This window comes from Xenopus laevis, chromosome 1S (assembly GCF_017654675.1).
Source record: "Xenopus laevis strain J_2021 chromosome 1S, Xenopus_laevis_v10.1, whole genome shotgun sequence".
NCBI lineage: Eukaryota > Metazoa > Chordata > Amphibia > Anura > Pipidae > Xenopus > Xenopus laevis.
This window is the reverse complement of record NC_054372.1, coordinates 107301873-107373961: the sequence shown is the minus strand read 5'-3', so window position 1 is coordinate 107373961 and position 72089 is coordinate 107301873. Positions and strand designations below refer to the sequence as shown.

Below are 72089 nucleotides of genomic sequence, written 5' to 3'. Positions count from 1 at the left end.
GCAAATGAAATTACACTTACATTAATTTTTAATAACTCTGTAGAAATTCAATTGTTTAAAAAAGTGAAGATGCAAAATCGCTTAAGTGTTGAAAGTATACTGCCAGTTGAATTAAGAGGTTTTATCTACAAAATATATGATTGTTAAGAAAACGTAAACACTTTTTTTGTCCTGATTTTCTCGACGTATGGAAAACACACAATCCTGAATTTTTAGAAATGTTACTGTACTTGTTATGCTATTTTTTGAATACCTTCAGGTATGTTAATGTCACCCTGTGTATCTGAACCATAAAGAAATTTAAAAAAAAACCTCTTTATTATTAAAATTTTAGTCAATCTACCCCATGTATAGTACATTGTGTGAACATTCATGTTCACTACATTTATACAATGCTGTATAAAAGCATACACAGAAGTATTCTTGATAGACTTCTAAAAAGGAAACTAGTCTGGTTTCAGAATGTATTTGGAATTCCACAATTGTATACCTCATTTTTTTTGTACGTACTACCCGAGAAAAAAAATCAATGCTTACATCTAACAACTAACTCTGCAGCTTTCTTTGATGTTGGCCTGTTTGATATCCCAATTCCATGAAAGCAATGGTACATTATGGCTTTATAAAAGCAAAGAAAACAGGCTGTGCCTGCATTAAAAAGAACATCTAATTCAGAAGCCGCCCTCAACAAGAGGCGTTAAAAGAAAATCATATGTACTGAAATGCTAATGCTTCAGCATGAGAAACCAAAACACATTATGTATTTAAAAGGAACATTCATGAAGGCACATGCTGAAATACATAAGTAAATTACAACATAGCAATTAGAATTATTTTCTATGTATTTTGTAAAAGGTTATGAGGGTTGTTTATTAATGTCCGATTGCTAAAAACTCGAACAATTTGATTTTTTTTGCTATAAACTCAGAATTAATAGTGGAAAAATAAAAACCTATACTGCAAAAAGTCTGAATCCAAAAACCCGCCATCTCAGACCTGCCGAGGTTGTATATAAGTAAACAGGAGAAGTTTCTGTGGTCTGTGCTGGAATTAACCAGAAAATCTAACTATTTTGGGCAAAAATGTAAAAATTTCGGGCAAAAATTCGGGCTTTTCATGGAAAAAGCCAGAAAGAAACATATGATTCAGAATAAACCTCCAAAAAATGATAAGATTCAGCTTGATTTGACCAAGTTTTCCCTTCATCCAATTAAATCATGATTTCTAGTTTGGTCTGTCTTTTTTATTTGAAAAAGTCAGAAAAATTTGGATTTTGATAAATAACCTCAGAAACCTAGGGGCAGATTTATCAAAGGTTAAGTTGAATTTTTGAATGAAAAAAATTTGAATTTCAAGTTATTTCTGTGTACCACGACTAGGGAATAGTCCAAATTCAATTAGAATATGCAAAAAAATTAAAAATTCTAAATTTATCATGTGCTGTCTCTTTAAAAATTCGACCATTCGCTATCTACAGCTAAAACAGATTTAAGAAGACAAAATAACAATCTGTTTGTAGTGTGCCTTTCAGAAGTAAAATTTAATCTTTGCTATCATGCTTTTACATAATACCCACGTTTTTTTAAGGGAAAAAACATACTTTCTCACTAATCACAGTAAGCGTGACATTATAAAACTTTACTATAATCTCCTGTAATTTACCTGGCCCTTCAGCAATGTGAAGTGATGATATCCAGTTTCATTATCAGAACCTGCATTGGTGGTCTTGAGCAACCTACAGTATATGTACAGTATATAGAGATTAAGGGGCAGATTTATCAAGGGTTGAATTTCGAAGTACAAAAAACTTCTAAATTTGATCATCGAATTAAAAAACTTTGAATTCGAATTCAAAGTTTTTTCAACAAATTTGGCAATAAAAATCGATTGATCGAACAATTAAATCGTTCGAATGGAACGATTCGAGCGATTTTAGCGATCGATCAAAGGATTTTCCTTCGACCTCTAAAGACTTAGAAAATGGTTGTAGAAGGTCCCCATAGGCTAACATAGCACTTTGGCAGGTTTAAGTATTGAAGTCGAAAGAGACAGTACTTCGATTATCGAATGGTCGAATATTCGAACGATTTTTTACTTTGAATCAAAGTCGAAGTAAATTTGAAGTTGTAGTATTCTATTCGATGGTCGAAGTATCCAAAAGATTCAAAAAGTTCATATCCACCTACAGTAATAATGCTACTTATAAAATAGAAATCTGGTTACAGAGAGAGAAACCTTTTTAATAATCAGGTTTGAGGCCTATGAATGTAGTTTGGTACAAACAAAATCACCTAGGTCTAATTAAAAGTCTACAAGATTTCTAAATAGTGAATACAAAATGAAAATCAAAGACTCTACAGTATGTTAGTACTCTTTAAGCAACACTCCCTCCAGCAATATGCTTGTAAAAATAGATTTCTTCTAACTTTGCTATGTTAGCAAGAGTGCATTTTAGTGCTATTTGGAATACTGGGGAAGTGGATTTTATTAAATAATTTGGATAACAGTAGCTCAAATCTACATAAAAAATGTAAACATTAAATAAACCCAAAATAATTCTTCTTCCATATTGCACCATACTGCTAAAATATATTGATGGACTTGAGGTTAAGAGTGTTGATTTGTGATGACTAACTAAGTGACAGGACCAGAGTTCTATGTTCCTGAAAGAAAGGGTCCTTTGTGATCTTGAGTTGGTATGGCTTAAAGGGAACATGTCACCTTAAGAAATAATTCCAAATTTTATTTCATAGTGTTTGTCACTCAAAATAAAACTCACTTAAACTAGAAAAAATATTTAAATCTTGTTTGGATCACAATCACAGCAAGCTGGCAGGTGGCAGTTTGTAGATATTGTTATTAAGGTACGTTTTGCATCATGCCAAATTCTTGCTTATGTGCCAGAATGAGGGACCGAATACCCCTGCCCATGCACTGGCTACACAGTAAGATGGAGAGGAGGGAATGAGTTTATAACAGGGATGTATGTTTTAATAACAAAAAAAATTTAGATTTCATGTTTAATTTGAAAAGGACTTTTATTATACAGCTTTTTCAGTTTCAGTGACAGGTCCTCTTTAACTTTTTTCCCAAATGTCTAAGTCTGCAATAAGTGCACAGCATTGCTTATGTCTAATTATTGATTGATTATATCCCACAAATCAAAAGTCGTCACCTTTATGGGATACCTTTTGCTGGACAAAAGGAGATCAAACTACCAAGCTTCATGGAAATACAGAATAGTGGACCATGAGACAAATGCATTGAGAGGTACAAGCAGAGTTGAGGAAATTTGGGAATGTAGAGCTGAGCAGAAATTTTTGAACTGAGACCAACGTGAGAAATGCTGGAACATGAACCAGGTGTAGTGGAAATGTTGGTTTAACTGTGTTCTTGTTTTGTGAAACAGGAACTTCTCAAAATCAAAGAGATTCAAATATCAAGAACACTTAGGGGCAGATGTAAGAAGGGTCGAATATCGAGGGTTAATTAACCCTCGATATTCGACTAGGAACTAAAATCGTTCTAATTCGAATATCGAAGTCGAACGATTTAGCGCAAATCCTGCGAATATCGATCGAACGATTAAATCCTTCGAATCGAACGATTCGAAGGATTTTAATACAACGATCGAAGGAATATCCTTCGATCAAAAAATCACAGGCAAGCCTATGGGGACCTTCCCCATAGGCTAACACTGACTTCGGTAGCTTTTAGCTGCCGAAGTAGGGGGTCGAAGTTTTTCTTAAAGAGACAGTACTTCGACTATCGAATGGTCGAATAGTCGAACGATTTTTAGTTCGAATCCTTCGATTCGAAGTCGAAGTAGTAGTCGAAGGTCGAAGTAGCCCATTCGATGGTCGAAGTAGCCCAAAAAACACTTCGAAATTCGAAGTTTTTTTAATTCGAATCCTTTACTCGAGCTTTGTAAATGTGCCCCTTAATTTTCAAAATGATGTTTTGTGCTCATTTCAAGCACTTGAAGTACTATGGACTCCCTACTTTATCTATAGACACTTTGCCATCTTCAGCAGCTTTTGCTTGTGTTACTTGTTCTCAGGTCTGGACTGAGAATCAAAATAGGCCCTGGCATTTCAGGTACACAGAGGCCCAATCAGCCCACACAGAGGCCCAAACAGCCCCTACCAGCCCACTAAATACTGACTTTCTATGGCACTTTAAAGCACCCCCTCTGGCATTTGCCAGAACCCACAGATTGCCAGTCTGGGCCTGCTTGTTCTAGGGGTGCCTGTATTGCAGAAAATTGCCTGACTACCAGGGCCGGAACTAGGGGTAGGCAGAAGAGGCACGTGCCTAGGGCGCAAAGGTGGAGGGGCGCCAAGCACTTACCTCTTCCGACGCCTACCCCTAGTTCCAGAAGCTGTGGCAGAAGTTTTTCTCCGCTTGCGAGTGTGCGCGTCCTCTGCGCAGTCGCGCATCATCGGCGCTCTTCAATACAGCAGGGGGGCGACGTAGTCGGCCAGGTTGCCTGGGGCACCTGCCCGACTTGGCCCGGCACTGCTGACTACATTCTGGTATCTCCTCATTCCATGTTTAATTTCTGCTTTCTTGCTTTCTTAATATATAAAAATTACTCCAGCCTCGTTTATTAGTTTTGTGGGCCTACAGGACATAGTTTTGGTCTTCATTTCGTACTATCTAGCTTACAGTAGAATAAACAGACCAGTTTAAACTTGACTGAAGCGCTTGTTTCAAAGTCTGTTTAAGAAGCAACATCATATGTAATTATAAACAGACTTGGCTGAGAAAACATCTGTAGGGACCCATACGTGTAATACGTGTAATACGTGTAATGGCCCTTATTGCTTCATTCCCTGCCAGTGCCTCCTTTCCCTGTTGCTGGGTTAAACCCCATGTAATATATTATACATTATTTGCATACCAATTCTATTGGTTCTAGGTAGTGACTTCCTGCAGTGCTGTAACAAAGGGTGGGGCACTTCCTCTTTGGCCTGCAGCAGTTGACCTGTGCAGTTGTTCCACTGTGCCTGGAGTCAAGGTCCCAGAAGTGTTAGGCCCTAAAGGGACAACCCCTTTAGTGAAGTTGGGGTACAGGGACCCTGTGAATGAGGTGAAGCCAGTGTATAGGTTAGCCCTTGTAAGAGTCAGAGCTAGTAAGAGCAGCTCAAACTCCACCAAGGAGGATAGAAGGGAGTAGCTCTCCCCCAGGCTCTGCTTTGCCTGTAGTGAAAGGATCACAGTACTGACAAGGGAAATCAGACTATGTTCTTACCCTGTTCTATGTCTTCTGTATGGGATCCAGTCCACATGAGGTACTGAAACCCTGGAAAGTGATCCTATCATCTCCCCGTGCTATTCCTACTATGGTGCCTTTCCATGCTGTGTCTGCTACACCTTTGAATGTACATGGCATGTACTTTGATCTGTCTCAGAGTATTTTAGCCCTGTGGCACTTTGTACCTGAATAAAGCCTGTTCTATCTGTTTACAAAGAACATCTGTCATTTTACACTTTTGGCAGGAGTGAGTTGTAGTCAACAACATCCGTACGTGTTCTTTCCATTTAGAGAAAGCCCATCCTGGTAAAAGTGGGTCGTGTGTAGCCCATGCTCTACTAGTTGGTATCAACTAGTTGGTATTTGTCTAAATCAGCCAAATGGGGGTTACACACCCCAATAACTTATACAAAATAATAACAATACTTTATACATTTTTGTTGTAAAGTGCTATGTTGCATGGTTAGCAGTACTGTACAGAGCAATTGTGTGTATGATTATGATTGTTTATGATTAGCAGTCCTTATTTTTACAGTATTCCAGATTTTTTTTTTATAAAAGTACTTTCCATTCTTACAAATGGTAGCAATTTGTCTGCAGTAAGTTTATACAAGTTTGCTTTCAAGGTGTTATGCATGTTTTTATTGAAATTAATATTTCAAAAACAATTACAACTCAAGTCTTTTTATGCTATTAATGACGTTTATATAGCAGATATTAGTGTTTAAATTTAACATACTGGCTTTCTTTAATCCTTGCCATAAATATCCCCATAACTTGTGTAGCATGGTTTGTGTTTGTTTAGGACCCATTCATCCCTAGGGAGAGGAAATATTGCAGGGTCATAAAAAGGACGGAGGTTTGCGGCTCACTTTAAAATGTAAGTTCTGGTTTTGACATTTCTGTATGTTCTGGTATAAAATCCTTTCCTCTCATTGTATACATTAGTATAAAATGAATACATCTGTCATGCTGAAAGAGTAGATTTGTGGATTTTGTAGAGTGGTTAGGAAACTGAAGAACTTGAAGTCAATTCAGTCCGGGCAGAATTCTTTTTTAACTATTACGGACAAAGTATTGAAAAAATAATATAGAGTATAGATTACCATTCTTAGAAATGGCTTTATCTTGTCAAATACTTCACTCATAAGACATCTTATTGTGTTCTTTTCTTAATAATTGCCATTATACTGTACATGTGCATTTTATAACAACTCTGTTACACCTGGCAAGGCACCAGAACAAAAAAGTGGTCATAATTAGATACTGCCAATAATATTCTTGTCTGTTTATTTAAGTGAAAATAAAAGGGGAAATAACTCTTTGCTAATCAATAGGGTAAATTAAAAATGCAGCGACCAATTGAATTGTTTTTTACCTTGTATGAATGAAGTACATCTTTCCCACAAAATTAAAGCAGCATAACAAAAACTCTCCCTGTGACGACAGTTCACAAAAGAGAATGGCTGTTGAGGATAAATTTATAGAACTTTCTATTTATTGGCAGTGCTTTTTATAGCCTTATTGTGAATTTATGTACTGGTTCTTCACTTTATTGGTGACACTGAAAAAGCCAAGGACCTGTTTTAGACTAAAATAAAGATATGCTTTGCCTGTGCATACGTAATTATATAAATATAAACATTTTTTATGTATAAATGCTTTTATCAATACTTTTATTAACAAAAACAATGTTCTTTTACAGGGGTATAAAATACTGAACAATCAATGTCCTATCATTTTGACAATATTATATTATGATGCTTAATTCTTTATGTCTATTTATTTGCAAACTTGATAGCTTGAAAAACAATATGGAATAGTAGGTAAGAGGCCACCCAACAACAGTTTGCAAACTGAATATAAAACATTCGATGAAAAAATGCAGAATAGATAACTATTAAAACATGCTTAAATCGACAATAGGCCATTGGAAAAGAGACTCTGCTAAACTGCTCCTAAGGATAGCGTTGGCTTATAATTACCCTTTATTCAAATTAGACACTTAAGGGAAGATTTATCAAGGGTTGAATTTCGAGTTGATGGGAGTTATTTTAAACTCCCATCACCTTGAAATTCAATAAAAAAAAACTGAACTGAATTTGATTCGTATTCTATCGAATTTGATTCAAAGTTTTCCCCAAAATTTTCAAAGTCCACCAAATGACTCCAAAAGATTTTTCAAAGTCCACCATATGACTCCAAATTGTAAAGTACACTAAAATGACCTTGTGCACAGGTTGCAGTGGATGGACCCTAGCTGTTGGCTACAATTTTTTTTAGGGGAGAAGGATGCTGCATTGTGGATAAAAATATATTGCATTAGAATGTTGCACTTTGCACTACACTTGTAAATGAGCCCCAGGAGGTTTGGACTGACCCTTGCAGAAAATGATCAAAATGGCCCTTTTTTACAGGTCTCTGCTTTCAAATTACAGTTTTTTTAGAACAAAGGTTCACCTTTCAATAAGGGTTTTTTTTCGCAAAGGTCAATCAAAATATGAGGCTCCTTTACAAACTCTGCAAGCTCTGCCTGTCTTGTTATAAGCTTTGCCTGTCTCTGGTGTGTGTGTTGTAATCAGAGCATTTCACATTCATCTATATGGGAATCGAAGACAGGTCAAGAAGTTTTTCTGCTGCTGTTTTTAGCCAGATGGCATTGGTATATTAAATAATTTTATTATATGTATTATAGTATATATATATATATATATATATATATATATATATATATATATATATATATATATATATATATATATATATATATATATATATATACACACAGTATATCAGTAAATATTGCCCTTTTACATCCATTGAGTCCCCATTTTGCGATGGTCTCTATGCTGTCCAGTAATTAGCTCATGGGACCTAACGTATGATTTTTTGGTTTGTGTTATGTCAATTCCAGGGAGCGGTCTTTATTTCTTAAAATAGCAATTTTCTATCTATGATTAACCAATGGCACATACTACTAAAAAAGTATATTATTATGAAAATGGTTTATTTACATGAAGCAGGGTTTTACACATGAGATGTTTTATGCAATATCTTTTTATAGAGACCTAAATTGTTCGGGGTTTAATGGTTTTTCTTTTAAGATAAGGTGGGTCACCCCTTGCCAAACTTCACTTGATCTGTCAAGTATATAACTGTAAATAATACTTGTAAAACCTATATTATATTTGAAGATGCTATAAAAATTACATTTATAATAATGTAAGTGTAGCTATGAAATCAGTCCTATAATTAAAAATGACATCCCCCAATACATCTGTGCTCTTCAAGGATCAAGTTCATTCGCAGGTTAAAACTTTCCAAAAGAAAAGAGGCTTTTTTTATTTGTTGTGTCAGAAGAAATACTGACATCAGGGTGGGGGCGGCAGAGAAAGCAGAATTTACATGCCCTTTGCCAAGCCTTAGCCGACGCCATTCAATCATTTAAATATGGAAAGGCATACGGAAAAAAAAAAACAGAAATAGAACAAGCTGACACGTTCAGTGAGAAATATTGAAGGTACTTGGATTCAATGAGGGAGAAAAAGTGAGATGGAGCCATTTCTCAGATTCTTAAGTGTTCTGCAGCCCATTTGAACTTAGTGACAGGTCTCTGTCACTCAGCTACACTCCAGTAGCTTCCGCTGACATTCACCTGTCAGCCAGCAAACCCTTTAGCATGCCCCTAACATGCTCTACAGCTTCACCCAATTAACTCGCTTTTACTTGACACTGCAACAGAAAAAACGCTTCATAATAGGTGGTAAAGGTGCTTGGTGTCTGCCTGCCCTCCTAATTGCTCACAAGCAGTAAAATGCCTAACCTCGTGTGACAACAAAACCCGGTGATTTAGCTCTGCACGTGCATAACTGCCAGCTATTTTATCTCTGCGATTCCCACACTATTCTGATATTAACTGTATTAAAGGAGAAGTTATGGCAGAAAAAGGGTGAATGCACAAATGTTAAAATAAAAAAAAAAATCTATTTGCTGTTAAATGAGAAATAAGCTTTAAATGTTAGTTTTACTACACAAATGCACCTTATTAATTCATTTAAATAAATTAATTAATTTAAATAAATTTGTATAAATATGATTACTGTCTTTCAAAAATCCTTTCAGTTGACACAATGATCCCCACAGGTATGGTCCCCTTGAACTCCTTTGTGGGGGAACCCCCACTTGCCGATTTCTCCTCAGTGCCTGAAATTAGTCAATGGGCAGACAAAGAAATAAAAACATTACGGAATATAGAAAAGGATGGGGACCTAAAACAATTTGATACTCTTAAAGAGGAGTTTGAGCTGTCCCCCTGCCTGCAACTTAGGCATGGATGAGAACCTTGCCTCAAGCAGCAGGGAGCAGCCAGTTACAAGGGGGGCAAAAAGCGGCCTCTTGTAACTTTAAGAGCCGAATTTCTGTTTCTTAACCCGGAGTGCTATTAAACTAATTGCACTAGCGATGCGGCCCCCCTTTGATCCACTCAACACTGATTTTTAAGAGCAGAGCAGGAGGGGGTGGCATCGGGGCTGTTGTCTCAGGCGGCAGCAGCCCCTGAATTGCCGCTGTACCTTTTACGCCCAGTTTCCTACCAGACCGTTGAAAGACTCCTCCCTAGAAAAGTATCTACATAGACTGGATTTGAGAAAGGTTTTGTCATATATTTGTTCTATATTCTATTTTGGAAATCTACTCCTGACCCATTAAAGCGATAGTAACCAAAAACTAAAAGTGTTTCAAAGGAATGATAATATAATGTTCTGTTGCCCTGCCCTGGTGTGTTTGCTTCTGAAATACTACTATAGTTTATATAAACAAGCTGCTGTATAACCATGGGGCAGCCATTCAAAGCTGTAAAAGGCAAAAAGGCACAAGATACACAGCAGATAACATACAGAATAAGCTCTGTAGTATACAATGGGATTCTTCAGAACTTATCTGTTATCTACTGTGTCTCCTGTGCTTGAATGGCTGCCCCCATGGCTACACAGCAACTTGTTTATATAAACTATAGCTGTGTTTCTGAAGCAAACACACAAGTGTTTCCAGTGCAGGGCAAAAATACATTATATTGTCATTCGTTTAAAGCACTTTCATATTTTGTTACTGTTCCTTTAACTAAGAAAACAGCAGAATGATGTGCCATACTTTGACAAAAAAATTTGGGATGATGCCCTAGAACAAGTTTCAGAAATAACAATGTCAGTCAGAGACAGGTTCATTCAAATTATATATAACAATGCCTGCATCACCCACCGGCTAGCAAGTTGTACCCCCAAACATCAGATCTATGTCACCAATATAACATAGAAGTGAGCTTTCTTCCACATTTTTTGGGAATGCCCGTTCAACAACTTTGGTCTGCCATATTGAAATGCATTGTTATTATTAGGGTTGCTAGAGGACTTGGGTTATCATTATACCAATGTCTGTTTTACCTGCACTTGTTATTTTATGTAAAAAATGTATCTAGTTAAATTGGAAGTCCACTGTTGCACCATCTCTCAAATTCTGGAAGAAGGTCATTAATGATGTGTTACCTAAATGAAAACTGATTTATATGTCTGGAGCTTGTCCATCCAAGTTTAATGCAACATGGGATACATGGTTAAGTACACAGTCCTCATGAACAGGTCTAGCTTGCATAAGTCTTTTACGTCTTTTCTTCTTCTTCTTTCTAATTTTCTTCAATTATATTATTAGTTAAATCTTTAAATAAAAACATTTTAAAAAGGGAGCAATTTTACTCATTGTGGAATGCCTAAAAAGTTGGAACCCCGGTTTTATAGGCTACTTATTTTTTTTAAAATCTTTGTGCTTCAGGGCCTGAACAAAGAGAATATTTCATATGTCAAAGAAATACACAGTAGGAACAAAATGCAGCAGAGATGTTCTCTGACACATTACTCATTTTAAATAGAAGCAGTGCATATTACTTACTGTAAATAGGAGCATTGCACATCTAGGGCTATGCCGAAATGTAAGCAGTACAGAGGGTTGACTGTCAACCCATTCATTTGTTTCAAACCTGAAGTTTGTCAGGTTGAGTAGAAATATGTACTGTATTAAGTGTATTGCAGAAACATTAAAATAAACAATATGCAAAGAACTATATGATGTGCAAAGCTTTCAGGTGTCTGAAACTGCCAAAAGGGCAGCTAAAGCTACCAAAAAAGTGGTTAAACACAAACCTACCAAAGGGCAACAGTGTAAGCCCCAGTTCCAGAGGTCTTATGCCAATAAATATTTGCCCAGTGCACGTGATCATATACTAGTTCCATGCTGAAAGTCAGCTGCTTTTTAGCCCATGTATGTGGCCTGAAATATCTGCCCAACTAATATCTGGCCAAAAATTTACTAGATATTAATCAGGCAGGTATGAAATGTTTAGACCATTTCCACTTTTTGAGAACCTCCCTCAATAAGCCACTCCTCAAATATGTAAATGAACGCAGTGACAATTTCATCTATGATACCCCAGAATTCATACCAGGACGGCACTGTGGCAATTCCATGTATATTTGCCACAGAATTCACAGCAGGATGGCAGAGTGGCAAATCCATGTATAAACACCCCTAGAACTTATAGATATCCTGCTATCAGTGGCAGTTCCGTGTATATATACTCCCAGAAATCATGACAGGATGGCACAGTGGCAATTCCATTTATTTTTTTAAAAGGTAAGTTTTATTTCGTTTTTGAACACTGAACATACACACAGAACAGACAGTCAAGCAGACCGGTTCATATAGATTATACATAGGTACAAAAAATTGGCAGAACCTACAAGTCGACTACAAGCACAATAAAATAAACATCGCTATGAGACAATAATGGACTTCTGGGATAACACCCGAGGGACCTTACAGGGAATACAGGATGAGTGGAACCACCACTATTACGACCCAGACGGTCTGCACAACTACCGTTCAGTCAGGGAGGTTCGGATCTATGTCAGCCCACGAGCCCCATATGTTGTCAAATTTCGTAGGCGAGCCCCTGGATTCATAGGTAAGTTTGTAAAGGGGTAAGACATTATTAACTAGTTGCGCCCACACTCTAAGAGAAGGTGGTAGGTTGCCCATCCAGTGCATTGCAACGGTTTTCTTTGCGTAGAAAAGGAGGATAGGAAAGGCAATTCTGGTGTATTTGGCCGGGACCAGTTCTTCTAAGACCCCCAACAGACAAACGGACGGGGTGATAACCCTCGGGAAGTCAAGGTTATCAGCTAGAAAGTTAACCACTCGCGTCCAGAAGTTTAAAATCAGTCGACATTCCCATAGTAGGTGGAAGAAGTCCGCGCCTGGTTGCTGACACCTCGGACAAATATCAAGGGGGATTCGGCCCATTAGCTTAAGACGTACTGGGGTTATATACACATGGTGTAAAATTTTATACTGAATCAACTTATCTTTAAGAGAGATAAGGCCGGCATACACATTATCTATCGCCTCCTCCCAGTCCTCCTGTGTAAGACCTATAATTTTATTAGTCCACCATTCTTGAGTAATCAGGAAGGGTTTAGGTCCAGATAGTAGAAGCCGGTGGTATAGCCGGGACACCAATTTGGAAGGGCTAGGGTCACGAAGGGTTTCTTCTATGGCCAGGGAGGACTGTTGGGGGGCAAGAGTACCAAATTGGGAGTAAAAAGCATGTCGAAGCTGAAGGTATTGAAATAACAAAAGTGGCGTCGGGTGGGTCTTACGCTGAAGAGCACAATATGTGGGAAACACCTGGGGATCAAGAAGATCTTTTAAGCATTTAATGTCCCTGTTAGGCCAAAATATGAAATCCGGGAGGTATTTGAAGTGAGGTAGGTATGAGTTACCCCACAAAGGTAGGTTTGGGGATAGTAACGGAGGAGCATGGCCCAAAATTTTAAGGGCTACCTGCCAAGATTTGTGAGGGGTGGTCAAAGTAGTTGGCAGGGGACTGTAATCCCTAAGGGAACGGTATGGAAAATGTCAGAGACCTTCCCATGAGGCTACAAGGAGAGCCTGTAACTGCGAGTTTGGGTTGTACGGGTCTGGGTGAAAGCACCAGTGTAGGTAATAAAGTTGTGAAGCCAGATAATATAGATAGAAATTGGGGAGAGCCAGGCCCCCCTCCTCACACGGAGCACATAACCGGGTCCAAGCAATTCTGGGTGTTTTATTATTCCAAAGGAAGGGGATCATGATCTGGTTAAGGCGCTTGAAGTAGTGTTTAGGGAGATATATGGGCGCATTATGGAGCAAATAGAGGATTTTGGGAAGATAAATCATTTTAATAAGATTGACTCGACCCCATAGAGATAAAGGTAACTTCGTCCAACGGTTCAGTGTGGTGGTCAGATTGGTGAGGAGGGGGTCCAAGTTGAGGGAGAGATATTTAGAAACATCTGCCTGGATTGTCACGCCAAGGTATTTGAACTCAGTGGCCCACTCTAAGGGGGTCTCGGCTGGCAAAGGTTGAGGTTGGTCAGGGTCAATGGGGAATAGAACAGACTTATCCCAATTCACCCGCAAGCCAGAGAAGGAGCCAAATCGGTTGACCAGGTCTAAAAGGGCGGTAAGGGAGTCGTTAGGGTCGGCCAGGTAAATGAGAAGATCATCAGCAAATAGAGAGATTTTTCTTGTATATTGCCGAAGGTTAAGCCTTTTATCCGAGGGGACTGTCTGATCAGAATCGCCAGAGGTTCAATCGCAAGGGCAAATAGGGCTGGGGAAAGGGGGCAACCCTGTCTCGTACCTCTCGTTAATGCAAAAGGGGGCGATATGAGGCCATTGACTCTAACTCGCGCCGTGGGGTTCCTGTAAAGGAGCTTAATCCAAGTTAAACATCGAGGACCAAACCCAAATCGGGCCAAAACCTCCCACAAGAAGTCCCACTCCACCGAATCAAAAGCCTTAGCAGAGTCTAAGGAGGCTACGACTCTGGTGCCTGTCTCCACATGAGTGATTTGCAGGTTGGTAAAGAGTCTGCGAAGGTTAATGTTGGTGGAGCGCCCAGGCATAAAGCCAGATTGGTCAGGGTGGATCAGGTCTGGGACCACCTGTTGAAGGCGGGAGGAAAGTATTTTAGCTAAGATTTTGGCATCCGTGTTGAGCAGGGAAATAGGGCCGTAGGAAGAGCATCGGGTAGTGTCTTTACCTGGTTTGGGGATAACTACTATAAGGGCTTCATTGAATGAGGGGGGCAATGAGTTACTATCAAAAGCCGATTGGAGAGTGTCAAGGTATTTTGGAACTATTTGATCTGAAAGGGCTTTGTACCAGTTGGGAGGGAGGCCATCCAGCTCTGGCGTCTTATTAGGGGGTAGTGAGGCAATGGCATCCTTAACCTCTTGGGGAGTGATAGGTGCGTCTAGAAAAGCTTGATCGTTAGGGGAGAGCGATGGTATGGGGATGGAATCCAAGAAATGCTGGAGTTGGGCTTTGGAATACAGTGCCGTGGTGGTGTAGAGATTTTGGTAGAAGGTAGCGAATTCTTGTGTTATGAGCCTAGGTTCCGTGACCACTGAGCCATCGTCTAGTGCGATGCGTGAAACCGCCGAGGGTGCAGAGTGTTGCTTGGCCAGAAACGCCAGAAGTTTACTATTTTTGTCACTTTGGTCAAAAATGCGTTGATTCTGATAGAGAAGGGCTTTCCTGGTGAGGGAAATAGAGGCCTGAGAAAGGGTATTTTGAGCCTTCAACAGATCAGTGTAATTAGCAGGGGTAGGATCCTGGGTGTGTATAGAAAGAGCTTGCTGGAGATCGTATTCCGCAGCAGAGACTCGTTCTAAGGTAGCATTTCTAGCTTGTGATATGGCCCCCATGAGAGCACCACACATAACTGCTTTGGAAGCATCCCATAATGTTTGCTGTGGGGCAGAACCCGCATTACAGGTCCAATAATCCCCGTAAACTTGGGCATTTGCATCGGCCACAGTATTGTTTTTGAGCCAAAGAGGGCTCAGCCGCCACAGTCTATCAGTGGCCGCAGGATTCCACCGTAATGTGAGTTGTAACGGGGAGTGGTCAGAGAGGGCCTGAGGCAGATACTTGACCAGGTCAATAATGGGCAAGAGTTCCACGGTGACAAGGGCCAGATCAATTCTCGAAAAGGTCTTGTGGGTTGGGGAGTGACAAGAGAATTCTCTTTGAGATGGGTGTTTCCATCTCCAGGGGTCAGTTAGGTGCAGGGCCTATGCCCATGAGGACGTCGGTGCTTAACCAAAAAGCCTTGGCACACCTGTGGCAGAAAGTGGGAAGTAAGTTACATAGTATAAGGCGGTGCATCCAAAACGGGCAGAGTAGAGTCAATAGGTCACATGCTACCCTGGGGCGAGGTAGTGGCCCATTAGCTGAGTTGGGGATCCAGTAATAGGGATCAGGTGTGGAATAGTTTTTCCTCAATACGAAATCCACCGAGAGAGAAAAAAAAAAAAGGGGGGGGGAATTGGCATAATCCACTGCAGATTTTCGATGCCCGTAGCATTGCCGAAAAGGTTGTCACCCAGGTGTGACTGGGGTGAAATTGTAGAAGTTTCCTGCGGTTTATGGCAGCTCATAGGGACCTGGAGGCGAGGCTTGCCGCAGTCAATCATTCCTGCTTGGGGATCGACGAGGGCCCCTTCGATTAAGCCAGTCATCAACCTCCCCAGGTTTGGAGAAGAAGAGCACATGGTCACCATCTTGGATGCGCAAATGCGCAGGATATTGCATACTGTACTTTAGCTGTGCTTCTCTAAAGTGCCTTTTGATACCTGTAAACTCAGCCCGTTGCTTCTGGATGACAGGAGAAAAATCCAGATACAATGACACAGTAGCCCCCTGGTATTGAATTGGGCCCTTTTCTCTGGCAGCTGTAAGGGCAGCATCCCTGTCCCGGTAGTTAAGTAGCTTCAGGAGAAAGGGACGTGGGGGGGCTCCTGGAGGAGGAGGCCTCGCAGGGACTCTGTGGGCTCTTTCAACAATAAAAACTTTGGAAAAGGTATTAGGCCCCAAAGTTTCTTGGAGCCAGCCCTCTATGAAGACCGTAGGGTTAGTGCCCTCCACCCTTTCAGACAGCCCAACTATCCTGACATTGCTGCGTCTCGACCTATTTTCTAGGTCATCAGATTTTTCTAGAGCAGCCTTAAGTTGTAGCTTCATGGCCTGCACATCAGTGTGGAGAGGAGGCATGGCGTTAAGTAGCTTCAGGAGAAAGGGACGTGGGGGGGCTCCTGGAGGAGGAGGCCTCGCAGGGACTCTGTGGGCTCTTTCAACAATAAAAACTTTGGAAAAGGTATTAGGCCCCAAAGTTTCTTGGAGCCAGCCCTCTATGAAGACCGTAGGGTTAGTGCCCTCCACCCTTTCAGGCAGCCCAACTATCCTGACATTGCTGCGTCTCGACCTATTTTCTAGGTCATCAGATTTTTCTAGAGCAGCCTTAAGTTGTAGCTTCATGGCCTGCACATCAGTGTGGAGAGGAGGCATGGAGTCGTCTATGGCTGAGACCCTATCTTCCAAGGCCTTAGTGCGGTCTCTCACCTTCTGCAAGTCTTGGCGCATCAGGGAGATGTCAACCCTGAGCTCCTCAAACTGCGCCGTGCTGGATGCACGGCTCTCCATAATGGCGGCCAGTACTTCTCCCAGCGTGGGTTCGGTAGGCGCAGCCTGCTGGTCGGGCTCAGGGCCTAGAGGGGAAGATGGCTGACTAGGCGGATGGTGGCTGAACGGGATCGCGGGCAAAGCGCTCCAAACGTGACGCCGCCTCCGGTTTCGGCTTCGGATTATTCCTCTGCATCGTTGTGCGGGTGCGTGCGGGCAGTTTTACCTCGCTTGGGAGACTGTTTGTCGGGTAGAAAGCCGGGTTTAAAGGAGCGGTGCACGGATCTCTAGGCAAACACGTCCGCTCACCGCGCTATCTTGGTCACGCCCCCGGCAATTCCATTTATAATACTCCCAGACCTCATACCAGGATGTCACAGTGGCAATTCCATGTATAATTCCCACAGAACTCACAGCAGGATGGTACAGTAGTAATTTCATGTATAGATGAACTAGTAGCAGGATAACACAGTGGAAATTCCATGTGCTGTATAATAACCCAAGAATTCACAGCATGATTACACAGTGGCAATTACATGTATACATACCTCCTGAACTCATAGCAGGATGGCACATGGCAATTCCATGTATAAATACCTCAGAGCTCATAACAGGATGACACATTGACAATTCCATGCATAATACCCCAGAGGTTAAAATTCAAAAGTAAATAGTAAATGGCATTCGTGTGGGAGAATCAGAAAGAGACAAACAGCTGCAAAATAAAGGGAAGTGGGAATAAATAAACACCACCAAGTAATAAAGCTGGAGTAATTAATCATACCAGCATTCTCTCTCAACAATTCCCTGTGGGACAGGGACAGATGGTCATCTTATTCTAAATTCCCTGAGATTTAAGCAATTTCCAGGTCAATAACATATGGGCATTCTATAACAAACAATTGAAATTTGTGCTCACCACTAGTTTTTAAAACCATTAAGCAGGTTTGCAATGAGGCTGTGACCACAAAATACATATAGACAAATACAAGAGTCCTCTGCACTCAACCCATTATCAATATATTTAAGACAGAGACATTTTGTGCCGTCAGCTACTAAAAAAATGCCTTCCCCCTTTAAACAAAACAGGGATTGTTTCTCCATATATTACGGTATATTTTAGTTGGCCAACTACATCAAAGTCATCCCTGGTGTGGCCAGTTCTACACTCAACTTCCATCTGAGAATTATATTGCTTAATTATACATTTTACACAGAGACTACGTTTTACTTGCAACTTACTTGCAGAAAACCTTTATGTGCACTCCAATTGCCCCAGATCTTGCATTGTTTTTATAAGAAACTCATAAGGGCCTCCTGAGATTGAGGCCACTTTATTAAACACATCATATTTGAAAATAGATGCAACATGGAATCCTAAATTCACTTGTTATAGTGTCAGGTGCAAGCTGTAGCACCCCTCTGCCAAGGGCGGGCAAATACAAGAAACAATCCACCAGTACAATATAGCAAGTACAATATAACTTGTGGTGAGATCTCCATAAGAGGTCATCATGCTTCTTAAATATCCTTCAGAGACAGGTAGCATATAGTGATCAAACATAAAGCCAATAGAGTTACAGGTTAGAGACAGGTTGAACTTTAGGCCTAAATGAGCAAACTGGATATCACTGGTTCCAATATTTCTTTTTCCTGTTAATGAAATCTTTGGCTTGCGACTTGTTGTCTTTGTAAGATGTCCCTTGCCATTAATCTTGCAGTGTAACATAGAAGCATAAAATCTCAGCATATGGTACTTTTATGCCAATTCTTTAGATTCCTTGATTGTATTAAAGGGGTTAAGCAGGCATATTAAAGAGCATCTATCATACCATGATATAATACTACTTTGACTAGAAAACGACCCTAATGAATGCTATGCTTCTGGCAGTAAAAGAGAGTTCCTAGTGTAGGCAGTCATGTTGGGACACTATGCTAACACATAAAGAGTGAGCCCCGGTTCCATACCTCCCAACATTTCAAAATTGGAATGATGGACAATAAAATCTGCTGTGCTATAGAAAATTTTGCCCATGCCTATTTTATGAACACACCCTCTAATTACCATGTCCATTTTACAAGGTTATGAACACATTTCTGGGAGTTTTAGGGCCATGTTTTATGTGTTATAACAGTTTTGCTAAATTAGGTGAATTCCCTTCAAGCTTCCAAGAGACCTGCTTATTTTTGGAATTATTTACAAGGATTCAAGAGGCCATTTCTATTTTCCCTTCCTCTCCATACTAGACAGATAGGCCTTCCTTACTGCATCTTTTGCTCATCCACATATGCCATCTGGCATGAGTCCAGTCTATGAAAACCACTGATTAAAGCTGCAGTAGCTATTTTATTTTTTACTCTAGATGTATGTATTGCCTGGGTTACTATGAAAACAACTGGAGTTGGCTGCAATCATAATGGCATCATAGACTGGTATTATGTGTCATGGACATATTTTTGATGTTGAAGGACTGGGTCTTTACACTATCTGCACTGAACAGATCAAATCTACTTTCTCATTTGTTGCTGTGGTTTATTGTAGCAACAGGGTATCCCATCTACTACATAAAATATTATAATCCAGTTAAGAAATCTAGTTAGCTTCTCCAAAAAACAACTGAATACTATTGATTTGTTCTTTGAGCTAGAAATTAGCACGCCCAAGTGTAAAGTAATAACACTTGCCATTAGCCCCAAAAGAATATCCGGTTTCCTGAATTATATGTGAGAGCCTGAAATGACTGCTATACTGGTGTATCCCTTTATACAAAAGTCAGTCCTGAACCACATTTTGTTTTGACAAGTCTGTGATAACACTCGCATATATTGTATGACAGAAATCCTTAAGTAAAAAAAATTAGGACTAATACAATAAGCCGTATAGTCATTTTTGCAGAGTGACATAATTGTGTGCAGAACATAAAAAATACTCTTTCAGCAGATGTCCCTTTAGTGGTTTGGCCTAATTTTACCCTTTTGGGGTCATCGGGCTGTCTTTTGTTACAAGTGCAAAATCTGTTTTTCTTCTTGCACCTTATCTAAATCACTGCTTTGGCAAGCTATAGAACTTCTTCCTCCTGATGATCAAATAGTGGAATATTAAACTGGACGCTGTTCTCATGAGATGAGCTTTGCACTGAAATTGGCTAAAAATATGGAAAAATTACACATCAAATACAAAATTAAATGTGACTGATTTATATCAAGAATAAAAAGTAAAAAAAAAGCTTTAAACCTACACTAGTGAAAAGAAAGTCAAAATTGCTGAGAGATGTCTGTAGTTTCCTTCTGTAAAAAATATGTACAAATGGGTTTTCTTGTCTTACCCTGTGCATGTCTAGCAGGCAACATGGGCTTGTATGGTCAAGCATGAACAGTACCTGTTGCTAACAGCAGCAATTACAACCTGATCTTAGAAGGTGGTCCAGAGAAGGCTCTCCGACTGAGTGGAGTTTTTACAGAATTGCTCCAATTGCATGGAAGAGGTTGGCAAGTGGAGTCACCCATGGGTGCCATGCAAAGTGGCATCTCTGGTAATTTTGATTTTCATTGCTTATGAACTAGGTATAAGAAGAACAGAGCTTTCTGTCATTATGTTTTGTAGTGGGAGAAAGCTCTTGGGTTTGCCAAATTTAAAATTACTCCCACCTATTGAGAAGGGAACACTCCAACAGGCAACCAAGGGGAATATTTGCACAAAAGCTAATTTATAGTGTAGTAGGCAATGCACGGCCTATCAGAACCTTGGGCTATTCTAAGAAATATAATTTTTTTTAAATCCTTATATTGCCTTTATATTATCCAGTTTCTGCTAGGAAGGTTGTAGACTGTTCGTTTTTAAGTTTATGCTAATAATTATTTAGTATATTAAAAATGATTAGAAGAAATATAATATATGTGGTTACCTTGCTATTTTACAGTAAATTGTGAAACCCTGCCCTGAAGGGCACAGGGATCAATTTACAGCTGTCAATCAGCTGTCAATGCAGCACAATAAGTAACTTTCTCAGAAGGTAATTAACATGAGCTGACAAAAGTCCAGTAAAACATAAGCAATTCACTTGTCTAGGTCTAAAGCTAATACTAATAATGAATATTAATAATGTTAGAAACCATCTCAATGGTTCTAGACTGGTAAAATTACCCCATGTTTAAATCAACATGTTCCAATATTAAAATCAACACAGACTCTTTCTATGTAGAACAAGAGAAGAACTTCTAACTTTCTAGGTGTCTAGAAATAGAATTATTACAGTGGTTCATTTTTTTGAAGGAAGAGAGAGAGATTTTCTTCATACTTCATAATAAAACTCCTCGTGATTTGAAAAAACAGATGTTAAGGCACACTACAAATAGGGTTTCTTAATTGTTTATGACTAAATCTCGGAGTAATGTTAAGCTCTACTTTTTTTCTAAAGAAAAATATTATGCACGAATGTCCATTTCTTAATGAGAGAAACAGAAGTGTGGTATTTTCATCTTGTGTGTTCCTAATGTAGCACATCTGTACTCAGTGTTTTATATAACATATAGGCAAGAACAACTAATTTATAAAAAAAAAAAATCTGCCGTGAACTATAAAGAAATAAGAAACGGAGAACTAAGTATTTTAAGATAGTTGCCTGCTTAGCTAATAGAATGTAGGGGATTGCTATAAATATAAAGCAACTTATACATTGTAGATGAAATGAATGACAAATAATGAGTCTGCAAGTTTGGAAGCCTATTCTCATGGATTTGGCTCAGCAAAAGAAAATCAGTTTAAATGCAGACACCATAATCTTACAAAAATCTTACAGAATACAAAAATCTGTTAGTGTTGTTGAACAGAACTCATATTGCTTTACATGTTTACTCTCAGTACAGCTCAAAGTTAGGCAAGCCATAAACAAGATACACATATTTGGCAAGATTGCCAGGTAGACCTAATTGAGCTGATCTGATTATCTGGCACTAAAGCCAATGGTCAGATATTAATAGAGTCCTATGCAGGTTGGGCTCATCAACAAGGGGTTTTTTGGTTTGGCCTCCAGCAGCCACTGCTCTTGGGCTCCTTAGTGGGGCCAGCCCCATAATGAGGAACCACAATTTAAACATGTTTAGACAAAGAATTATAAGCCGACCCGAGTATAAGCGAGGTACCTAATTTTACCTACGAAAACTGGGAAAACGTATTGACTTGAATATAAGCCTAGACACAACTACAGCCCTGTCTCCCTGCAGCGCACATTCCGCCAAAGCGGCCCCCAGCGATCAACCGGACTTCTTTGCAAAGTTGATGGTGACAGAGAATTGCCAAAGTTCTGTTATTCTTTCATATAACCAACAGAGGGCGCACTGTTATTCTTTCATATAACCAACAGAGGGCGCTGTGTGATATTGCAGTCACTGTTATTCTTTCATATAACCAACAGAGGGCACTGTGTGATATTGCAGTCACTGTTAATATTTCATATAACCAACAGAGGGCGCACTGTTATTCTTTCATATAACCAACAGAGGGCGCTGTGTGATATTGCAGTCTCTCCCAAAGTGAACTGTTGGTATAGGAATGATTAAAAGTGACTGCAATCTCAGCTACTGCCCACTGACTCGAGTATAAGCTGAGGTAGACTTTTTCAGCACATTTTGGATGCTGAAAAACTCGGCTTATACTCGAGTATATACGGTACTTATGCCTTTATCAACTCCACCCAAAATGGCATGCAAGAAGTGATACCATTCCAACTCTCGTGTATGATTCTTGAAAAGAATACTGCTACTTTGCACCCATATTAGGCACAATTATGCGGACATCTTGTGCATAAAAAATTGCACTTTGTAGATTGCAGTTGGTTCATACGCAAGCCCAGTGTTTGAGACTCAACCACAGAATTCTTGAGAGAGATTATGAGTACAGAAACTTTCTGTGGTGTACATCTGGTGGTTATAAGACTGTGCTGTGATGGAAGCCTGAACTGGCATAGCATTCTGTATTGAACACTATCTGGTGTTCTTGTGTGTTGTGTTTATATAGCTATACCTTAGCTTAGTTTAAACTGTCAGGTTCTCAATATTACCCGGTAAATTGAGGGTGCTAACTGACTCATGGCACATGTGACCTATTCTCCGAGTGTTTAGCCAGTGTAACTTGTATGAACCTAACCATGCACCCTGTCTTTTACCAAATTGCCATTAAAAAAAATGACCGGCTGCATGGCCTGATTTGGGTTTTTTATGCTGGCTAAAAATGCTAACAAGTGCTATGAGCCTTATTTAGCATGCCAGTTTATGTTTATACTATCTTAGTGGTTGACCAAAAATTTACACTTGGGGGCCCATTTACTAAGGGTTGAAGTGAATTTCAAAGTAATTTTTGGGTACTTCGACTTTCAAAAACTTTGAATATTCGACCATTCGAAAATCGAAGTACTGTCTCTTTAAAAAACTTTGACTTCGCCACCTTAAACCTGATGAATTCCTATGTTAGCCTAGAACCTATAGCCAGTATTTGGCTACGTTTTTAGAAGTCAAAGTTTTTTTTGGAAAATCATTTGATCGATCAATTAAATCGTTCGAATCGTTCGATTCGAACGATTTGAATTTGATCGAAAATGGCTAAATTGAATAAAAAAAAAACTCCGACTATCGAATTTCTAAAATTCGATAGTCGAATTTCGAAGTTTTACCACTTCGAAGTTCAACCCTTAGTAAATGTGCCCCTTGGTCAAACTTTTCTAGACCCAGAACATTGTGACAATGATTGTATAAAAATGATATAATCTACAACATAATAGAGTAAATGCTTCAAAATATATGTCATGCCCAGTAAATTAATGTTCGGTTTACATACTTGGATCAGCATTAAATTATTTCTATGCATAATTATATATGCAAATAGCAGAAAGTGTTTTTTTTTTGGGGTCAGTGGACAAAACTGCACTCTCTAATTACAAATACATTTTGATTTACAACTAACTAATACTTGCATGATATAGAACACCAGCTCCTTAAACATTCAATAGATATTAGATGTCACCTCATATTTAATTCATGCGTGTTTAAGTCATAGAACTCCCCTGGGACCTCAATGTTAAAAAAACAAGGACATTTTCCCCACACATATAAATTCTCTATTATAACCAATTCTTCGTACAGCTGTCCAGATTTTTGTTCCCAAATAAAACACACCTACAAATTTGAACTTCTAATTGCTCTTCTTAACTGAGTACTTCCGTGTACACAGTGGAAACACCAGCTGCGAACAAATTCATATATACAGAAATCAGTTATATACTATAGCATGCAAATAATGAAATTACATATTAATTGGGCGATGGTCTTTTAAATCAAATAGAGCATTAGCTTGTAGTAGACAGAAGTAGGAAGTCCTAAACCATATGGACACAAATGCATACATATTTCTTGAATTGCTACTTTATTTCTCCAGGGCAAGTTAATGGCTAATATTTCCAGACAGCCAATGAAACTGTCAAGCAAAATTCCCTACCATAAAATGAGGGTGCTAAAACCAACATAGAAAATGCATTTCAAAATGGAGTTAGAAAATTTAAAATTAAGCTTCATGTCACTCAAACTTTATGAATCCAGTTTCTATATATACTTTAATTACAAAGGTCTTTATTTCAGTCTGTGATGCTACCAGTGATGGCTTTGCATCTAGAGCACATGAACTAAAACGTGAAATACATTTTGCCCACAATGTGTCACCTCTGACACCTCAAATAATTACAAAATAAAGTTGTCAAGCCCTGCGACGGCACAGCAATGCAAAACTTAAAAATGGTGGCTGCCTTCCAAAGTTAGCTAATAAGGACTGACATGCTCTGGAATCTTAACGGCTAAATCAACATTGTTTCCACAGCTGTAATTAAGCCACCTAATCAGAAGCACATTTTGACGGGACAGTTTTTGGAAGCCAGACATTACAGTTCCTTATGCCTGGAGCGCAGCGGCTCATGAGAGGTCCCTATTTCATTTCAGGTTACAGAAAAATTACGAAGAGAGGTAGTAAAATGAAAAGACTATTAAAAGAAAAAGGAGGGTGGAAAGCCCTTGAGTGTCGTGTGTTGAAATGAAGCAGACCTGTGTGTTCATGTTTCCTCTGGTTTAGTTTCCCAATCCCACCCTCCTTTTTTGGGCTCTTTGCCGAGTCCCCCATGTCTCTAGTGGCAGCTGCACACAGTGAGATGAAGGGTCCCGGCCAAAATCAACAGATGAGCTGGTCTGAACTGGCTCTCTGTGTGTTCTGATTGTAAATTGTGCTGGTGATGATTAGAGAACTCTAACACAGGATGTCAACCCTTTAAAATGGTCCAGAGAAAATATATATATTTCTTTTCTTTACTGGGATGTGGACATTTGTGTAAGTCATTTTTTAAATTATTTTTTTACCCTCCATCGCTCTTTTGCATTGTGGGGTTTTTTTCATGCGTACTTGGGTGTTTCAGGCTTTTAGATGATTTGAAACATGTATTAGGATATATAAAGTAAATAGGTTTTGTTATTTATTTTGTTTAAAGAACAGTATTTCACAACTCTGGCTGACTGGATTTCCTCCTCTGACATGACCTTGTGTATGTGGTGCCTGCCAATGCATCCTTCCCTTAATACTGCGCGAATGAGGTAGTTGTCACTGCTGGCTTATCAGTGCACTGTGAAAATGTGACTGTAATAAGGCCTGCTCAAGTTTAAAGAAAATTACGACTGGAAAAGTCTGTGAGGTCACCAGTAGGTTCAAAAGGGCAGCAGTTCACTTAATGAGGTGTAATGTGAAAGCTTCTCGAAATCCAAGGCCAAAAATATTCAATGCACTGTATATAATAGAAAAACACAGCTCCTTTGTGTATTTACCAATGTTACTCAAAGCTCAATAATATATATTTTATGAACACTGTAATATAGTACATTGTGCCCGCTTACCCTTGCCCAAGAATTGAGCAGGTATTTCTTTGACAGTCTTCTGCACCAAGCCACCAGCTCTGAGTTCTTTACACTTAGATAATGCTATACCACCCTAGGGATTACTGTAGTATTGTATAGTATATTCAAAGACCACCATTAAGACATGAGATAAATTACTGTGCTTACAAAAGGTAGGGGTGATTGAGAGACATACTTACTAGTTAATCTGCCACTCAGTCCTTCATTACTTTACTAAATTAAAATGTCAAAAACATCTTTTTATATTTTTTATTTCATTGTAGTCTAATATTGCATTGAAAAACATTCTACAATACTTATTAATCTACTGTCATTAAGAATAGTTTGGTTGACAAAGACTAAGCCATTTCATTTAAACAATCTGGTTCACTGCTATGGGCATGCTTGTCTGGGTGTATATATGTGTCAAGGATCTGTTAATAGAGACCCTCGAGACAAAATAAGAACTTTGTGTAGGTTTGGGGACAGCGATGAGTCCTTCAGGCCAAGGAAAGGATCAAGAAAGAATGGACAAAGAAAAATAATGGAATGGTTAAGATCTGTATAGACTGGAACAGGACAGAATAGATGAAGACCGTAGAAAAGTATTAGTGCAGAGACACACGGTCAGATTCGGCGAGATTAGTCACCTGGCAAGTAGTGATGGGCGAATTTATTCGACAGTCACGAAATTCACGGTGAATTTGCGCGTTTCGCCGCCAGCGAATAAATTCGCGAAATGCCCGCGAAAATTTGCGTCAAAAATTCGCCGGCGTCAAAATTTTTTTTTCGAAAAAACGGACGCCGGCGTCAAAAACGAGACGCCGGCGCCGTTTCGTGAATTTTTCGCCGTTTCACGAATTTTGCGCGAAATTCGCGATTTTTTCGGCGAAGCAAAACGGCGCAAATTCGCCCATCACTACTGGCAAGTCGTGAGGCAACTTCAGGCGACTTCGGAAAATGAAGAGCTTTACATTTACATTACGATTTACATTCTAGCCGGCGGGAAGGCAAGGGAAGGCAGTTCAGGGAGATTAGGCCCCCGAAGAAGAGGAGATTTGTCACCGGGCGATTTATCTCCTCGAATCTGATCACGTGCCCTTAAAAGGAACAGAAGAGATTGCATAGTGAGACAAGTTAAGAGCAGAACAGAGCAGAACAGAACAAAACAAATAGAATTGATGAAGATAAGAATACAGTAAATAATGCAGTACTGTATACCAGATTAGGGCAATAATACAAGATAAAAACAAGGAGCAAATTGAGCCAGGAATAGCTAGAGATAGGGACAGGTCTCATTTCTAAGGTTACAATGTTTAGCCCACACATGACAATGGTAAAGGTCTTATATAGAAAGGTCTCAGCCATGCAAGGGAGGAAAAGGAAATTTTTGTTTGGGAAGACTTTCCAATAAAAGGCTTTCCAATGAATAACATATTTAAAGGAGATACAAATACTAAAAACAAACATTGGTAGAAAGATTGTATTGTATTGTATATGCTGAACTTACTGCACCAGTCTAAAGTTTCAGAATCTCTATATCAGTACTCATTCAAAACTTCAAAGTTGTGCACATGGGTCGCCATCTTAAGTTCTGTTAGGAATGTCGGTGACACTCACATGCTCAGTGTGGTCAGGGCAGCTGTCAAAAAGCTAAGATTAAGGGGAAGATTTATCAAGGTTCGAAGTTAGAATTTAGAATTTTTGAATTAAAATTTTAAAAAGTTTTTTTTATGGCCAGAACTTGACTAGGGAATTATTAAAATTCAATTTGAGTTTTTTTAAAAATTCAAATTAGATTTTTGAATTTTATCATAAAAAGGGTCCTTTAATTAGACTATACGCCACCTTAAACCTGCTGAATTTCTGTTTTAGCCTATGGAAGACATCCTGGGATCAATTTGGAGTTGTTCGCAGCCTTCCTGACATTCAAGTTTTTTTCAGAGAATTGATTTGAATTCGATTCGAGTTTGCCGGTCGATCCTATTCACCTGCCTTTGAAAAAAATAAAACATTTTAAAATAAATTTTGATTGGTCAAATTTCGAGTTAATGGGAGTTTATGGGAGTTTTAAATAACTCCCATGAACTCAAAATTCGACCCTTGATAAATCTGCCCCTATAGGTTGTCACAAATTATCAAGCCAAAAATGAGGTTCACTTGTCATAGAAACTGATTCTACATGGCTAATTAAATGACTGCTAATCAGACCTGTATTGTGACATTTATATTCTGTATATACAGTTTATTATTAGTTGGCCCCTAAGCTCAGTAAGTGACAGCAGCATAGAAAATGTGCTATGAATCAGCAGAAAAGAAAATTGGGAGTTACTGGGGCATATTTGAATTCATATTTTGTGCTAATGGGCTGTGGTGGCCTTGGGCTAGTGCAAGCAAACCAAACAAAATTTTCAGCACTTATAGCCTAATTATTTGTTAAGCTTTAGTTTTCTTTTAAATATGAATATATAGCAATTGTTCTCTTGGGAAGACTAAGCCTTCATAAATCTTCATTGTTCTTTACCTATGCAGTCATGATTAACTGAACCTAAACGGCTAATGAAGTAATGCGTTTACTTTCTTGGGTAAGAAAAATTATGAACTCTGCAGTAGCCCTCACAGCCCAGTGAGAAAAAGAAGTCTGAAGGTCCCTTTTTCAAGTGCCAGCAGTGTCTTAAAACACTATTACAAGAATTTACTTTGAAACACAGAATGCCCTGTTACTTCTCAATGTAATTGAATAAATGCTGTTATCTTTTCATTGTACAGGTATGGGATCTGTTATCCGGAAACCTGTTATCCAGAGAGCTCTGAATTATGGAATGGCCATCTCCCATAGACTCCATTTTATCCAAATAATCCAAATAATTTTAAAAATGATTTCCTTTTTATCTGTATAAATAAAGCCATACCTCATATTTGATCCAAACTAAGATATAATTAATCATTATTGGAAGCAAATATGTTATGTACTGAACATATTGCACCAGCCTAAAGTTTCAGCTTGTCAATAGCAACAATGATCCAGAACTTCAAACTTGTCACAGAGGGTCACCATCTTGGAAAGTGTCTGAAACACTCACATGCACAGTGGGCTCTGAGCAGCTGTTAAATTCTGATGCTAATTGCACTGGGTTCTGTGCTGCCATGTAGTAATTATCTGTATTAATTACTAATCATCCGTATATTGTGACATTTCTATTCTTTGTGTACTGTATATTGTGAGTGGGTCCATAAGCTCAGTAAGTGACAGCAGCACAGAGCATGTGCAGTGAATCAGCAGAAAAGAAGATGGGGAGCTACTGGGGCATCTTTAGAGACAAAGATCTTCCCTGTTAAAGGGCTGGGATTGCCTTAGGCTGGTACAGAAGCCCAAAACATAATGTACAACATTTCTAGCTACTTCTTTAGTTAAGCTTTAGTTCTCCTTTAAATACAAAGGTGTGTGCTAGAGCACTAAGGTGTATAAAATGTGTATTCTTAGTAAGGACTTTTCACTGGACCTTGCTCTGAGCCCCACACCAAATTAAAAAAAATGTTTTCACTTTACTTCAAAAATGTGACATGAATCAGTAGCTAGCACCTTGCCATCTTGCCTATTGTCTACCATTTTTGAGAACACCATACGCTATTGGCTGATGGACATGAACATCCATAGGCTGGAACTGCTATGAACTTTTCTCCTCTAAACCCATAGAGCTAAATGACTCCCTGAGATCATGAAGAAAAACAACATTAATCAGTTACAGACAAAGTGATAAAGGTCTTAATTATCTTATATGGACATACTTGGATGCACACGATAGTTTATGTCTGTATGATGTCTGCATGACACAAACACATCTGCATTCAATAAGTCCCTGCAGGACAATCTAAAGGATCACCTTATTAGCCTTATGTGAACCTAAATACCAGAGCTGGGATTTGAGATTTCAAATGACTCATAACAATGTGCCTTATGCATGACTTCAAAGCATATTTTTCCCCTTTTCTTTATAATACTAAAAAAAATTGATAACACTTTCTTTAACAGTATAAACAAAATTAGTAATTACTACCCTATTGTTATGCATAATCAATAACATTCTCTTTCTCACACTGGCTCATATGGAATTAATCTAATGACGTTACCATTGTAAAACTTTCATTTACAATGTAATGTGCCTAGAAGAATAAGGGTTTTTTTTTTGGTGATTTTATTTATATATAAAGATAAAAATCATGACATGAAGGGCTTGTAAGCATGTATCTATGATTGACATACTGAGTTCTAGTAGTGCCTTCCAACTAGATGGATAAGGAGGAGCTACATTAATGTAGAACAGCGATCTCCAACCTTTTGAACCCATGAGCAACATTCAGAAGTTAAAGGGGTTGAGGAGCAACGCAAGCATGAAAAATGTTCTTGGGGTGCCAAATAAGTGCTGTGATTGGCCATTTGGTAGCCAATATGTAGATTGTCAATGTACATTAAGGCTCTGTTTGGCAGTACACCTGTTTTTTATGCAACCGAAACTTCCTTCCAAGTCTGGAATTCAAAAATAAGCTCCTGCTTTGAGGCCACTGGGAGCAACATCCAAGAGGTTGGAGAGCAACATGTTGCTCATGAGCTACTGGTTGGGGATCACTGATGTAGAACAATGATTCCTAACCGATGGCTCGCAAGCAACATGTTGCACACCAACCCTTTGGATGTTGCTCCCAGTGACCTCCAAGCAGGTGCATAAAACAGAGCCTCCTGTAGGCTGCCAGTCTACATAGGGGCCACCAGTAGTCAACCACAGTTTATAATTGGCACCACCCCGGAACTTTTAGCATGCTTATGTTGCTCTCCAACTTTTTGTAACATTTGAATGTGGCTCATGGGTAAAAAAGTTTGGATTTCCCTGATGTAGAGGGTAGGGATTTAGCAATCCCCTATAGCTTTCAGTTCTCCATGCATTTCAATGGCCTTACACAGAGCTCTGGCCTGTGGGTAGTTGCAAAGGAAATGTAGATAACCACACACCCTACGTTCCCAAACCTCTCCTCTTGGTGCTCAATGATGCATTAATGATGCAATAATGCATTAAATAAAATTGCAAGGGCTTGCCCTGCTTAACGCATGTCTTGTGTGCCGGTGATATTCTTCATACGTTGTACTGTGGGTCGGTGCAGGCATGTCTTGGCTGTCATCCTATTGGTACAGGTATGTTCATATAAATGCTTAGGAGGAGGCCACAGTAGTTATTTGACTACCTTCATGGTGGGGAGGGAATGGGGTAGGGCAGAGAGCCTAGGATGAGAGAGTCCTGGTGCAGTGCTGGGACAAGAGAACACCTTAGACATGAGAGACCTCATAAATGATGAATAACTAGTTATACGGTATATACTACATTTATGCAGTAGAGCACTCCGAAGCACCGTTAAATGTTTCCTAGGTGTGCTCGCTCAGTGTATGGAATAAAAGGGGCACTAACTTACCAGCCTCAGATGCAATCTGTAGTGTATTTTTCTCACAGTGCAGTTTTCCAGAATTTCACTGTCTTTGCAAGCATGCTTAAATTTGCCTCACCTGCATAAATATGCATAATATTGTGGGTGTGATTTTCTGTGAATCACACATAATTGTGACTACTATCTTCAGAGTAGGGATGACGTAACAGCAGCATCAAAACAATTTTTATATCTGATTCAGTAGGTACAAGTCAGCAGCATCTATTAATAGAACCTGAAATGAATCCCATGTCCAGGGTTAACACTAATTAGCACTCATGGCATCTATGCAGAAGTGCAAGGTGCATGTTTGACTGCAAATGCATTTAATACCATCTATAAACTCACAATTTTGTGTTCATACAAGACTTTTATTTGTGTAGACTCTGAAAAGAAAACCTGCTGTTCATATTGAAGGGCTTTTTACAGTTATAGGATCAGTTATTCAGAAACCCGTTACCCAGAAAGCTCCAATTTACGGGAAAGCCATCTCCCATAGACTCCATTTTATCCAAATAATTCAAATTTTTCAAAATGGTTTCCTTTTTCTCTGTAAAAATAAAATAGTACCCTATACTTGATCCCAACTAAAACATAAATAATCCTAATTGGAAGCAAAACCAGCCTATTCAGTTTATTTAATGTTTAAATGATTTTCTAGTAGATTTGAGGTATGAATATATATGATATGATATTATGGAAAGCTCCATTATCTGGAAAACTCCTAGGTCCCGAACATTCTGGATCACAGGTCCCATACCTGTATGTTATAGCGAGAACTAAGGGTTACTAATACTACATAAGACTGTAACTACTAAATAATAATAAATAATAAAGTTATGTGACATTTGTTTCATTTTTCCTAATATATACATTATAAGCAATGTGTTTACATTGTAAAACCACTGGTGTCTAGATTATTGCCTATAGGGCACCATTCACTTACATTGAAATAGTGAGCAAGGTGCAGTTTTGAGTGCATACAACATTTTTTTCACACTGCGCTGTTTTCCCCAGAATTCCATTGTCAACTCAGGTGCAATGTGAGCATTAAACTACATGCAACTACAATGCATCTGACACAACTGAGCTGTGCCTGATTTTTCAAAATGCATGCAGCTGCACTTACACTTCATTCCAATTCGGATGCAATTGCTCTGAATAGTTTTGCAATCTGTTTCATGTAATTTCCTTTATTTGGAGTGCAATTGATGCTGGCGCTCAATTCTTTAGACGCAACTATGTTGCGGAGAATGACGCATGGCGCTGAGGGAACCCTGGAGCTACTGTCACCTCCAGACCTCCAGGTTTCCTTAGCACACAACATCAATACGATCAACAGCCCCCAATTGGGAACGGAAATCAGGACTGACTGAGCGACAATGAGTGCAACTATACTGAAGTTGGACAATTGCATTTGGAAGTAAGTACATTTTATGAATGTTTTTTTAGCTGTGTATAATTTCATCCTGACAATTCTGTCACATAGCAAAGATTCCACAATTAAGGGTTAAATAGATACTTTGACTGCTAATATTTTCACCATGAAATAAAGCCAAGCATGCTGTATTTGTTAGGAGACAATTACATTTTAAACATCTATACAAGCAAAGGCAGCAAGCCAATTACAAGAAGATATAGTAATAGTTTCATCATTGAGATTTAATGATGAAAAAGTCAAACATAACATTAATAACATGAATTGCATTAGTGTATCTACTTATAGGCTGCTGGTAATAACATATGATGAATACTTGATTAGCACCAACAAGATACTTCTGCAACAGGTTTATCATTATTTTCTTATACATCCACTCTCTATTTATTTAGCTTTCTAAATTAAGGGGAATACAAACTTCTTCTTAAAATAAATGCATATTTAAACACACACTCAACAAAGACTGTGGTCTACTATGGAAAACAACTTTCAATTGAAGCAGCATAGGGGTTCTTCACAGTGAGGCCAATGAGGTTGTATCCTGCCAAATGATGTTGTGATGGCTGATTCTGTTAATGCTTGGATGATTTCCATAATATCGAAGGCTATAGTGACACTTTAATCTACAATAATTATAAATATTGGTATATATAATTTATGTGAGCGTATGGAGGGGTCAGCGTGAGTAGGAATGTGCTCTGGGTTTCTTTTGGAGGGGTTTGAAATTGATGGTTTTTTTCAACCCGATCTAACTATGTAACTATGTAAAATGCAGGCACATTGATCCTTTTCATAATTATCAGTACTTTTCAAATCAATGGTTTATTTAGAGGTTATTATTATTCTTTCACTTTAAGGGAGTTATCAAATTTTCTGTCTTGATTCTGTAATCTGGAATAGCCTGAACTCATTGAGCTGCGACCTACACTCCTAATTTGAAGTATTTGCATTGTACGTCATATAATTTCACTGCCTTTAGGGTGGTGACATAAGTAGTGTTTTGGGGAGATTAGTCGCCCAGCGACAAATCTCCTCTTCTTCCGGTGACTAATCTCCCCGAAATGCCTTGCCACTGGCTAGAATGTGAATCTCCGGCAGGATGGCATTCGGAACGCTTCGGTTTTCCTAAGTCATCTGAAGTTTCCTTGTGAAGCAACTTCGGGTGACTAAGTGATCTGAATGCCATCCTAAACACATTCTAGCCGGTGGAGAAATTAGTCGTCCAAAGAATAGGAGATTTGTCACTGTGTGACTAATCTCCCCAAAATGATATGTGTGCCACCACCCTTATGTATTGGAACACAGAAAACTGAAGGGGCCTAAAATAATTTTAAAATAGTAATGCATTTAATTTAACTTCTGTTTTCAATGTGGAACACATCATTAATTTTCTCTAATCTTGGAATTCTCTTTCAAAAGTCAAGGTCAGTACTTGCAATCCATTTTGCCTACCCATCAATCTCCCTTTCAAACCTATTTAAGCAACTGAGATTTGGTTGTTATCTTTAAGCTACTCTCAAAATGCCTGAGCTTTGTTCCAGTTAGACTGTAAATAACCAAACTCAGTCAAACAATCTTTTCTACTGTTCTGTTTCCTTCAAAGGTATAACATAAATTATGATATTGTACATAGCTGTGGTTGGATAGCCATCCCCACACCAATGATTTATCATTTTGCCTTAGCAGCTGGGCCCAGGCCTACTGTTCTGTCAAATGTAATACTGTTACTCTCACTGACAGCTTAATGTTTAATGAAACAGATATAAGTAATATTCTTTTTGCATGACATTCTTTATTTCTCTGGCATATTCCTTTGGTAACATATGCAGAAATTAAAGTAGCAGCTCAAAGCAGCGATGGTCAAGTCATTCAAATAATTAATTTAAAGATAATCACTCTCAACCACTCTTTGAACCACTTAGTACTCGAATCGCCATGTAACTAATAGTTCTAAGATGTCTAGATTTCCATAAGAAGACACTTTTGGAAAGGATTTAAACTGCATTAGTAGAGATTAAGAAAGTCTCAGAAAGTGTTGGGAGTCTTATAAACCATTTTCTTCAGAGAGAACTAATCTGTTAAACGTACAAGTAGAATATCTTATTTTTTATGCTTCAGCAGGTGCTTTTTGGAGTTTTCATTTAAGTAGTATATCAAATACCATGAAGCCTAAGACTTGCAAAGACTTGTGTAGTTAGCAGAACCTAATTTAATTTTTTAGCTTGGGTTGTTTCTCAGCAAGGTTAACCTTAGTAAGAAGCATATACATTAAATGACCACACATGATTCTTTCTTGGTGACATCTAATATCCTTTTATTTTGCAATAGGGGATACATTTTTCACAATTTATACCAGTTTGTGAGTCATTTTTCAAAACACAAGATTCCAGCCATCATGTGGTACAGTGTGCTAAATTGACTACATTCCATTGTTTGAAAAATGGTACTAGCATCAACATGTGGTCCTTGCTAGTGATAGACGAATAAATTCGGCAGGCGTGGATTTGCGGAAAACTTTCTCGTTTCACCTCCCGCAAAAATGTGCCGACGAAAAATCTGCTACGACAAAAAAAATTGCAGTGCGTCAAAATTATTTGGATGCCCATTGACTTTGCATCTGGACAAAATAGTCAGACATAAAAAAAATCACTGAATACTTTTCTGAAGACATTTGCTCTTTACTAGCTAATAATATTACTGCAATTAGAGCTATAAAGTAGAAGGTACAAGTTTGCTATAAGTCTAGTCACCTAAAGCAAGAAATCAGTAGGTACTGTTCCATTTACTGGTCACCTGTTTAAAAGCAAACATCTTATTAGCTGCTATCGATTACTGTACTTGGGACTTTGTGCCTTTTATTACATATGGAAATAAAATATGGATAATTTAAAACAAATTTGGGGACCAAAAGCTGGACTGAACTTACTTTTGTAAATGTAAAATTATATTTATGCATATATTTGTCTGTGTACCATTGGTGCCATTGCATAATATATATACTGTGTTGTTCTAACTTTCCTGTTCTTGCTAACTCACTCCCCATTTTATGAGTTAAAGGACCCTTGAAGGTGGATACGCTCAACTTAAAGTCAGTTGGACATTAGAAATAGACAGGGAGGGACTGCAAATATTGCATCCTCCACACAACTCAGTCTATGCATTTTAGTCAAGGTCTTGCAAGGACTATCAAGACAAACAATGTATGAGGTGTCTACTTAACCACGTCTTCAGCCACTCTTTCAAAGGATTTTATTTTAAATATATAATTTTATACATATAATTTTGTCCAAGCTGTGTATCCCACTATTGATTTAATTTTAAACCAGTCAAATCACAACAGGTGAGGTCAAACATTTTTATTTATCTAGGCATATGCTTATCTAGGCATATGCTGTGTATTCCAAAGAAGGGATGGAAGGTAGTAGATTGCAACACCAATTGAGAAAATACCATGTCCCTTTAATTAAACAGGAATTGTTTGCCCATGTATTGCATTATGTTAAAGTTAGTAAAGTCCTCACTGGCCAAGCCTGTCCTAGACTTACTTTCATATTTGTAATAGTCCTACTTGTCCCAACTGATTAGTCAGTGGCGTAACTAGAGTGTGCCGAGCCCCCTGCAAAAAAATCATCAGAAGGGCCCGGCGCACTCTGATCCCCATCCTCCCACTTCCCATCCAGTCTCCTCCCCGCCCATGTCTTGCCTCTGCCCCGCCCACTCCCACCAGACTTGTGTCCCCCTTCCCTGCCACAGGTAAGAGAGCAGCTGGGGAGGAGGGTTTTTTTTATTAGCTATAGAGGAAGCAGATCCCAAAGTCTGGGCTCCCCTGTTCCCCGCCCCCCCCTGTGACTATGGGATCTGCTTCCTCTATAGTTACCCCACTGTGACTAGTATTTTTTTGATCTCAAGTTGATGCCCCTATAATTTAATTGCTGTTCATTTCTGAAAGTATTGATGCATTAGAGAAAAGGGAATTCTAAATATTCCTCAAAGCAACCTCCTCTTATTTATTTTTCTTTTCTGATGGTGTAGTGAGCTTGGGAATTCACTTGAAAAAAAAAAATCACTTAACTAGGTACCTTTATATCCCACCCTGAATTATTAATACATGGCATTCATGAACAGTTCTGACAGACACATTCCATTCAAAATGAAAGATGGATTACATGCCATCTAGCATCTAAGGTCTCTTGTGTTAAATAAAATAAATGGGGCATCAACATATACTTTTTTCATACTTTCACCTTTACATTAAAAAAGTTTACAAAATGTGGTGTGAACATGTTGTATACACAAACTTTAAAATGTGTGATTTAAAATTAGTGATTTAGTAATGGAGTGTATAATTATTTTTAATGTTTTGTTTTAGTTATAATGCCTTGAATCACCCATGATGGGTATTCTATCTCCTCAAATATCAACATTTGAATGTAGATGTTATCCTGATTTCAGTTCAGTATATCTGGTGTTTGGTATAGTATGCCCGTGTAATAGATTTTACATTGGTTGAACAAAATCAGCAACAGGGGTAAGAATTGGGGAACATGCAATATAAGGCACATTATGAATCACAGTGTTTCCACATGTAAAGGAAATGCAAGACATTACTCCTCATATGTCATAGAAGACACTGGGGGTCATTTATTAACACTGGGCAAATTTGCCCATGGGCAGTAACCCATGGCAACCAATCAAATTGCTGCATTCATTGTTCTACTTGGAGCTGGCTTCAAAAAGCTAATCACTGATTGGTTGCTCTTGGTAACTGCCCATGGGCAAATTTGCCCAGTGCTGATAAATGAGCCCCACTGTTTGTATTCACTGTGTCACACATTATAAATAAAAAAATATAAAAAATATTATGGAGGCGTCACTAATAAATTTTCTTATTATGGACAGGTCAAGTGTTGCTGTTTCTGTAAACCAGGTAAATGACCCCTTTAAACAGTTAAGTTTTCACTGTGATTTGTATATGTAAAAAAAAAAAAAGATAATTAACTCTTCCTCGGTTTTGTGCTGCAACCCACCCTAATCTCCCCCTGAGCTGAGTCTACATTTCGACAGAGTTTATTGATGAAAGACTGCCCGTGGATTGGTTTATCCCAGTTCATTGATTCAAAAGAAAAAGTCATTAAAATATTCAAAGAAGCCCACAAGATTACTAGTAGGAGCTCGGTACAGATCGTGCATGTTTATATGTTTGATTCCTTTTGCCGAGGCAACATGGGAGTATATATGCTTAGTATTCACTGAAGGGAGAATAGCCTTATTCTGACCTTGGATTATTCCGTTATTCCCTATGCAAAAAAAAAACCAAACAAACAAAAAAAACACTGAATGCCATACCAAAAAAAGACACAGTTCAATAACCTTATTTAACACGGCAAATTACAGAAACAGTATTGAAATATCAAATCAGTGTAATTCTCTAGTCTATTTATAAATATTTGCAATCTTCTAGGATTAGAGTCATTAACATGCTACTCTTTTCTACACTTGTACAGGTTATAGTGATGCCTGACTGTCTCTTGTAGCTTCTGCAATGATATGAGAAAGGACAAAGGGTCAAAGGTTAACAATAACAAGTCAACGTCAAAGCCATATCCATAGATCACATCAATATAGAAATATGCATGCAGTGATTTATAGGTTAACTATTCTCTTATAAAAAGGCATATAATAAATAAATTGGTATGTACAAATTGGTATATAACAAATCTTAGCAAATGAACTACTATTACTACCAGCCCCCCTCTGTGAAAAAAGTTTTCTGGGTCCCTCGTCGCCAAAACTCACTGGGTTCCGAAATCTTCTATGCCCATACTCACGGGTCAGTCACGATCCACTAGCCGCACACACTACAGAGGATGGACTTCCATGGCAGTTACACCACTGAGTATTACTATGAAGTACTATTAATTGCTTAGTCAATGAACACAATAAAGAGATGCACTAACAGAAACCTGTGGGTCAGCTATAAGTACAGTATATTGTTATTAGTGATGAGTGAAAAATTTTGCCATGTAGATTTGCCACGAACTTCCAGGTTTCAGTGCTGGCAAAAATATTTGCACATTGCACATTTCGCTTTGTACTGTTTAGTGAATTTTTTTTCAGTTTCACAAATTTTTCTGCAAAGGGAAAATAGACAGATTGGCTCATCACTAATTGTTATAAATATAAACAAATGCACATTCTGTGTAGATAGATTGCTGGGGAATAGTGATGGGTGAATAAATTTGGCAGGCACAAATTCACAGCGAATTTCCGTGTTTCGCTGCCGGCAAATAAATTCAGGAAACTACGGAGAAAATCCGCCACATCAAAAAGAATTTGGTGTAACTGCCATGGAAGCCATCCTCTGTAGTGTGTGCGGCTAGTGGATCGTGACTGACCTGTGAGTATGGGCATAGTCACGAACATAAAAATTGTTGCGTATACGGTATAAAAAACATTGTAAAATTTATATGCATTTTTTCTTATGTGGCTTCTGCTGGAAGCAATCTAAAATAACGGCGTCAAATCTGGCGTTCACATGGTGTAAAACTGCACAATCAGTAACGTTACTAGCCAGCGCCTGGTCTGGGTGCAGGCCGTGCAGACAGCCCCCACCCCCTCCAGAAGCGATTTTCTTGCTGGCTACGTGGGCATGCAAACTACTGGCAGGCCCTGGTGCAGTCCCACCCCTTGCTCCCCCGGTAGTTCAGCCAATGTACACACACCTTCACCATTTATTTTACACAGCTTATTACACCATTTTTTGATTGTAGCATAAATATGCCCCTTAAAGTAGCATTTTAGTGAGCATCATCCACTAACCAATAGCGTTCTGGTATTGTCTCTGACATCGTAGAAATACAAAAACAATAAAGAATCCTTTTGCCTGAAACACAAACACCAGTTTTAGAGAAAGTTTTAGAGAAAGAGACAAGCACTTCCTATGGTAAAAGTATACACAGTGAGTAGGAACATGTGGCCCATAGAGCTACTGAGGGACTCAGATGGGATGTGAGGGTGCAGGCAGGGAGAAGGTTATTTTTGATCTCCTTCACATGATCAGTATCATACAACATTAGTACATAGGTTTGGAGTCTATTATGCTTGGAACCTGGGGTTTTCTGGATAATGGTCCTTTCGATACTTTGGACCTGAAAACATTTAAGCATTAAAGAAAAAATAGTACACAACCAATATGGATTCAAACCTCCTAGTTGGAATCAAATACGATGTACTGTTTGATTATAATGGGGGAAACATAAATATTTTTTTTTTAAATGTCATTATTTGATCAAAATAGACTCTATGGGAGATGGCCTTCCCGTAATTGGGAGCTTTCTGGGTAAAGGGCTTCTGCATAATAGATCACAAACATGTAAATCTTTACTTTTATTTGCACACTGCAATTGAGACTCCAATGAGGCGTAGGAATTAATACAAAATAAGTCGATTAATGTTTATCTTACATGAAGTGCCTGCTGTATAGCCTTACTTTGTATGGTCTCTTATGGTCTCAGATACTGAAACCCTTGCTGATCAGATGTCTGCAAATAAACATTTACGGGGGAATGTAATAAAAATCGCTAACGGAAAAACTATTCGCAATGCGAAAAGTTATGCCTTTGCGCGAACAAATTTTGCTTTGTGCGAATTTAATATAGCTTTTGCGAGCCCGGAAACTGTTTAGCGACCACTTCCGACAGTGAAAGACCGTTTGCGAATGTTATAGTTTGCGCCAATGCGCAGTCAATGTAATAAAACTTCTTACTGAAAAAGTCGTTATGTTTGCTCCAAAAGATTACGACACCTTCAAGCACTTCTTATGAGTGCGCAATTAAAATTCGCAATGCGCAATTAAAAGTCGCAATGCGCAATTAAAATTCGCAATGCAATAACAGTTTAATGAACAATATTACATTGCGAGATGTGGATTTTTAGTCTTATTGGTGCGAATTGTTTTGCTCTTAGCAACTTTTATTACATTCCCCTGTTAGTGCTTGAGTGAAAAGGGCCTGTATTTACAGGCAGCAAAGAAACAAAACATACCTTCTTCACAACCATACAAAACACTACCAATAACAGATACCCAGTTTGTATAGGCTTATGATAAATTGAATACATGTTCTAAAGTGCTGTGACTGGCATGCGAAAACATATCCTAATGAACATAGTTTTTAAGGTTACTTCTCAAGTGCCATGGGGGCTCAGTAGTTGCATTTTAGTGCTGCTGCCCTGAGTTCAGTTTTACAGTACTTTGGTAACTCCTTGCAAGGTTTTGGTATATTCACCCTGTGTCTGTATGGTTCCTTCTGCACTCCACAAAATTATAGTCAAGTAAACAGGCTCCTGATAAACATGAAACTGATGTGTGTGTGTAAAGTAGGAATCACATGGGAATGATTAACATTCTCTGTAAAGTGCTGTGTAACAAGTCAACTCTATATAATGGTTATTAATGGAAAAATGCTAATAAATAGCTTCAATACGGTAAAAATGCTGAACCACAAAGAGGAAGCACTTTGCTAGTCTTCCTGTGCAGCAACAAACCCTGGACCCATGCACTTGTTCCCCACACCCTTTTGCTTCTGTCTGTCTCCTCTTCCTAAAAGATTGTAAGCCCTTTGGGGCAAGGACCTCATTCCAACTATTGGAACCTCATTCCAACTATTGGAGCCTCATTCCAACTATTGCACCTAGCACTTAAGACTTTATTTTGACTTTCTAATTTAAAATAACTATACCCCTACATGTGGTAGAGTGACCAAAACAATGTTGGAAAATGTGTGTTTTCCCTTTAAGTTCTCCTTAGTGGGAGAGGTTCATAAAGAGAGAATAGGTTCTCTGTTTAAAGGCTTTGGTGGCCAGGTCCTGGAAGCTGGAGTATTCCGGAAAGAACAGGCAAGCCAGGTACTCCGATCCAGAAGTCCAGCTCATGGATGAGAGCTCACCTTCCATAGGAAGGCTGTCCTGTGGAAAGGTATTTAGTTTGAGTGAGGCTGTTAGGAAGGTCTCTCAGAGCAGGACACAGAGCAGGAAGGACACCTGTCTGTGTGAGGAACTCCCAGAGGGGCTGGGGGTGACCTCCAACGTATGTGTTTTCTTACTGGTAGTCCGCAAGGGGCCCAGTTTAGTAAGGGAACGCTTCATGTGTGAATTTAGAGCCCAGTGGGCAGGAGTTATTTTTATGATTTGTTTTTTATCCTGAAATGGTCACCCCTGTATGTAAATAAAATGTCTTAAAGAGAAGGAAAAGTGTCTGTAATGGATCCCGCAGCTTTCACCCTATTTAAGTTTACTCATAAATAGTGATGGGAGAATTTGCTCCGTTTCGGTTTGCTGAAAAATTTGCGAAATTTGCGAAACGGTGCCAGCATCTCGTTTTTGATGCCGGCATCCGTTTTTGCTGGCGAAAATGTGCCGGTATCCAAAAAACAGATGCCGGCGTCCATTTTTTTTGATGCCGGTGAATTTTCACCAGCTGTTTCGCGATCGCGCAAATTCCCCGCGAATTTGCGCCTGGCGAATAAGTTCGCCCATAACTACTCATAAATAATTGCATACATTTGTGGAGCTATATATAAATACTATATAGCTACAGTGTACTATATTGGTATAGGACCCATTATACCAAAGCTCAGAATTACAGAAAGGCCATCTTCCATAGACTCAATTTAAAAAATTTTTTTTGCATGTATTCCTTTTCCTCTCTGATAACAAAACAGTACATTTAATTTAATCTAAACTAAGATTCAAATAATCCTTATAGTAGGTGATACAATCCTTTTTTTGTTTAATCAATGTTTAAATTATTTTTTAGTAGACTTACGGTATGGAGATGGAAACTACGGAAAGATCCCGAGCATTCGAGATAACAGGTCCCATACCGGTACATACAAATGATTAAGATTCAGTACAGGTATAGGATCCCTTATCCGGAAACCCGATATCCAGAAAACTCCGAATTATGGAATGGCTGTCTCCAATAGACTCCATTTTATCCAAATAATCCAAATTTTTTAAAATGATTTCCTTTTTCTCTGTAATAATAAAACAGTAGCCTGTACTTGTTCCCAACTAAGATATAATTAATCCATATTGGAAGCAAAACTAGCCTATTGGGTTAATTTAATGTTTAAATGAATTTCTAGTAGACTTAAGGCATGCCCAAATAACGGAAAGATCCGTTATCAGGAAAACCCCCAGGTCCCGAGCATTCTGGATAACAGGTCCCATACCTGTATTAGGTGTCTTAGAAGCATAACTAGTTTTTGCTTTTTGGTTTCCTTAAGATATCTATTAGGGTTTTTTTATTGTTTTTGCTGGTTTTTTTTTTGCTTGTTTTTTGTTTTAACTATAGCCAAGATAGACTCCTTCAGGCTATAACCTTCACTCTTTGTCCCATACAGGTGTCAGACACTGCAAAGAATAAAGCCTGGGCACCGTTTAGCACGATGCAATACAAAATTGTTACTTTCAGCTACTTTCCGTGACAGCGAAAACTGCTCCCTGACCTAAAAGGGAGAGAAAAGAAGAAGCATCAATGGTAATTCCCCTTCAGACGCATTAACTGGGATGAATTGGGTCCCCTAGAGTCCACTGAGTGGACTTGCATTGATTGCTAGGCCTGAAATCCATGAATAAATTTGGGACTAATTGATTTTGCGTTGCAAATAAATCTCTAATTCAGTGTGCAGTCAGCGAATGTTAAAAAGACAAAGCATCTTCCGTTGGACTGAAATTAGTAAGGAAGAGAAACTGGCTGGAGATCTTAGGCACACCTCACACTGATGTTTATATCCGCAAGCTCTACCCATAAGGCCCAGGCCAATAGCACAATGAACATCCTCTTTAAGTGAGCCTAATAATAAAAAAAAAATCCTTGTGCTCAATTCAGTTGAGCATAACTAGGACTTTTATAGAATTCTAAGCAGAACTGCCAAGAATGAAACATGGTATTAGGGCTTCAAATATTTATTAATAAGGCCTAATAGAGATAGCGCTTTAGTCTGATCCACTGTAGGTCTTGCTATTATAATTTATGATCCTGATAAAACAGACAGAAAAAGAGAGTCATCCTGAAAAGCAACTGCATTACTTGAATATTTACATTCATGTATCATCTATGCACATTATTTCATAAGGTATGTAAATATTAATTTCTTTGTAGCCACCCCTTTCAAAGCATGATTTGTGTTCTGTAAGAGAGACATGCAAAGTGGGAATAACTTTTCTTGGTAACTTTATCACACATTAAAATATCCTGCTGTAACAGAAGTATAATAATAGTCTGGGAAGTATAATAATAGTCTAGGAACAGCGTCCTATTTTATCACTATATACAGGTATGGGACCTGTTATCCAGGATGATCGGGACCTGGGGTATTCCAGGTAAGAGATCTTTCCATAATTTGGATCACCATACTTTTAGGGGGTTATTTACTAAACTCTGAATGTAAAAATCACGAAAAAGTTGTGATTTTTTTATATAAAGTCTGACTTTTAAAAAATCATACATTTTTCGGAATTTATTAAACCTCGAGTATGGAAAAGTCCAAATCAAAAAATCCAGCATCTCAGAGGTGTCGAGGTTGCATATAAGTGAAGTGGAAAAGTCCCAATGATTTTTTGATGTGCACTGGGTTTCGTGCAATATCCTGAATTTGTCTGAGTTTTCGGGCAAAAAAACACAAGAAATCTGAGCCTTCGGCTGAAAAATCCAAAAAAATCGCGAACGTCGGATGAAAAATCCCAAAAAATTGTGAAAATCTGATTTTTCCATTTTTTCCCCGCAAACAAAATTTTCGGGAAAGTGTATTAATAAATACGCCGAAAAAAACCAGTGCGTATTTGGTCCGAGTTTTTTTTCAGAAAATATTGAGATAAACTTGGACTTTAATAAATAACCCCCCAAGTCTACTAACGAATCATTAAAACATTAATCAAACCTTATTGCCTCCAATAAGGATTAATTATATATTAGTTTAGTACAGGGTATTGTTTTATTATGACAGAGAAAAAGGAAACATGTTTTAACATTTTGAATTATATAATTATATGACATGTGGAAGATGGCCTTACTGTAATCAAGTTCAAGCTTATAGTACAGACATAAAGTTCATCACCTCTGGCTTATTATACCTGTATTTTGTTAGGGTTAGTTTCTTTGCTGCTTTTTGCTCACAAATAAAATGATTACCTGTTTGTGCTTTAGTAACCCTTTGACTCGTCGAATGTTAAGGACATTAACACGCATAGTTTGCTTTAATACATCTGTCAGAATAAATTTGGAGATTATATTTTATTAGCACCCTGCCATATCATTGGGAAATTGGCATTGTATGCCTCTCAGAGAAGTATAGCTGTGCATTCTTGATGCTGAAACTTCATACAGACGTGTATAAGAAATTGGTAAGCATCTTACAATATATTATGCATGTTGCTTGTGATTTTTACAAAACTATACATTGGACATACTGGAGTAAAGGTATTAATGCACACATTTCTGTACTTCTCCACGAACTGACTGTTTGCGGTGTATGCTTTAATGCCACAGTGCCACCTAAAGGGGGAATAGACAACTGCATTTAATCTAAGTATGCATTGAACAGAAAAGAATAAGCATGTTTGTTTTACATTAAAGGGGACGTAAACCATCTCAAAAAAATTTTGGACTCAGAAAAGAGTGCAGCAATGTATTTATTAAGTAGGTTTTAACACCATACAATAGAATTTTCCCAGCTCTAGGGAATGATCCAAATGATTCACAAGAATCCACAAGGACTAAAACTAAATGGCACCCTTCAGATGTCTGTAAAACGGCTAATATCTGCTAAATGGCTGCATATACAAAGAAAGAGTGTACTACAGGTATGTTCCAAATTATAGGGTCTCCCATAGACTCAATTTGAATCAATTCATGAAAAAAATTATAAATGTTTTCTCTGTAGTAATAAAACATTACAATAAACTAAGATATAGAAATATATTTTCTATTCAATGTTTAATTTTTTTCTTAGTAGACAAAGTATATCCTTTTTCTCTGAAGTAATAAAACAGTATCTTGTAATTAATCCAAACAAAGAAATAATTAATCCTTAATGGAAGCAAAACCAGCCTATTGGGTTTATTTAATGTTTAAATGATTTTCTATTAGACTTAAGGTATGAAGATTCAAATTACAGAAAGATCCATTATCCGGAAAACCCCAGGTTCCAAGCATTCTGGATAACAGGTCAGATATCTGTATAATGAAAAAGAAAATTTTCAGTTGAAAGTTTGGCTAAAATTTAGCTCACCCAGGGATTTTACCTTTTCATCTATTTAAATTTCCACCACAGTTTTGGTGTATGTTGGTTTGTTTTTACAATAGTTGGAAATCTAAGGTTTTTTTCTGTATGCTTCAGTTTTCCTGCCACAATGAAAAACATACAGACTAGTGTGGGTCTGGCAGGTTCGGGCCAACTTCCAATCTCCCCACCTTCCTGTGCAGGATTCTTGTTTTTGGAGCATCTATTTATAGGCAAAGTGCCTGCCCCACCCCTTTTTGTGACATTACTTGCTGGAGAAAGTGGATGGTTTTGGAGAGCTGAGGGTACAAGCAGCTAGTGTCAGGATAGATCCTGCTATAGCTTAGAGTAAAGGTTAGGCTGTGGGTAGTTAGCAGAACAACCAACTGTGCTATGTTACCACATACACAGCACAGTTGTCAATGCGCATTTATGCTTATGAATAACATTGGGGGTGTTATACATGTCAAACTTTAACCTTTCCACTGTCACACATCTTCTTACATAGTTTCATAGTTAAATTGGGTTGAAAAAAGACCAAAGTCCCTCCAGTTCAACCCCTCCAGATGAAACCCAGCATCTATCCATACTGTACACAAACTCACATAGACCCTTCCATACCACTCGCATAAATTCTATATACCCATACCTATACTAACTATAGAATTTAGTATCACTAAAGCCTTTGATATTTTGTCTGTCCAAGAAATCATCCAAGCCATTCTTAAAGGCATTAACTGAATCAGCCATCACAACATCACCCGGCAGTGCATTCCACAACCTCACTGTCCTGACTGTGAAGAACCCCCTACGTTGCTTCAAATGAAAGTTCTTTTCTTCTAGTCTAAAGGGGTGGCCTCTGGTACGGTGATCCACTTTATGGGTAAAAAGGTCCCCTGCTATTTGTCTATAATGTCCTCTAATGTACTTAGAGGACAACCCCAACCTTGACAGTCTACCCTCATAATTTAAGTCTTCCATCCATTTTCTTAACTTGGAATATTTCACAGTTATTTCTGCTGAACATACAGCAAGTTGTAAATGTTGTATATTTAATCCAATTAAAAAAATAATACAAATAACAGAAAGAGTGCTAAGAATAAGACAATGTCACAAAAGTAAACGAAGAAGGCAAAAGGTAAGGAGACTAGGGATGAGCGAATTTATTCGTCAGGTGCAAATTTGTGGCGAATTTACGCGTTTTATCGCTGGGCAAATAAATTCATAAAATTGCCACAAAAAATTTCGCAGCGTTTAAGGTTTTTGACTACAGCGACAATTAAACAGACGCCCATTGACTTTAATGTACGTCAAAAGTCGCCAGTGTCGGAATTGTCGTCAGGATCAGTTTTGACGCCAGCGAATTGCCGGTTGGCGTCAAAATTTGAACTACACAAATTTTTCGCCCATTTCACGAATTTCGATGAAATTCACGAAATTCGTGGTGAGACAATTTCTCCCATCAGGAGACTGAAATGAAGGCCAGAGAGAGAATTACTCATTTGTTCTCTTTTGAATTCCTTACATGGCATCTACATCTGACCTGGTACTGCAAAAAAATCTTTGGAGGCATTACCCTTGAGTTATATGCTTTATAATAATAATGATAATGCATCAATAACTGCCTGCAAACATACATTTTACAGAGCTAAATTTACTGCAAAATATTTTCTGAATTATGGCACCTTTTAAAAGGCTGATGGATATTATATTGAACATAGTTTGTATGAATGACATTGCTTAATTAACAATTTACTAAATGAGGTTCCAAGGATTTCTCAGCTAGATGTATGTACCTATTAAAAATTTGAAGATTTAGAAAGTGCAATGCACAGTCAAGTTTCCTTATCAGACCTTTCACCTTCTGAATATCTTTCCTACTAAGCATGCTTTATTGCAACACTATATGATAATTACAGCTTTCTATTGCTGGCTTTAAAGAATTTCTGTCCATGGACTGCCAAAATCGAATTCGCTGTAATGCAATTTTGATGATGGTGTAGACTCTGAACTTGTTTTTTTCCCTAGGAAACTGTACATGGTTCAAACAAAACCGATACAAAAGCACATTCCAGGGGCCCTTGTCAGACCAGTCAGCAACGGTTACCAAACCACAAACAATTGCTGAAACTATCTGAATATCACAAGCACTTTACTAAATAAGTGTGAGTTTTTTGTTACAACAAATGATACGCTATGTTAGATCTGTATATTATCAATCTGCACAGAGAAAAAATATTAATATCTATAGATTAAGGTTGTTAGATTTTATCAGCTGCAATTCTCTGGTGTTTTGAGGTTGGCCCTTGTGAGGTACAGTCAATAGATCTAAATATTTCACTGCACCCTGGCCAATTCATTGTTTGATGTTTAAAAACCTATCCAGTATCAAAGAAAATGTATTAAATTTCAGCCCCAAATGAGGCACTATTAGCTTTGAAAGCTCAGCTTTAACTGTGATATTGATAATTCTCTTTTTTCTGTGACAGAAGTCACTAGGGGGCATCCCTGGTGTCAAAGCACTGAACAAAAGCAGAGTGCTAACGCCGACCATAAAAAATACACACAAGTCAGGGCGCAGCATAGTACATAGAGTTCAGCTATAATATTTCAGTCCTGTTCGATAATGTGAAGAGTCAGGAGCATGTCTTATATATGCATTGATCAAAAGTTATTCAGCCATAAACAAATAGTTTAGATTGCTAACTCGACACAGAGGAGTCACAGCGATGTTTCAGTATAGAAAAGCATTTAACCAATGAGGTGTTTGCATTTATTAATGCTAGTGCAGTATTCTGATCAAGGGCTCAGACTAGGTAGAGTCAATGATGTTGTTAGAAGTGCAAGGAAAATACTCTTCTGTAGCATTGAAAATATTCTGTTTTTCGGAGTGGCAGTACTTTAAAACTGCACTCAGGGTGGTGTACCTGGGCCTCTTCCAAACCTGAGTTAAGTGCATTTACATTGGGACCCTGATCATTTCTCTATATAGTACTGTAAAACATATGTAAAGCATGTGAAAAATCAACCACCATTCTTTAATGTCTTCAAAATAGTATAAATCAATAACCATATGTACCAGCAGCCGGGCATCAACCACATGATGTATGCCATAGAATCTGCATGGCTCTCTGCTAAGTTTGTGAATATGAGGGCTGCAGTTTCTTTAGAAATGAGGTGAGAATGAAAATGTAAAGATAATAATAACTGGGGCCTTGACATTAATACAAATCAGCAGTATAGCAATTTCATCTAGTTAGTAAGCAGACACAAATATTCAACATTAAAAAAGATTCAAAAAGCACCATGTACATATGTTGCTATAAACTGTGTGTTTGGTTAGTCAAGTTGTAGGGTTACTTTTTATGTACAAACCACAGCGGGGTTCTGAAAGTGACAATAAAAGGATTCTGATCAGTTAATAGTGCTGATCCAGCAGAATGCTGCACTGAAATCCATTTTTCAAAAGAGCAAATGGATTTGTTTTATATTTCATTTTGAATCTTACATAGGGCTAGATATGTTGATGGTTTTCAAGGTTCCGCCAGTCATGTGATTTGTGGTCTGATGAACTTCAGTCACTCTTTACTGCTTACATATCACACCATCCTCCACCCAGCAGCCTGTCAACAGTCCCTAACACAAGATAGCAGCTCCCAGGTAGATATGAGAATAGCACTCAATAGTAAAAAAGTCCCACTCCACCAGTCACATTGTGTAGAAGAAGCAGCAGTTTATCTGAAAGCAGTTCCATTGTTCAGCACTGGCCCTCTCAGATCAGGCACAATGACCTTAGATGACTGCCACACAACAATATTACAGCTGAAACTTGCGGATTCAGGAATAAAATTTAATAAAGTAGAGTGAATTATTTGTAATGTAAACAATATATACTATAGAGTATACTATATATACTATATAAACTAAATATACACCATAAAAATCATGCATTTAAATATGGTTTGTGAGGAAAAGGTAAATGGCGCATTACATGCAACACATTTCATTAGTTTTGTCAATTGAAGTAGAAACAGGGAGAGAACACTGTTTTGCTTGAAGATATACTATCTACAGTATATTTAACATATGCTGTCTTCATAAAACCTACTCAGGAAGTAGAGACACATACATATGTACAGAAAATGTTGCCATATTCATCTCATCCCAAAAAGTATGTAAACGTATGTAAACTGTGCTTCATATTTAGGGAGCTACTGTGATGTTTATGTGGACTTCCCAGACAACATATGTTGTGCAATGTTCTTTGCCCATGGCCAAAACATTCCCTGAAAAAATGTAAACTGGTATATCCAACTTACTTAACATGGTTAAAAGAATACAGTTTGGAATTGAGAATCCTGCAGAGTAGTGGGGATAAAGAATAAATGACCTACCATTAGCTTAGAAGAATTCTGGGACAGCTGAGAAGCTGCTGGTGAGGTTGAAAAAACAAGAAAAGCTGAGAAGCACTAAGCAAAGCAAAGATCTTTTAATTAAGCAAACCAGTGAGGTTTCTCTCTGTTGGCCTTTGCAAGAGAATATTGGCATTCTTATTGCTTTTGGGGTTTAGCAGCAAAAACATTAGCAGAATGTCTGGAAAAGCATGGTGTCAATATCAATACTGTTGTGGCTATGCCTCATTTATAAATGGCATGGTGCTTCTAAAGAGAGTTGTTTTTTTTTTTAATATGTAGGGAAAAATATAATTGCAAGATTATTAGCTAAGGGCATGTTTCCTGAACGTTTCCCTATCACACAATTCTACAGTTTATTGAGCTGGGGAGTTGCCTTTGTTTTTGAGGTTGTATCGGTGACTTTAAAAAAAGAAATCAAAGGCCCCATGAACTTTTGTTTTCCAAGGTTTTTTTTCTATCTTGAGCAGAAAATCCCTCTAGATGAAAGTATAAATTGATTTTTTATTTGTTTTAAGTGCTTACCCAAAGGTCTCTATGCTCACTTTGCTACCATGCACAGGGCACGCTTTGCATCCTGAATACTCTCTTCTATCCAAAATATGTCCTGCTCAAGCTGGGCAAGTTGTCTGTTCTGCTGACGCAAGGATTGATCTTTTCTCTGCAGCTCTAACTTAGCCTCAGAGAGACTCTGCAAGTTGTAAGAGAAGGAAAAAAGAAGAAAGCATAGTTATTTGTCAAGGTACTTGCATAATACTGGTGTGTGCTATGGGCAATTGAAAAACTAGGGGAGATTGTGGATGCACACCTAAGGCCAATTTCAAAAAGTTTAAAGCCCTGTCTAAATGATTCAAGTAAATATGCAAGTGCATGTAATTTTTAAACAGGGTTTTTTTGTTACAAAGTTATGATCATAATATTGATAAGCCACCATACCACGTCAAGGTAAAACCCCACATGGTGGTCCCTAACTTATTTATCTTTAGTCATAGTAAAAAAAGGAACATTACCTCTCTGTAGTAACAATTCTTTATGTAAACATCTCCTGTGTTTTGGTTTCAAACTCTGTGCTAAATCTTCCCCCGCCAACTGCTAAGCGGCTTTTAAGTGGGAGAGACTGCCTTAACCAACGCCCATTTTAGAAAAGTAGAAGTCAGGTGTTGTAATTAAAGACAAAGTGGAGTGATATGTGCAGTTGCACAATAGTGTGTATATATGTGTAAGTGAAATGTGAAGGTGTGTATGGTAGTGGTAAGGGAAAGTGTATGTGTATTTGGGAGTATGTATAAAAGTAAGCATAGAATGAAAGGGTGTAAAAGAGAAATAAATGAAGGACACAATAAGTGTGTGTACATAGAGAAGTGTCTAATGGGACGTTGGTTTTTTCATGGCTAGATCCTCCCATGCCGCTAGCATCTGCGGCTTTTAAGGGAGACAGATTGCACAAACCAAGGCACAACAAGTGAGGGGGACCACCAAAAGTAAAAAGGGGTGGGTATGAGGGTGCAATAACTACATGAGCTTAGCCAAAGCTCCTGGCAAATACAAAACTAGGGGAGATTGTGGATGCACACCTAAGGCCAATTTCAAAAAGTTTAAAGCCCTGTCTAAATGATTCAAGTAAATATGCAAGTGCATGTAATTTTTAAAAAGGGTTTTTTTGTTACAAAGTTATGATCAACTATGGGCAATTGAAACAAATATGAATACAGAGTAGATAGTGAAGTACGTTTTGATCATTACACACCCCATCTCATTTTTATACTAGGACTGCCACAGTTTGGATTCTGATTGTAAAACGTGACTGTTCATTAATTTGCTGACATAGTTACATACTGTATATTTAGTCTCAAAGGATCCTTAAATAGAAGGAAATAAATAACTGGTTTATTTAGGGGGCTATCAGTTTCTTCTAATAGAACATTGCACTTTCGACACAGCAGTGAAGGCACTGGTATAACTTTTGGATTTGGATACTGAAAGTGATGAGTATGTACAGTAGTTAGTAACTTAGCTAAAAATAGTTGGAATCCTACTGGCCTCTAAACAATGCCTTCCTGACCAATATCTTGCTGGGGATCGACCATATATATTATTTGCCTAATAAAGACCACCACAACAGGCCATTTCCTGATCAGATATGTCTGCATCCCCACCCCTGTTACAATGCAATTATTAGCCTGGGGCCATGTGAATTTAGCTCCAATTTTGGAAAAGATTGCTTTTGCCATAGTGGGTCATGGTTAAAGAGCCCAGGTGTGGGATCTGAGATATAGTCAATTGAATAGAACTGTAAAATTAATTTAAATTACACATTTAAATGGAAAAAGGGTAAAATTATTTGTCAAACCAGAAATGTGGCTGTATGCAGCCTACCAGACTGCAGAAATGGAAAGTGAGGGGGTGAGGGGAGGAGGCATCAGGATGGCTGCCTCAGGGGAGCAGAATTGGCAAATAATTCCTACTACTACTACAGCAATAGAATTCTGGCCTCTGGATAACATTATTATATTATTCATTGTATGTCACTGCATGATATATTGTGTGTGCATGTGATATTACAGTGGAGAGTAAGGTAAGTGCAGAAAATATAAAGAAGAATACATTTCGCTTATATATTGTTTGATTTGTTTTTTCCTATATAAGTAATATTCACAATTTTATTTTCATAAAAGTATTTTTAATTTTATTGTTATAGTAGTCTTAATTTTTCACAGTATTTCATGAAATAGAGGCTATGCAAAAGCAATTGTCACTTTAATTTAATTTTATGGTATCATTAGCAATGGTCAGCCAGCCTGCCATAGCCATCAAGCATTTTAAATTAATACAAAGTATTAAAAACAATGCAGAACAATGTCTGCATTCATTTCTGACTTGCAAGAAACAACCAATACTTTTCTCATATGGGGCAGAAGTACTAAAGGGCGAATTGTCGCCAGTGATCGATTGGTACCCATCGCAACACTTCACCAGGCGAAAATGCACTCTGACTACGCCAACTCACTAAAATGCAGAGTTTTGTCGTGGGTGCCGAACGATGGTGACTTTTCGATAGTGTTATTTCGGCATTGCGAGCATTTGATAGTGAAGATGCACTAGCGTTCATTTCTGCCTAGTGAAACTTCGCTAGAGATCTTGCGCTCAGGTCAATTTGCATAGGGCTTGAAATTTAAAGTTGTATGGATGTCTTTATGTTAAATGTTGGTGCATATACTTACAAATTACACTTTTTAAAACACATGCTCAAGGAAACTTAATAAAGACAATACGGTTATTCTAATGCCCTACACATGTGCCCACTGTAAAATGAATGTTCCATATGTTTGTAAATGTATGGGGAAAACCAGCTACCCAAAAAAAGTTCAAGTTAATTCTTTTGCAGGCAATGAGGCTGAAAAAAGGAAAAGACGCCAGTGTTTTTTGGACTTTAATGAATTTTTGGCGAATGACCGATAGCGCCAGTCTCTCTTGCTAGTCAATTGGCGTCTGTGCCCGTTAGTAACTCAGCGATGTCCCTGTGGGCGGTAACACTAGTCACTAGTGTTAGGCACTTCACCCTTAAGTAAATCTGCCCCATGAAATCAAGTTAAGATACTAAAAAGATTGAATTCCAGAATTAGTTTCTGTATTCTGCTATAACTGGATAGTAAAATCAGCAGGCAGGTGTCTGAAACCAAGACGTAGACATGATAAGGCTGTCTGATCTGTTATTAACGAGAGTAAGATTTCGATAGCAGGTGATGTAAGAAAACGTCCTAGAGAGAGTAGAATGAATCAAGTTTAATAACTTCAGTCGTAATTGTTCCCCAATGCTCTGTTCTAATTACTTAGAGAACAAACCAGACTGTCACTAGATATTAAGCTGCTTCCAGGTTGAGCATGGAACAGAGATAGGAATCAATAAGCATTTATTGGGGACTGCTGTCAAGAGCCCTTTAAGTTGTGGGAACAGCAGCACCCAAAGCCCCATTTGCAAGATAGAATGCCGGAGGGACATCATAGTAATTGCTCTGCAATATTTCTGAGATCATGATTTCAGGTCTTGAGGCAATAGTGAGTTTTAAATGGGGGGTGTTAAAGAAAAAACATACAGAGGTTATGGTGGTCAGCCTAATTACAGCCCGCTCTCTTATACTTCAAAGAGAAGCAAGAGACAAGCCAATTAGGTGGAAGGAAGATAAGGTATGTTTTATTTGTATACTAATTAAACCCCTGATGAAATTAAAGGAAAAACACACAGCCCTGTAATTGTGTCTGGGAAAGGTCACTTTGGGTTCACTTATCACAAAAGCACAGCCTTGAAATATCTTTTTAATCCTCTACAAAGACTAAGTTAGACTCCCCGAGTCTTATTATTTACAAAAATAAAACTGGGAAAAAATAACTAAAAGCTAATTGTATTTTCTGAGAGGGATTTTTCCCCTCTCCAAAAATCAGGCTGAATATGGTAACGTTAGACAGAATATACTGGTAAAACACTTCATTATTAGTCTTAATGTCATTAGCTAATTGATCGGCATGCATTCTTTATATGGTTTACACTTCTCTTTAACGTTAGTATTATTCTGTAGGAGACGGACAGTGAGAAAGGATAAGGTAACACATCTGGCACTACAGTAAGACACATCCAGTGTTATATGTAATATCAGGGATTGCTATTAACCCTTTCTCAACTGAATTACATGACAGACATGGCATACACTTTGACCTCTTACATTCAGATGCAGCCTCATGTGGTATAAACTGCAGCAGGTAATTTAGTATGCTTTGAATGGGACAATTACCCAAATACCCCAAACACAAGTGTTTTCTGTTCAATAAATACACCTTATGTGCCCAGTGGTAGATTGCATCCATTTCATTCCATTTTCACAACACCCATGCTACAGGTATGCAACTTGATGGGTTCCACCTGCATTTGGTACTTGCTTGCACCACAATGTGTTCAATTCCATAGGAAATACAGGTTCACGTTCCCCTGTGCTGAAACAAAAGAATGATCCAACACAGGGGAACAAGGGAAAATGGTCCATGTATAAGAGGCATTGTGGCACACCGGGTGCTTCAAAAATATGTTTTCTCTTCTAATTGTCTTTAGAAAGAAAGAGGAAAAAGGAGACAACACTAGTACTACCCACATTCAGGCTAAACATTGTTTTTGTTCTACAAAAAAGGACATACAGTATTTAGACTTACAAAAGTGTTGGTAAGTACACAGTTCTTAACGTGTCAGTCGCCAAATTGTAAAAATGTTGTAAGCACGACAAATTCACAGAAGATATCTTACAGTTTTATGGATTTGACGTAATGCTCCAGATTTTAAAAGGTGATGTTATCACGGCAAAATAACTGTTGTTATTGTTCTGTCAAAATGTCGTTCGCGCAAAAAAAAAAAATTCACTCTACAGCAGTGATCCCCAACCAGTAGCTCATGGGCAACATGTTGCTTTCCAACCCCTTGGATGTTGCTTCCAGTGGCCTCAAAGCAGGTGCTTATTTTTGAATTCCAGGCTTGGAGTTGGAAGTTTTGGTTGTATAAAAACCAGGTGCACTGTCAAACAGAGCCTCAATGTAGGTTGACAATCCACATAAGGGCTACTAAATGGCCAATCACAGCACTTATTTGGCACCCTAGGAACATTGTTCATGCTTGTATTGCTCCCCAACTCCTTTTACTTCTAAATGTTGCTCACGGGTTCTATAGGTTGGGGATCCCTGCTCTACAGACTAAAGCCACATTAACCTATCAATAGTTTTCCCTGACATTTTCATTAAGTTGGAAACATTTTGGCAGAAAATATGTCTGTAAAAATGTTGTGGGTATGACTTATTCTCAAAAAAGTTGTACATACTACAGAAAAATAGCCACACCCACTTTTTAACAACATTTTTAGAGAATTGTTGGTAGAGCCGGAAAAATTATGGGAAATAGGTCTGTGAATAAGTCGGCATAAATACAACATTTTTATAAAACATTTTACTTTACCAATATTTTTGTTAAATCCTTCCCTTAGGGGAAGATTCACTTGTCGCCAGCATTACCATCCGCATCAACATTGTCAATTCACTAACAGGCACGGGTGCCAATTTGCTAGCGAAAGAGACAGTCAGTAGCATTCGTTTGCATGCTAATGGCAGGCGACTTTTCACTCTGACGAAAGGTCATTACTCCGCAAATTCAGTAAAGTGTGGATTTTACGGAATGTTACCTCTTTCGCCAGAGTTGACTTTGCCACCTCAGACCAGGCGAAGTGTTCAAAAGAAGCTAGATCTTCCTCAATCTTATGTCAATTACATCATATCCTGTCTGCCAAAAATGCATGAAAGACGAAAAACGCTGGCGACCTTTCCTTTTTTAAAGCGGGATTGCCTGCAGAAGTCCTGACTTGAAATTTTTTTGGGTAACCAGTTTTCTCCAGACATTTCGTAACATATGGAACATTCATTTTACAGTGGCCTCATGTTTAGGGCATTATATTAATTCTCTTGTCATTTATTAAGGTTCCCTGGACATTTGTAAGAAAAAGTGGTAACTTCAAGCATTTGCAGCAACATTTATAATAAAGACCTCCATACAACTTTAAATTACCCGCCACATGCAAATTGACCTTAGCGCAAGATCACTAGCGAATTTTCGCTAGGCACAAACGAACGCTAGCCCATCTTCACTATGAAATGTTTGCTAGCGAAAAGTCTCCAGTGTTTGGCACCCAGGGTGCATCTTCATATATTAGTGAATTAGCATAGTGGTAGCAAATTTGCACCTGGCAAAGCGGTGCGATACGTGCGAAGAGGTCGCTGGCTTCAATTTGCCCTTTAGTGAATTTGCCCCTTAGCGTTTCTCTATGAGAGCAGGTAGTCCATTTGTATCTTACCGTAACTGCCCTTTTTTCTTACAGTTTCTACTCTCATTATTTTTAAACTAATGTGTGCATGTGTGTGTAAATCTCTATTCTACCTTTCATGAATAAAACAATAACAGATATTGCAGTTGATCTTGCCTACTTGCCTTGGCTTTGCTTCTAAGGTCTTGTTTGTTAACCACTAAAATATAGATTTCGCAAAAGCAGAAGCAAATTAAACATGAATGATTCTTGTTTCCTCTATTATGTTACACGTGATGAATGTAGCCTTTCATGATTTATCCACATTTGGTAATTTCTATATTGTTTGAAGTATGAAATGTGAGTCACTGAAATCCTTAATATTGAATATTTGCTCCTTATAATTATATAAAAGGATATCAGCCTGCTTATAAAGTACATCATAAATAGCCAAGACATTATAAATAACAGATCAGCAAACCAATCATTTACTGTATGTGGTTTCTCAGCATATTGGATCATGTTTGGATCATGTACAAGCCACTATTTTATTAATATATATATATTATTAGAGAAAAAAGAAATAATTTTAAAAAATTTGGATTATTTGGATAAAATGGAGTATATGGGAGACAGCCTTTCTGTAATTCAGAGCATTCTGAATAATGGGATTCCAGATAACAGATCACATACCTGTATAAGCATTTTCAGTAACTGCTAAGCAATGGAGCAATAGCGAATGATCCTGCTGAGCCTTCTTATCTTTAACATAATGTCATCACACCTGCCTTTGGGTTCAAGTACGTCTTTATGATGGCTATGCACCTTTGAATTTATGAATGCAGTAAGATTTGCTGCCCCATACTTGTGCCTGCTGAAAACAATCTCTGTCAATACCCTTCACTTTAATTTGGCTTTAATTTTGCAAGCTCTGACTTATTACAGATTTACATTATTTACATTGTTCAAATGTTCTACTTTAGGAGGAAAACTAACATGTGACAGGTTGTACAAATTAACTAATTTAACCTTTCTAGCAAAAAAGAGAAATTTATTTTGCACACACCGTGACCACGGCATTGATGACAAATTGGCATTCTGGCCACAGCTTCTATGAGTTTGCCATCAGTTTCCCTATACAGGTATGTTATCAGTTATCTGGAAACCCATTATACAGTAAACTCCGATTCATGGGAAGACCATCTCCCATAAACTCCATTTTAATAAAATAATATTTTTTTTTAAAAAGAAGTCTGCTTTCTCTGCAATATCAAAACAGTACCTTGTATCTGATGTCAGCTAAGGTTGCCAAACGAGTGGATCTGTCCCCGATATGCCACCAGGCAGAGGGATATCGCACTAATCCCATAGTTCAGCCCTAGGGCCAAATGATCGGATTACAGCGTTAGCAATGGGTGCCAACATGATGAGGACCGCATCAACTAGCCGACGCGCTCCTCAGTCACAAAGAAATAAAATAAAACCTGCTCAATCGACATGAGGCCAATTTTCGGCAAGATGTCGATTGGGGAGGCCCATCGGAAAGCCACATACATGGCCAGATAAGCTTCCAAATCAGTCTAAAGGACCAATATCGGCATCTTAAACCTGCCCGTATATGGCCTCCTTTAGATATAATTAATCCTTATTTGAGGCAAAACCATCCTATTGGGATTTAATTAACGTTTAAATGATTTTAGCAGACTTCTCAGACCCCTTACCTCCAGGTCCTGAGTATTCTGGATAACATGACCCATCCCTGTATAATACCTTGCTCTGAGCTCCCTTCCTGCCCGTTGTAGACAAAGGGGCAAATATACTAAAGAGCAAAGTGTGAAAATCACAATTCGCAGGGACATCACCAGTTTACTAACAGGCGAAAAAAAAGACAGTTCACTAGTGAAAAAGCTCAGCTCAAGAGACTCCCAGGCGAAACAATCTTTAATCTGCAAATTTATCAAAGGGTTAACATTTCTATACATTACCCTTTTGAATCAAGTCTATTTCACCAGGTTCTGGGTGGGGAATCGATAAGAAGAAACTACATCCTCAACATTATTGTGTCAATCCTGAATTCCAAAAAAATCATAAAAAAAACAAAGCTCTGGCGTTTTTTCATATATTAATGTGGGATTATGTTTGCAAATTGTAACTGTTAAATATATGTCATTTATACTTTTTTTTATACTTTTAACCATTTGAAGCTCATGCCACATTTGTTTTAGGGTGGGCTCATTTCTAGGACAACAGAGGATCTCTTTATTTTACTTTCTTGGACATTTTTAATAATAATAAAGACATACATATGACCTTTATGTACACGCCATATTTAAATTGATGTAAGCGTAAGTATGTTAATGAAGGAAGAAAGTAACACTAGAGAAAATCAGTTAAAAAATGTTTCGCACTGACAAATTGTCCCTGGCGAAAGTATGCTGACATTAATTTGCCGAGACAATTTTTTTTTTATAAATACATGTATTCACCACAGAATAAAGTCTGAAATAGTTGAGTCAAATATGGCTGAGCCTTCCGTATCGAAAATTCACAGATAAGTAAAACTGCTCTGTATTGAGTATCTTGACTCCTGTATTTTGACTCTGATTCATGCCCTGTCCTGGAATTTTGTCTGGATAGCAGACTTGTAACTCGATAACTGATTTAGAATCAGTTAGGCATTTAATTTGACTATTTACTGTTTTATTATATGTCACAGAGACAACCCTTAGCAGCACAGGGTTCCATATTTGGGCCCTGATCCCTACACATCCCTGTTCTACATGAATAATAGGGCCTAGGGCACACCTATGGCAGAGTGTTTCCCACTCCATGTCTCTAAAGACAGGACAAAAAAAATGGAATTCTGAGTGCCAACAATGCTTTAGATTTAGAGGACCTAAGTAGGTAAAAATATATTTCATCATTGCTGGTTAAAAAGGGTCTAACATGCTTCATAAACATATTCACAGCAATTTTAGTTGCTGCTCAGTACAATATTTGCACTCAGTTTGTTAATATGTACCCACCCTCAAATCTATGGCAAACTCAGATGGGGCATTTAGGGGCCTATTAATTAAACAAAGAGCAATCCTGCAGGCAGACATGTAAAAAAAACAAAAAAACAGGTGTTTATTGAAGAACAGAAAGCAAAAACAGCCTTATGCATTTTGTGTTCTCACAAGTGTTACACTTAGCGGCACACTTATCAAGGGTCAAATTTCAGATTCATGTTTTTTAAAACTCCCATAAATTCTAAATTCGACTAGCCAAAATGTATAAATAAAATCTAATTTTTAATACTCAATTTAAACAACTGGAAACCTCGAATCTAATTTGATTTGACTTCGACCAAACACGATAAGAGTTTTTTCTATGAAGGAAGGCTGCAAACATCTCCAAATTGATCCCTGCACCTCTCCATTTGACTTAAACAGTAAGTCGGCAAGTTTTAGGTGGCGAATTGTTAAATTTGAATTCTTAAAGTGCTTCTTAAAGTATGATAAATCTCGAAAATCAGAAAATTAGAATTTAAAAAAAAAAAAAAACTCCAATCGAGTTTGGATAACTCTCTAGTAGAATGAAGTAATCATGAAGTAAATTCGAAAATTCGAATTTTCAATAGGCCTATGACTAAGGGGGTTATTTATCAACATTTGAAAAGTTCTCACTATTTTCTGAAAACTACTCTGACCAAATCCGCACTGACTTTTTGCCATTATTTATCAATACATTTTCACAAATCTTTCTTGTGCGGTCATGATATACCCTGTAGTCACAATAAAATTGTAAATAAATCATAATCCTAAATTTGTTTGGATTTTTTGCCGAAAGCTACAATTTTTTTTTGTAAAATCACCCAAAAGCTATGATTTTTCAGAAAACTAGCACAACACAGAAAATCTTCCAATTGTTAACGGGACATCTGCCATTGACTTTTACATGTTTTCAGCAGGTCTGATTTGGAGTACTTTTTTAACACCATCCGAAAAAATGTGTATTTTCTCCTTTAAAAGTTTGACTAGAAAAATTCTGAGCTTAATAAATAACCCCCTCTGTGAGAACATGAAACACACAAGGCTGTTTCTGCTTTCTGTACTTCAATAAACATCCTGGAGGATTGCTCTTTGAGTGCCCGCCTCCTTATACATGCGGTGAGTCTCTGGGACACAAAAAAAAATCTTAGTGCCTATTTATTAAACCTCAAATTTTTCTGGTTGAGTTTTTAAAGGGAAAAAACCTGAATTAGATGAAGTGACGTTTTCAGGGTGACAATTAGAAAACTTTTTGAATTGACACACTACTCTGTCAAGACTTTTTCCCACAATTACTTTTTCAAGAAATGTTATTGATTTAGTTTGGTCAGTTTTTTTTTCCCATTATAGTGAGAAAAAGTTGAGTTTTAGTAAATAACCTCCCCCAAATGTAAGAGTGGATTGTTGATTTTTTTTGTATTTGTAGGATAATTTTAGGATTCATTTAGTTCATTCATTCAGATTCATTTAGAATCTCACACAGGATTTACAAGCTGGCGCATTTACCAGTCAGTTTATTGAAGCATAGTAGTGTGACACGACATTGTTTGTGTTCAGAGACAAGAGAATATAATTTAACTTATTCCAAGGCAATTAAAATTTTACAATTACAATTACTTATTTCCCAGCAGGATTTCCCTAATCATCCTTGTCATATAACAAACTTAAGTTCCCAATGCACCCAACATGTCTTACTAAATGGTAGCTTTGTCAGGTATGTAATTAACAATTGTGTTGCGTGTTGATAAATAAAATTGTCAGTGCTTCTTCTACTAATTGCTAATCCAGATAATGTATAATAGGTTTAGTTTATGTCTTAATAAAATACATTGTAATTTGCTTTTTCTTACTACATGACAGTTCATAATCTGTCCTCACTTTTCTTTTAATAGGTAGTACATAAGGACCAGTCTGAAGAAATTCTGCTTGCATTTAGTTTAAGTTACTATACTATTCAGTTTAAGTTACTGTACCACATAGCATGGTCTTTTGACTTGAGACAGTATTAAAACTTAAACCTGAACAGGACTCTTACCTGGTTGACGTGCAATATGGCCAATCATACCACGTCATAACCCGTCACATGTTCTGGCCCTTGTAAAGACAGTCTAATGATCAGTGCAATGATGGGCAAAGATCTAACTGTTTGGTGACCGATATCAGTTCGTTTGGTGACCTAATGCCAAAAAGGTTTAATCTTCTGCCATTGGCAGCTACAGTATAAATTACAGCATTTGTAACTCTCAGATCATTCAGATTGAGCAACCAAAATACTGGGACTTGAGTATAGTATTAGGTGCAGATTTATCAAAATGTGAAATTATTGTTTCCCTAGTAAAATTCCACCATTCTCTATTAATTATTCATTTTGTTATGGATTTTTAGACACATATTTTTCAAATGGTGAACTCTAACTTTAACCCAAAATTGTGACAGAGAACTTTTACTTTATGGATGCAATTAGCACTTTATGTCAGATAAAAAATATGGCACAAGAAGTAAAGAACATCATCAGGTCAAGTGTTTAGGTCCCGTTGTGCCCTGTGTGAGGGTAAAAATCTTCCCTTTCCCGCTTCTCATCAAAAGAGAGCTGTCAAACACAGGTAAAGCTGGATTCATATGGGCAGCTGCAGGTCTCTGTGTCTAAAATAATGGAGCTGAGGCCTGCTTCAATTCAAAAACAAATAAAGTGCAAAGTGAAAAAACATGGCCTTTTGCATGGCCATTGCACTTTTCCCACATCCTTGTTGTTGTAAATGACCAATAAGAGCACTTGAAGAGCACATTGTAAATGACCTCTAAGAGCACCTCAGGGGATTGATCAATTCACAATCCCTGTCTCCAGACCACTCTATGTTATGAAATAAGACAGCAACAGACACATATAAATCTCTTTTTGGAGCCATCTCTAGGTGAGCCACTTGTCTTACTGTACTCAAAGTCTGTTTTGGTTTCCCAGGTCTCTTGCTTTGTACAAGCAGGAAAATGTAATAGGAATTCACTTGATCTACTGGTCAAGTAGTCTTGCATTGGTCATCAATACCACTGGGGCTGGGTTTGCATAACAGTTAAAATGCTGGGTGCACTTAACAGTTAATATTGGCAAATGAATATAATGGTGCCTACAACTGTAGACCTTTTTATTTAAATGGTCGTCCTATAAATCTTCAAGGGATATCTGCTCTACTGCTATTAATACCACTATTATTGTCTTTCTGGAGTCCATGCAGTAGCTTAGTTCCACGTGATCCTCATCCATTGCTTTCCGTCCCTGGTTTGTACCTCAATCCTCATTCTTGATGGGGATCCAAGAGAAGGATATACTTTGCTTCCCTGGTTTATATGCACTATGTAAAGGCTGCTGACCTTGCTGTCAAATTGTATCCTATTTATCCACTTCCAAAAAAAGACTACATAACATAGTGGTGTTGTGCTAAACTTTTTCACTACTTGTAGCTTAAATATAAAACATTCTAGGAGATAGGTTTGCCCTCTCTTTTAATTATGAAGGCCATATTGTAGAAGGTATATCTAAATTACTACAATTCTACTAAATATTGTGACAATTATTATTGCACTGTGTAAGTTTCCAAAGCAGCGTGAAAGATAGATTTTGAAAGAATCTTCACAGCATGCTGCTGAAGTGCAGGGGTCAAATATAATGATGTCATAAACAAGCAATGACTGCATCAGGAAAGAGGAAGAATGGTTGTTAGTCCAAAGTTCACTAATACAGATACATGGCCACATGGATAGTTGTTAAGACACAAAGAACAGCTTCAAAAATTAGCTGACATTACACAAATCTCAGTAAAAATCCAATGTCTCAAGCTTCATGGAATGATGTTTACTGTGGAACTGCCATTCTGAAATGATTTGTAACCAAGGCCAATGTGTATTAGGTGTAAATAGCAAAAAAAACCAAAACCCTAGACTTTTGAGCAGTGGAAAAATATAGCAAGATTATTATTGTTATTTCCATATATTGAATAAGGTGTCTCCAGAAAACTCTGTCCTGTGCCCAACGGGTACATAAAGTAATAGATATTTAGGTATGGCCAGATATAATGTGTAAAATGCATACTGTATATGAGACACTCATATGATGGTTACTTAAAAACAGATTCAATATCCGATACATGTTGTGCAGTATTTACCTAATAAAGGCTCTGCACTGATGCACTAATGGCTCTGTTTTATCTTTGTATTTTGTTGGCATTTGATGTGTATTCAATGACATCTTAAGCATTTGAGAAGGTGAACTTTCTACTCACTGAACCTCCTTGTGTATGGAATAAATATCTGGAGTTAGAATACTGGAGCATGAGTAGCTTCCAGACAAATTTTGAATGGTTTATCCCTGGCTTAAACTACAGATTATAGGAGTATCACCTGTAATATAATTGTGTCATCCGGGCTTTTGCAATGCAGTTGGATCTACAACTGATAGTACCCATGACTGACAACTATAATTCTACAAACAGAGTGCAGATATTCCTTGTAACAATATGAAATCTATTTGCAGACACCTAAATATGGCTGCATGCAGTGTGGCATGATGGCCTGTAGCAGCCCAGGCAAATGTCTGGTGTCATCCCCCACCAGGACAGCAGTATGTACAGTATTAAACTAAGATGTAGTAAGAAGTTTTTAGGGGTTTATTTTAGATGCCCTTAAATAATATATAATAACTATTAAAACAACAGGAATCTAGGTTTTGCCCCTTAAATTTCCATTTGCATTGATGTGCACAGTATTAAAGTATCATTCAAATCAATTGCATGTGTGAAGCACTAGTCATTCAGAGCTTCATTGCATCTGTGCTCTCCTGAACTTTGCACTTTATATGCTGTTGTCTATAAATCTTCAGAGCTGGGTGAACCAGCATATTGGCTCAAATTGCAAGAAGTATGTTTGTAAATCAAACTTAAATGCAAACAATTTTGAGCTTTGTTCCTGAACTTGTGTTTTTGAAATGAGCCTATTCTGAATTAGATATGCTATTACATTCAAAGTATTCAGCAGGTCAACTATTATTGCTAATGCCCCGATGAGTTGAAAAGAAACAAAGGATTTCAAAAAGCTAATGCATTTTTAATGACAAACTAGCGACTAAAACAAAAATTGTTTTTGAGCTGCTGAGCTCAAAAAACAGAAGTAGGTAAAAAGGAAAAATAGAAAGCATAGTTACTGTTCTTTATATTCAGTTGGGAGAAAACATACTTCAGCTAAATAACGTCAGATATTTAGAGAACTGCGGTAAAACACTAAATAATTCAAAATCTAGTGAGTGAATGATGCCCTGCTTATATGGAGTGTACACACATGAGCTACATAGAGGGTTACAGCTATTTATTTATATTTGCTGCAAATATATAAATAATCACAGCTGAAAATAGCATGTTTTATATTTTGCTGATAGATGTTAACAAATATTTTTTAGAGAACTGTTCAAAAACAAAATCTAATTTTTATATTTTTGGATTTTCTCAAAGGGTTAATAGATAGCTAGAGAGCTAGATAACTTGCTAGATTATATATACCCAGCTATGGTTTAAATGCTTACTTGAAAGAAGTGCATAAATGTGATCATTACTGGTTGCCACTGGTAGAGGAGAATCTCCCTTCTCTTAATTCTGCAGCCTTGCTAAGAGGTTGGCAGTGCTGAATAGTTCTTCTTCAATGCCAGTTTTTGCTGCAGTAGGGAATAAAACATAATGGTAATTATTATTAGTTACTGTAATTCCCAGAACATATTTACAGAAATTGTCCTTATCAGACAGTATTCGTTTTCATCATTTAATTTGTATCATTAAGAGGCAGTGGTTCTTCTGCATGCAAAATATGGTCTTGAATATCTCCTCAATTTTTATATATATAGCCATTCTCCTATCATTCAGAATGAACTTACTGTATATCTTTATAAAAGATGTTTCCTGACTCAAAACATACTGTTTATAACTTAAAGGGATACTGTCATGGGAATTTTTTTTTTTTCAAAATGAATCAGTTAATAGTGCTGCTCCAGCAGAATTCTGCACTGAAATCTATTTCTCAAAATAGCAAACAGATTTTTTTATATTCAATTTTGAAATCTGACATGGGGCTAGACATTTTGTCAATTTCCCAGCTGCCCCAAGTCATGTGACTTGTGCTCTGATAAACTTCAATCACTCTTTACTGCTGTACTGCAAGTTGGAGTGATATCCCCCTCCCTTACCCCCCCAGCAGCCAAACAAAAGAACAATGGGAAGGTAACCAGATAACAGTTTCCTAACACAAGATAACAGCTGCCTGGTAGATCTAAGAACAGCAATAAATAGTAAAAACCCATGTCTCACTGAGACACATTCAGTTACCCTGTCTTGCTGCTGCTTTTGCTTGGCATTGCTTTTTCTTACCCAATACCCCCCACACTGCCCCTCTTTGCCTTTTTCTCCTCAATTCTTCAACATCTTTTAACTAGGGAGGGAGTAAATATAACAGATCAAGAGGGAAGCAGAAAAAAATCTTGGCCACCATCAAATTGTTTGAACGCTGAGGATATACTTCCCATTGACTTCTACAGCATCTTGGCAGGTTTTAGGTGAGAACATTTTTATAATTTTGATAAATTTTTGTAAAAATTTGCAAATAGCTTGAATCCCTGCAAAACTGCAACCACAGTTATTAATAAATCTGCCCCGTGTATTGTCTTAAAAGTCTGGGGCTCTAGGTCAAGTACTTTTAGGAAGGTCAAAATGATCATGAAAAACTTTGACTCCTTTGGGCCATTTCCTTGTCAGAATATTTCTGGCTGCCTCCATGTCTTTATGGTAAGATGGAGGTAGCCAGTGAGTGGAAATGTAGAGACTTTAGACTACAGGTAAATGGTGTCTGCTATCCAGAATGCTCGGGACCTGGGGTTTTCCAGATAGCGGGTATTTCTGTAATTTGGATCTTTATACCTGAAGTCTATTTCTTTTTCAACATTTTTATTGAGTTTTCCAAAAACTAGCAAGATTTACTTATCACAGCGCAAATTGAGTGTGATTAAGCTATTTTACCTGAAGTCTACTAGAAAATCATGTAAACATTAAATAAACCCAATAAGCTGGTTTTGCTTCTAATAAGGATTAATTATATTTTAGTTTGGATCAAGTACAAGTTACTGTTTCATTATTACAGAGAAAAAGGAAATACTTTCTGGAGCTTTCTGGATAACGGGTTTCCGAATAACAGATCCCATACCTGTAAATCCAATATTTAGAAGGAGATTACAGCAGATTACAAAATAGTGTGTGCTCCCTTCTAGAAAGTAAAAAAAAAACTCTCCCTCATATATTTTTAGGGTTCTAGCATACCACATTCTATAGCTCTGAGTATATCAATTATAGTAAATCTGCAAATCCTTCCCCTTTTAGAGGAGGCACATAAAGGCAAGCCTTTTCCCTATTCATTTTTTTTTTTTAACCAACTTTTGTTTTCTGCATATCAGTACTTTTGTATATGACATTTCTATAAAAAATGACTCCCTGGTTATCAGTTCATAAGTTCACACCTTTTATTATATAATGTTTTTGTGATTCTAATTACATTCATTATAATTTACTATTTTAATTTAGACTTCACCTCAAAATTTTAATCTGTGGATTTTCAAGAACTTGAAAACACACCAAACTCGAATGTATCCTTATTTATATATTTATACTCAAATTTTGAATAAAAATTAAATTGCCTTTGACTCAATTTCAATAAGTTAATACAATCTGAATAAAATACAAAATTAAACCTTGAATTTATGAAATTGCTTACATTTTGACTTCTACATAAACTAGCTAGCTTTTAGATGGCAAATGTGTACATTTGAGATTTTTGAGGTTTTTTTGAGCTTAATGAATTGCAAAGTCCACATTTCTTAAACTCTAAATCAAGTGTGTGAGTTTTAGCACAAAAATTGCTATGATATTGCTAAGAAAACTTTGAACTCTGATAAATCCGCCCCTGATTGTATTTGGATGGCAGGAAAAACTCCATGGAAATGCTCCAAACACAAATTTATTAAAGAACCACAGATGAACATGAAACAAAGCAAATAGCCTAAAAAATTGTCTACATATTGTCATAAGGACAGTAAAGCCTGCTCTCCTAGCTAAATGATTTTGTTTACTTCAAAAGTGAATTCATATTAATTGATTCCTCTCCATCTGGAACCCAATCGATTAATACATTCTTGATTTAAATTATTTATTTCTAAAAATGAAGAGTAGGTTTGTACTTCCTAGAATCTACCTGTTACTATATCTTCTCAAATAATATACCTTCCCAACTTTCACTGCTGTAATGAGGTCTGTGACAGATTTCTCAGCCATCCTAATGGGGGTAATAACATATCATGATCAAACCATTTGATAAAGGTTTCATGATAGTGTATATAGTAATAGTGGATAGCCAGTACTTGATCTACATTTGGGAAATAATGTTTCAACACAAACAAATAAATAAGGAGACAGATATCATACAAGAATGATCGCTGATGAAGATATAAATATTAGGTTTCTTTGTGGCTATCTTCTCATGTATTTAACATTTCCACCAGTTGTATTTAGTTGTTTTTTTTTCAAAACTAGCAGGCTGCCACAAAACCAGACCATTCCTTTCCAGGATGTTTTGATTTTACATCTCTGCCTATGTCCCGTTAACACAGGGCATGTCATAGAAGAAAGAGAAATTACTTTGCTGTACTGTGTCTTTGCTGTCTATGATAGCTACCTCTCTAGATTGTAATATCTCTGGTATGTAAGAAGCTGTTCTAGTTTTTATAATAACCCTCTGTTTGTATATCAGTAATAAATAAACAAAATGCCAGGAAATGTTTTTGTCTTTCACTAGTGGCAAGATGGGTAGATGTAGTGCTTATTCCTACTGCATAAAAGACTGCTGCTTTGAGAACAGTAAAAACAAAAAGCAAACTGGAAATCAAATTATTTACCATGCAAAGACCAGACATGGTGTAGCTTTAATTTAAACGTCTATTTTTCAAGAAAACTTAATGTCTCTATAAGGATATTGAGAGGTGTAGTCCAACACCGGCTTGGCGCTGCAGGATGAACCCTGAACGTAGCTAAAGTTCAGGGTTTGGGTAGGATCTAGTGCACACTTAGGGGGTTATTTATCAAAATCCAAAATGTTATCACTATTTTCTGAAAAACACTCAGATCAAATCGCACAGATGTTTTCCCTCAATTTATCAATAAATATTCATGAAAATTTCTTGTGCGGGAAAAGACTCTGAAAAAATATGAATTGTATGATTTGAATCCCCAAGCCTACAACTTTTCCAAATTTGATGCACGAAACCACTAAATTCTTGGATTATTGAACAAAAGCCAGCACAGATCAGGATATCTTCAAAAAGTCAACAGGACATCTGCCATTGACTTCTACATAAACTCGACAGGTCTGAGTTAGAGTACTTTTTTATTGTAACGTTTAACACCATTGGGTTTAATAAATCTCAAAAAATTTGTTAGCAGTTAGCTTCTATAGCACACTGTTCAACAAAAAAAACGCACAGGGTGGGAACCCACAGCTCATCATATAGTGTGAGACATTGGGTTGAGGCACAAGTGGGTTGAGGCACAAGTGGGTTGAGGCAAACTCTGTGGTTACTGACACCAGGCATATTATACACAACAAGAGACAGTGTTTAATGAATAGGGGAGGTGCATTTGACACTCCCCCTATTCTGCTGTCACATGTACCCTCCTATTAGTATCCTTTTGCTCTTACTGGTTTCTCATCTGCAGATGTCACTTCTTTATTCCTCATTTAATTATTAATTGGTGTCTCTCTTTTTTTACACTGTTTTCCACTTATACATTCTATTTTTTTACCCCTTTACTGTTGTTTCTGCCCATTTATTTTCTTCACTTTACAGTTCCCTTTGTATTGTTTACTAGTAACTTATAAGACACACATATACTATAGACAAGAGTTTTAAAAGCAGCTTAACATCTGCTCTAATTAGAAACGTCCCCCTTTAAGTACTTAGTCGGACTCTTCAGGAGGTCACTGGGATGACATTGCAGCTTCCCATTAAACATGAAGGAGCATTAGAGAAAGAGGAGGAGGTTTAATTAGATGTGCAGATCAGTGTTGATAGATGACTTGATTTTGAAAGATGTTGAAATTAAATAGCATTGCTACATAAAGTATACGGAAGTTATGAAACCTTCAAGCATTTAAAGTGCCTCTACACATATTAAAATATGTATACAATATCTAGTGCATAAAATTGATTTCTTAAAAAAGATTTACTTTAGCAAAAATCCTGAGGCAACGCCTGAGAAAAGTAACAGTCCCTAAATATGAAATATCATAGTACAAAATGCATGGATTAGTCTGTGTTCTTCAGATAGATCTCATCACTATCTTTTAAAGTAGTTTGTTGCATGCACAAGAGCCGCTCAATACTTGATATATCAGATATATGCAGTTCCATGCATTGCCACTATGGTGACAATAGCTATTTTAGGGTTTTCCAGGCATAATGTTGATCATGATACTGATAATAATAATAATAACAACATATATTTATAAAGATCCTACATATTCCGCAGGACCGTTTAGTTTAAATCTGTTTGTCCAGGTTGCAGAGTTTTGAAAATTCTAATCCCTGCCTGTTGCATCATTTCCATGCCCCCTTATGGCATTGGTTCTGCCTTTAAATGTCATTAACCCACTCCCTGACATAATCACTCCTCCTCTGATGTCATAATCTGGCCCACCCTCTGATATCACTATTAAAATTGCATAATCATTTTTTTGCATTCAAGCACTTATATTGGAAATAAGCACAAAATATATATTGTAATTTGTCTAGACTAGGAGATTCATACATTTTGAAGAAACCAGATTGCAGAGAAGAGTAAAGGAGGTTTTGCAATACAGTACAGGTATGGGACCTGTTATCCAGAATGCTTGGGACCTGGGATTTTCTGGATAACAGATCTTTCCGTAATTTGGGTCTTCACACCTTAAGTCTACTAGAAATTAATTAAAATTTTAAATAAACCCAATAGGCTGGTTTTGATTAATTATATCTTAGTTGGGATTAAGTACAAGCTACTGTTTTATTATTACAGAGAAAAAGGAAATCATTTTTAATAATTTGGATAAAATGGAGTCTATGGGAGACAGCCATTCCGTAATTCGGAGCTTTCTGGATACCGGGTTTCCGGGTAACGGATCCTATCCTATCCTAGAGGAGAACACACGACAGGGCGAGTATCTACACCTCCACACTTAATTAAAAATTATAGACAATTATTTTATCACATTTTATTTTTATTGCAGATGCACATATTTTATTTACATCATATAAGGCCAAAACATTGCACAGCGTTCAAATGAATTAGTCTTATTTTTAATGAATTTGTGTTCTTGAGCACAATGGCTTTACACTCTGGCAGATTTTTCTACACAGTATAGTAAATCCATATAGTAAGTCGCTGGCATTCATTTACTGTTTACAATACATTCATTTTGCATATGAAGCAGAGCATATTATTCATTTAGATATAAATTAAATGAAAGTTTTGACAGTTATATAATTCATTCTAGTTGTCTAGCATGTAAAAGGTTAAAAGCATCTACTGGTTACATTTGTGTTTTTGACTTTTCCAATTGTAAGCAGAATCAGCTGAGAATTTAAAGTTACCTTGGGGATGCCTCTGAGCAGTGAGCAAGCAAATGTGTACAGGGAACACATCTAAATGGAATCCATGCATGAGAGGCAAGTGTAGTGCTGAGCACTTTGGGAAAATTTCACAGTTAATGGAAAAAAAAGATATATGCTGAGAAGTTCCCAGAAGCTCTCAAAGCAGCGTTACTCACCCACACTAGA

The 72089-nt window shown here is 37.6% G+C and overlaps 1 long non-coding RNA gene across 1 annotated transcript; it reads right to left on the bottom strand.

Moving 5' to 3' along the window:
- Nucleotides 1–34974: 34974 nt before the first annotated feature.
- On the bottom strand, nucleotides 34975–51413 carry LOC121398705. Its single transcript, XR_005964448.1, has 3 exons — nucleotides 51354–51413; nucleotides 50869–51034; nucleotides 34975–35204 (listed from the first exon to the last, which is right to left on the bottom strand). It is a non-coding gene; the product is annotated as an uncharacterized LOC121398705 (long non-coding RNA).
- Nucleotides 51414–72089: the final 20676 nt, after the last annotated feature.